Source organism: Ctenocephalides felis, unplaced genomic scaffold (assembly GCF_003426905.1).
Source record: "Ctenocephalides felis isolate EL2017-DRISC unplaced genomic scaffold, ASM342690v1 CF-g0.4_SCAFFOLD_01886, whole genome shotgun sequence".
NCBI lineage: Eukaryota > Metazoa > Arthropoda > Insecta > Siphonaptera > Pulicidae > Ctenocephalides > Ctenocephalides felis.
In genome coordinates this window covers 120,497,353-120,569,441 of record NW_020538040.1, presented here as the reverse complement: position 1 = coordinate 120,569,441, position 72,089 = coordinate 120,497,353, and the positions used below count along the sequence as shown (strand labels likewise).

The window sequence follows — 72,089 nt, the reverse complement described above, 5'->3', positions numbered from 1 at the left end:
TTTGGTCAGTACATTTCCTGCATGCGAAGTCACACTGATCGTTCTGTGGTCCCTGCATTTGTCCGCTTTGGGCTTTTTCTGAAGAGCTATCATCGTGACATCCAGGAAGTCCTTTAGCCACTGCTACTCCACCCTGGATTTGTCTCCTCTGGAATAGTTCGTTGTAAAACCGTCCGATTCGGTTACACCCTGCCCCTGCCATTTTACTTCGCTCAGTCCCACGACGTCCACTCTGCACTTGTCCATTTCTCTCTTGAGGTTCTCCAGTTTTCCTGCCTTCATCATTATCCTCACGTTCTACGGCATATCGACCGCAGTTTTGTTGCTACTTTCGATGGCTTTCGCCGCCATAGCCTCCACCCGGAAATCCAAACGGGAGGTCATTACTCCGGAATATTTTACAGAATAGAAAGCCATCATTTGAACCATTTTCTTGTAAAATACTCTTACACCTACTCCGTGAAGAATGTAATGTTGTAGTATTTTTCTTTTCCTTTACACATCGCAGCACCCGGAGCAGCTGCAACCGTCATTTGGGTCGCTCGGGACTTTTTGATCTGGAGACATCTCGAGCACCATTTGCTCTGTGCCTCCAGCCAATACTGGTGTCGCTGCTGCCCGACACTAGCCAACTCGATTAGACAATTTTGCTGTTTCCAGCTATTCGCCGAATCAGTTCGGGGAGTATATATATATATTTATATATATATATATATATATATATATATATATATTTATATTTATATATATATATATATATATATATTTATATATATATATATATATATATATATATATATATATATATATATATAATATATGGGTTCGTCGTGGCGAAGGTCGTTAACGCGTTGACTTTGTATGGACAGGGCGCGCGCGTTTGTTTCCCCGCTCTGGCAATCTGACATCGGGCAGTGCGATGTCCATTTTCAATTGAAAATATAGATCAAAATATGTTTCCAATTGAAAATTAGCCCATCTCGGGCACTGCGGTGTGAAATGGCAATGGGAAATCTCTCACACTAATCTTCCCTGTATCGAGTTGGAGTTTTAACTCAGCTCACAGACCTGCCCTAGGTCAGAAAATTTTGAAATTACTTGAATCTCTTTTCGCGGTGAGGTAATTAACGATGCTTTCCCACAAACTTCGATAAGTTTTATTCAAAAATAATAAAATATTTGATTTTAAATTTCATCAACATTTTTTGAGCGTTCGTTGAGCTTAATTTTTAGTTTATAAGGTTTTTGCATTTGTTTCAGCTAGTAAACTTATTAAATCGATTTGTAGTTATCTTGCCAAAATATACACACCGAACTCATATAGTTAAAAATCACGTAATATTTCGAATCGTTCAAAAATCGACTCATCAAAAAATATAATTACTTATATGTAATTGGTTTAAACCTTGGATTTTTCTACCCAAAATAATTGCTTCAATAATGTTGCCTATAATATTTATAATTTCGTACCATATTTTAACCGGCTTTTAGTAATTTACGATCTAAATTACATTTTTCTCACTAATAATTCAATATACATTATTATTTATGTTCATATTTGAAGTGAATTAATTTGTCAAATCCTGTTCACGTGTGCTCTATTCAACCTACGATCAACAAAATTATTGCAGTAAATTGAGAGGAAAAAAGCGTGTATCGGAAATAGGCTAATTTTTATCTTAAGTTCAGAAGTGAAAACAATTTGCACTCCGTCACCACCCACCACATTAATTGGATTAAAGCTCTTTTAATTCTGATTTTATCAAAACTTGTAATACACTATTTTAAAAGTAATTAAATGAGCTACAACTTTCTCTATCATAAATTTTACCGTAACTTTTCTTATTTTGAAATGGCAAAGGATTGAAAGACTCGAAAGACACTCTGGTTGGACACTCTGTTAATATTTGTGTAACAGAAAAAAAATAACAAGCAATATTTAGTCAGAAAAAAACCTTTTTATTTTCATTTATATACCTTTATACGTATCTTTTATTTTTTTAAATAGATTTTTTTTATGAAATCATGAGCTTTTTGGAAATCGTTTGCACTAAAGTTGTGGTATTTTCTAGAATCTGTCAAGATCTCTTAAACCAAATTAATTCTAGAGGAAATACGATTATTTTTAATTTTTGTGGAATTGGCACTCAAAAACTATTTGCTTTAAATGAAAAAATATTATATGCGTCTTTTATCTGCATGATAGCTCACTCATTTTACACGCAGAAGTACTCATTTTAAAGCTTATTTTGAGTACTATCAAACCCCATTTTCATATCGTTTTAGAACAATTTATAGAATAGCGATTTATTAGGATTTTATTTGATATAATTTTATTCATTACATAATTTTTGTTGAAATGTATATTTTTGAAATATTTGCGAAAAACGACGAAAAACGCAAAAAAAACAAATTTTCAGTAGCCAGTAACTTAAAAAGTAATTTCTTTTTTGAAAAACATTATTAAACATTTTTCTCTTCTAATTAGTTCTTTTATCGATATCCGACGTTATTTTGTAAAAGATACAATTGCACTATTGAAAAGAGATGTCATCCACCCGGGCAGTGGCAAAGGAGTCTGAATTATTTTCACTTTTAAACTTGAAAGTAAGATGAATCTAATTCCAAAATTTCATACAAATTGGAGCACATTAAAAATCTTCAGACCCGAAATGCTTCATTGTCTTGAGTAAATATTTCGTATCCAATGCCAAACATATGAATTTTTGACACAATGAAACTTCTAAATAATTGTTTGAATAAGTAAATTATTTTTGTATCGTGATTTGGTAAAGTAAGGCAAAAGACGACTGCATTTAAAAGTTAAAAAATAATTATCTGCCAAAGTGAATTATAGGCTAAGTTTGATGTGCGATCACTTACAAACGCATGCGCAGACTGCATCACCTGTCAGATGTTGATTGTAAATCTTATATTATTTTAACTTTTGGTACATCTCAGCTGCTTTTCAGCAATAATAATGTAGTCATTACATTTTGCTTATTCATAATCATAAATATATTATAAATAATAAATAAAAATATAAATATATATTATATTTTAATATTGTCTTAGCCTATAAGTGAATGGAAATGTTTGGCAAATGACAGTCTTCACTTGTTTTTAATGTCAAACTATGCCTTAAATATTTTCAAGATCAAACAATGATAAGCGGTTTTTTGTAATTTTTTCCATTTATTTCTACAATCTAACTATATTTCTATGAATCAAAAAATTCTAGAAAACTTCCCAAACAAACATTAGGAAGACTCATGAAAATCCGAATTATAGTTTAGGAGGATTAATCATTGATTAATCCTCCTAAATTCATACATTGTTACAGAAGAATTTTATATATAATATATATATATATGTAGCGGGTTGCCAACACGCATAGCGGCTTGTCAACACGCATCACATGTCTCTGGACAGATTGGCCCATATAGTGACAGCACTGAGAAAAACAAAAGGAAATTGAAGTGTCAGATCAGATCTCGTTTTTGTTTGCTCCATGTTCGAAATGCCAAAATTATAATTCTTAACTTTTTTACCTTTTTTTATATAAATACTCAAATAATATCTACGTTGTGTAAATGATAAATATAATCACACATAGTGTTGTTACTATTGTCATAATAAACAATATACGTAGTATAAAGAACACGAGTTTCTTTAGTGGTGACCGCGAACGTGAATTAATAGCACGCATATAGAAGGAAAGAAGGTAAGAAGATCAAGACATATTTTGAAGTAGCACAAAAAAAATAAATTGAAGTCTCAAGAATTACTAAGAAAAGAATTTTTAAAAATATAAATAATTATTATAAATGGCTCACAACCGCCATAACTAGAAGAACATTCTAATCCTACAACTGAGACTCCGACCACGCACTTCAAGATCAACAATAACACGTGCTCAATAAATCACTTACTATCATGGTAAATAAGTCGATAATAAGCACCATGGCAACAGACAGGGAGCAAACAATTTGGCAACCGCCACATACACTCAACCGCTAACTCACCAGCGAAGGGCCACATACACTCAACCGCTAACTCACCAGCGAAGGGCCACATACAATCAACCGCTAACTCACCAGCGAAGGGCCACATACAATCAACCGCTAACTCACCAGCGAAGGGCTACATACAATCAACCGCTAACTCACTAGCGAAGGGCCACATACAATCAACCGCTAACTCACCAACGAAGGGCCACATACACTCAACCGCTAACTCACCAGCGAAGGGCCACATACACTCAACCGCTAACTCACCAGCGAAGTGTCAAATATACTCAGCCGCTAACTCACCAGCGAAGGGCCACATCTACTCAACCGCTAACTCACCAGCGAAGGGCCACGTAAGCAATCAACAAACTCAACAAGCCAACACGGCAATTTATCACACAATCTCAACCAAAAGAAATTTACAAGGAAGTTCAAGAATGGCAGTCAGAGATGCGAAACAATCTTTTTCATTAGGGCGGAGTGATGTAGCGGGTTGCCAACACGCATAGCGGCTTGTCAACACGCATCACATGTCTCTGGACAGATTGGCCCATATAGTGACAGCACTGAGAAAAACAAAAGGAAATTGAAGTGTCAGATCAGATCTCGTTTTTGTTTGCTCCATGTTCGAAATGCCAAAATTATAATTCTTAACTTTTTTACCTTTTTTTATATAAATACTCAAATAATATCTACGTTGTGTAAATGATAAATATAATCACACATAGTGTTGTTACTATTGTCATAATAAACAATATACGTAGTATAAAGAACACGAGTTTCTTTAGTGGTGACCGCGAACGTGAATTAATAGCACGCATATAGAAGGAAAGAAGGTAAGAAGATCAAGACATATTTTGAAGTAGCACAAAAAAAATAAATTGAAGTCTCAAGAATTACTAAGAAAAGAATTTTTAAAAATATAAATAATTATTATAAATGGCTCACAACCGCCATAACTAGAAGAACATTCTAATCCTACAACTGAGACTCCGACCACGCACTTCAAGATCAACAATAACACGTGCTCAATAAATCACTTACTATCATGGTAAATAAGTCGATAATAAGCACCATGGCAACAGACAGGGAGCAAACAATTTGGCAACCGCCACATACACTCAACCGCTAACTCACCAGCGAAGGGCCACATACACTCAACCGCTAACTCACCAGCGAAGGGCCACATACAATCAACCGCTAACTCACCAGCGAAGGGCCACATACAATCAACCGCTAACTCACCAGCGAAGGGCTACATACAATCAACCGCTAACTCACTAGCGAAGGGCCACATACAATCAACCGCTAACTCACCAACGAAGGGCCACATACACTCAACCGCTAACTCACCAGCGAAGGGCCACATACACTCAACCGCTAACTCACCAGCGAAGTGTCAAATATACTCAGCCGCTAACTCACCAGCGAAGGGCCACATCTACTCAACCGCTAACTCACCAGCGAAGGGCCACGTAAGCAATCAACAAACTCAACAAGCCAACACGGCAATTTATCACACAATCTCAACCAAAAGAAATTTACAAGGAAGTTCAAGAATGGCAGTCAGAGATGCGAAACAATCTTTTTCATTAGGGCGGAGTGATGTAGCGGGTTGCCAACACGCATAGCGGCTTGTCAACACGCATCACATGTCTCTGGACAGATTGGCCCATATAGTGACAGCACTGAGAAAAACAAAAGGAAATTGAAGTGTCAGATCAGATCTCGTTTTTGTTTGCTCCATGTTCGAAATGCCAAAATTATAATTCTTAACTTTTTTACCTTTTTTTATATAAATACTCAAATAATATCTACGTTGTGTAAATGATAAATATAATCACACATAGTGTTGTTACTATTGTCATAATAAACAATATACGTAGTATAAAGAACACGAGTTTCTTTATATATATATATATATATATATATATATATATATATATATATATATTCGGGGAGTATATATTAATATACATACATACATATATATATATATATATATACATATAAATTCATCATAAATATATATATATATATATATATATATATGTATATATATATATAAATATATACATATAAATTCATCATAAATTTTTTATTTAGGTAAACTACAGATAATAATTAAATCATTTCTAAATTAAATCAACTAACTTAAACCTATTATGCTGTGGCTCAGGTATCACATGAAAGTATTTTTTATAAATTGTTGTTCCTCTTCGTTCAGCATAGATTCTTTGAACCCAAGTGTGTTCCCAATTCGGATCAAATTTTTCACATGTTACAAGAACTTTGCCATGTTCCATTGCAAATAATGTTCCATTTTTACTCAGTCCAACATTTAAGCCAGGATGAAATCTCAATGTTAGTTGTGTAGCTAATAAAGTTCCTGCTGTGACTGTATGCCCATCTTGAACCTTCCATCCACGAGGTTTTGGCCTTGCGTGACCCTTTTGATTTCTTGTACTACCTCCAGTTTTCTTACTAGCTTCTCTTATGTAAACTGCATTAATTGCAGCAGCATGTGGAGAAACTAATTTAGATGTTTGATTTAAACTTTTGATTAATATTGACATATTTAACGATGGAGATAAATAAAGAGCAAGAAATATATATAATATATATATATATATATATATATATAAATATATATATATATATTTATTTATTTATTTATTTATATTACGCCAATAAATACAGTTAATTATATAGTAATGTAACATAATAATGTTAAACTATGCTATTTTTACAAACACATACAAACACACATACGGGCACCTATGCATACACTCGTACATACATACGTCCGCACATGCACTTATATGTAGACTCAAACGCACTAAACTATATTTGTAAGAGTAATGCTAACAAATTCTAATAAGTATTATTTCTTTTGATAATGTTGATAAATGTATTATGTGATGAATTAAAAAAGTTTAGTTTTGAGCACTGTTCATTGACCACCATTGCTACTCTGTTCATTGGACCGTTCAATATATAGTTTTTCGTCGTTTTTGAAGTCTGCACAATACGGTTTGTTCTTAATCCTTGTCTCAGGCATATCAAATTAATTTTTTCTAGAATCTCAGGAGAATCAATCGAGCCATTTACTGTCTTATGAAAAAAAAAAGATTAGTAATTTGCTGTCGTTTGCTTAGGTTATTGTCCTCGCATTTCAGTAAAACTTTTTCGCTTTCATGTGCACTTATTCTTTTCGATTGCGCAAAGTGCTTAAGGTATTTTTCAAATTTACTTTGCACTCTATTATATGTATATATATATATATATATATATATATATATGTATATATATATATAATAATAATGGATGTACTGCCCTAGGGCAGGTCTGTGAGCTGAGTTAAAACTCCAACTCGATACAGGGAAGATTAGTGTGAGAGATTTCCCATTGCCATTTCACACCGCAGTGCCCGAGATGGGCTAATTTTCAATTGGAAACATATTTTGATCTATATTTTCAATTGAAAATGGACATCGCACTGCCCGATGTCAGATTGCCAGAGCGGGGAAACAAACGCGCGCGCCCTGTCCATACAAAGTCAACGCGTTAACGACCTTCGCCACGACGAACCCATATATATATATATATATATATATATATATATGGGTTCGTCGTGGCGAAGGTCGTTAACGCGTTGACTTTGTATGGACAGGGCGCGCGCGTTTGTTTCCCCGCTCTGGCAATCTGACATCGGGCAGTGCGATGTCCATTTTCAATTGAAAATATAGATCAAAATATGTTTCCAATTGAAAATTAGCCCATCTCGGGCACTGCGGTGTGAAATGGCAATGGGAAATCTCTCACACTAATCTTCCCTGTATCGAGTTGGAGTTTTAACTCAGCTCACAGACCTGCCCTAGGGCAGTACATCCATTATTATTATATATATATACATATATATATATATACATATAATAGAGTGCAAAGTAAATTTGAAAAATACCTTAAGCACTTTGCGCAATCGAAAAGAATAAGTGCACATGAAAGCGAAAAAGTTTTACTGAAATGCGAGGACAATAACCTAAGCAAACGACAGCAAATTACTAATCTTTTTTTTTTTTTCATAAGACAGTAAATGGCTCGATTGATTCTCCTGAGATTCTAGAAAAAATTAATTTGATATGCCTGAGACAAGGATTAAGAACAAACCGTATTGTGCAGACTTCAAAAACGACGAAAAACTATATATTGAACGGTCCAATGAACAGAGTAGCAATGGTGGTCAATGAACAGTGCTCAAAACTAAACTTTTTTAATTCATCACATAATACATTTATCAACATTATCAAAAGAAATAATACTTATTAGAATTTGTTAGCATTACTCTTACAAATATAGTTTAGTGCGTTTGAGTCTACATATAAGTGCATGTGCGGACGTATGTATGTACGAGTGTATGCATAGGTGCCCGTATGTGTGTTTGTATGTGTTTGTAAAAATAGCATAGTTTAACATTATTATGTTACATTACTATATAATTAACTGTATTTATTGGCGTAATATAAATAAATAAATAAATATATATATATATTTATATATATATATATATATATTATATATATATTTCTTGCTCTTTATTTATCTCCATCGTTAAATATGTCAATATTAATCAAAAGTTTAAATCAAACATCTAAATTAGTTTCTCCACATGCTGCTGCAATTAATGCAGTTTACATAAGAGAAGCTAGTAAGAAAACTGGAGGTAGTACAAGAAATCAAAAGGGTCACGCAAGGCCAAAACCTCGTGGATGGAAGGTTCAAGATGGGCATACAGTCACAGCAGGAACTTTATTAGCTACACAACTAACATTGAGATTTCATCCTGGCTTAAATGTTGGACTGAGTAAAAATGGAACATTATTTGCAATGGAACATGGCAAAGTTCTTGTAACATGTGAAAAATTTGATCCGAATTGGGAACACACTTGGGTTCAAAGAATCTATGCTGAACGAAGAGGAACAACAATTTATAAAAAATACTTTCATGTGATACCTGAGCCACAGCATAATAGGTTTAAGTTAGTTGATTTAATTTAGAAATGATTTAATTATTATCTGTAGTTTACCTAAATAAAAAATTTATGATGAATTTATATGTATATACTAGCTGACCCGGCAAACGTTGTTTTGCTAAGTAAGTTATTTTATAAACAATTTCTAGAGTATCTAAAAAATTAATACTTTTTGTGTAAGGATGTGTTGTTTGTATTGCTATATACAATGAGGTATTATAGAAACAATAAACCCCATTAGTTTGTATATATTTTATTAATACAACCAAACTGAAAGTTTTATACACTTTCTATAGAAAACATGGCATAATTCAATCCAAGTCTTTGTTGGTCTTTCGACTTATATAGTCATTACAAATTCCATTTAATCGATTAATGAATGCGTTTCAAATTTTTTGAAATTTTTTTTGGATTCTGGATTTTGTGTATAATTGTAAATAATACTATTGAGCTTATACAAATTTCTCAAATTTCTGCGAGGAGAGATACAAAATGATTTAGGTATCTCTTTTTTGACCTGCTTTTTGAAAAGTTTCTAGTAATATTCGATGAATAAAAGTAAATTTAATAAAAAGTATATATGTAGAACAGGGCAAGGCACAAAGGTCCAATTTGACTTTAAGCAAATATAAATTTCATTATGAAAATCAAACCAATTACATCACAACAAATGACACATTTCAAATGAACAATTATCTGACTACGTTCAGTAAAACTACCAGCTACTTCATCATTGTAAAAACGTGCTTTTTTGCTGTCTTTAAAAAAAAAATTATCTAGACCTTTTTACCCTATAACGGGGTAACTTGGAACGGCCAGATGGCAAGCAGGTCTAATGTCATATTTTAATTTCAAAGGTATTTTACAAAATAATTACATTTTCAACTAATTGCTAGAAAACTACCAATGGAAGAAAATACTTTTACTATGGATTTTCAAAGATTACCATTTATCTCCCAATACCAAAGTCATAAGAATCAAGGTTATAGCTGATTATACATATTTTTCCCTTTACATTCAAATACTGCTGTTAAACAATGCTTAGCTTTACTGGTTTTTGACACTTCGGTCGTGGATCTTCATATATTACTATCCATTCTTGAATAAATTCAGAAAATTATAACTGGAAATAAGCTATTCGACAAAATGTTCCTTTGATCGATTCCAAATTTAGGTTCTAAATCTAAATAATCTAGAAAAGGTTTTATAAATACCAATGAGTACATAATTATACAAATAAGTTCTTTCAGAGCATTGTGTTTGAGAAAAATATGATTTGTCAACCATACTGAGTTATACATAGTTCGCTTCACTGTTTATACGAATGGGCAATGGCACTATCATTATATTATAATTGTTAATTATTTATTTCAAATAAATAATTTTATTATTAATTCCTTACAAATATTGAATTGTCATCCATGCGTGATTACATAGCTGTCATTTGCTTATTGTTATTCCAAGTCGAACAGGATAAAAGGTATCCTATGTCCTTCTCCTGGCTCTGAACCAACTTTTACCAACTTTACCAAAGCCAATTTTCAGTTAAATCGGTTCAGCCTTCTTGAGTTATAAGTTCTGACGATATATCTCCAGAATGCACAAACCGAATTCGACAATTTTGCATTTGCTGAAAAGGTCTGGGGCTCCGTGAGGTTTATAGCTGGGTTATAATATATGAGAACCAAAAACTAATATTCTATCACGATAGTTAACATAAGGTAGTCGATTACTTCAATTAGACCTTTTTATTGTCCAATCAAAGCACCAACTTTTACCAACTTTACCAAAGCCAATTTTCAGTTAAATCGGTTCAGCCTTCTTGAGTTATAAGTTCTGACAATATAACTCCAGAATGCACAAACCGAATTCGACAATTTTGCATTCGCTGGAAAGGTCTGGGGCTCCGTGAGGTTTATAGCTGGGTTATAATATATGAGAACCAAAAACTAATATTCTATCACTATAGTTAACTTAAGGTAGTCGATTACTTCAATTAGACCTTTTTATTGTCGAATCAAAGCACATTTGCTGATAATATATATATGCCAATTAGTTGTAAACACCTGAAACATTTTATAAGATATGTATAAAGAAATTACAAATTAACAACAATTAATGTATAACTATTTACATTTTTATTACAAATTTTGAGGTTATGTCAAGAAACTATATTTCAGAATATTTTTTGTTATTAATTTGTTGATGATTATACTTATTGCTGATATATAATATAAACACCTCAAATACTCTATTTAAATACGTATAAACAAATATACATAAATACCTAATTATATAAATAATTACATTTCCATTTTCAAGAAATAAATTTCCCCATCGTCCATCTAGCATCGCTTGGTATTATTAAGAATTAATTTATTTGCCACTTTGTATTAATTTTCCGTGGCGATTAAAATATTTATATTATTCACGTAATAATTTTCAAATAATGGTCATTAGGAAATGCATATTAATATATTTGTATCAAAACAGAAACACCGAATGACAGTTGACAATCGAATGTAAATGTCATGGATGAAATCATTAATAGTATCATAGATTGAATAAACTACATGGATAGTTTATAAATAATTAATTTTGAATTAGAATGAAATAAAGGGATAAAAAGTATCCTATGTCCTTCTCCTGGCTCTAAACTACCTCCCTGCCAATTTTCATCTAAATCGGTTCAGCCGTTCGTGAGTTATAAGTGGTAGCACATAAGGCGATCCTCTTTTATATATATAGATTTATATATATATATATATACATATATATATATATATATATATTTATGATGAATTTATATGTATATATATATATATATATATATATATATATGTATGTATGTATATTAATATATACTCCCCGAATATATATATATATATATATATATATATATATATATATATATATAAAATTCTTCTGTAACAATGTATGAATTTAGGAGGATTAATCAATGATTAATCCTCCTAAACTATAATTCGGATTTTCATGAGTCTTCCTAATGTTTGTTTGGGAAGTTTTCTAGAATTTTTTGATTCATAGAAATATAGTTAGATTGTAGAAATAAATGGAAAAAATTACAAAAAACCGCTTATCATTGTTTGATCTTGAAAATATTTAAGGCATAGTTTGACATTAAAAACAAGTGAAGACTGTCATTTGCCAAACATTTCCATTCACTTATAGGCTAAGACAATATTAAAATATAATATATATTTATATTTTTATTTATTATTTATAATATATTTATGATTATGAATAAGCAAAATGTAATGACTACATTATTATTGCTGAAAAGCAGCTGAGATGTACCAAAAGTTAAAATAATATAAGATTTACAGTCAACATCTGACAGGTGATGCAGTCTGCGCATGCGTTTGTAAGTGATCGCACATCAAACTTAGCCTATAATTCACTTTGGCAGATAATTATTTTTTAACTTTTAAATGCAGTCGTCTTTTGCCTTACTTTACCAAATCACGATACAAAAATAATTTACTTATTCAAACAATTATTTAGAAGTTTCATTGTGTCAAAAATTCATATGTTTGGCATTGGATACGAAATATTTACTCAAGACAATGAAGCATTTCGGGTCTGAAGATTTTTAATGTGCTCCAATTTGTATGAAATTTTGGAATTAGATTCATCTTACTTTCAAGTTTAAAAGTGAAAATAATTCAGACTCCTTTGCCACTGCCCGGGTGGATGACATCTCTTTTCAATAGTGCAATTGTATCTTTTACAAAATAACGTCGGATATCGATAAAAGAACTAATTAGAAGAAAAAAATGTTTAATAATGTTTTTCAAAAAAGAAATTACTTTTTAAGTTACTGGCTACTGAAAATTTGTTTTTTTGCGTTTTTCGTCGTTTTTCGCAAATATTTCAAAAATATACATTTCAACAAAAATTATGTAATGAATAAAATTATATCAAATAAAATCCTAATAAATCGCTATTCTATAAATTGTTCTAAAACGATATGAAAATGGGGTTTGATAGTACTCAAAATAAGCTTTAAAATGAGTACTTCTGCGTGTAAAATGAGTGAGCTATCATGCAGATAAAAGACGCATATAATATTTTTTCATTTAAAGCAAATAGTTTTTGAGTGCCATTTCCACAAAAATTAAAAATAATCGTATTTCCTCTAGAATTAATTTGGTTTAAGAGATCTTGACAGATTTTAGAAAATACCACAACTTTAGTGCAAACGATTTCCAAAAAGCTCATGATTTCATAAAAAAAATCTATTTAAAAAAATAAAAGATACGTATAAAGGTATATAAATGAAAATAAAAAGGTTTTTTTCTGACTAAATATTGCTTGTTATTTTTTTTCTGTTACACAAATATTAACAGAGTGTCCAACCAGAGTGTCTTTCGAGTCTTTCAATCCTTTGCCATTTCAAAATAAGAAAAGTTACGGTAAAATTTATGATAGAGAAAGTTGTAGCTCATTTAATTACTTTTAAAATAGTGTATTACAAGTTTTGATAAAATCAGAATTAAAAGAGCTTTAATCCAATTAATGTGGTGGGTGGTGACGGAGTGCAAATTGTTTTCACTTCTGAACTTAAGATAAAAATTAGCCAATTTCCGATACACGCTTTTTTCCTCTCAATTTACTGCAATAATTTTGTTGATCGTAGGTTGAATAGAGCACACGTGAACAGGATTTGACAAATTAATTCACTTCAAATATGAACATAAATAATAATGTATGTTGAATTATTAGTGAGAAAAATGTAATTTAGATCGTAAATTACTAAAAGCCGGTTAAAATATGGTACGAAATTATAAATATTATTGACAACATTATTGAAGCAATTATTTTGGGTAGAAAAATCCAAGGTTTAAACCAATTACATATAAGTAATTATATTTTTTGATGAGTCGATTTTTGAACGATTCGAAATATTACGTGATTTTTAACTATATGAGTTCGGTGTGTATATTTTGGCAAGATAACTACAAATCGATTTAATAAGTTTACTAGCTGAAACAAATGCAAAAACCTTATAAACTCAAAAATTAAGCTCAACGAACGCTCAAAAAATGTTGATGAAATTTAAAATCAAATATTTTATTATTTTTGAATAAAACTTATCGAAGTTTGTGGGAAAGCATCGTTAATTACCTCACCGCGAAAAGAGATTCAAGTAATTTCAAAATTTTCTAAAATTATTTTTTACGGCTAATCAACGTTAAATTTATATAATAATAGTTTATTCAAATTTTGAAAAAAATAGGTTTTCCATGGTGGAATAAAAAAGATGAAAATTCAACGAAAAGTTTTCATTGATGAACATCAAGCTGTAACTAGAGTGAAGTAAGTTATATGAAAATTATGTTTTTGATAACTACAATTTATAAAAAACTTAAAAAACAACATACAATTATTTATTATCATTAGTGTAACATGTCCTTATTTTATAATCAAATTAAATTTATTGCATCCACACATATCGGTATGTTATAATAAAAAAAAAACAGTAGCCAAAAATCAGGATCAGGAGAAAGTATTACTTAAATTTTACGCACTAGGGAAAAAATATTGGATATTCCCATCAAGAGAGGAATTTTGCCTGGAACCAGAATAACATTTGAAAAAGAAGGTGACCAGGGACCCACAAATGAAGCAGGTACTAAAACTTTTTTAACAATAATTGTTAATTTATTGTTTCAACAATACCTATATAGTCAATATAACAATCATCAGTCTTCATTCTGAAGTCATACCGAAGTCATAGTGAAGTCATAACGATTCATGAACATCATACAAAAACTATTTAAAAATCTTTAAAGGTCATATTGAATTAATATTTATATTTGCGTTGAAAATCAATCTGTATTTTTTTGCCTGTATGGAAGAGCCTGTTCAATATGAATATACGATCCTTTGGAGGGACCATCAACTACTTCAGTGCCTATAGTGGATGTCAATAAAATTTTACAAAACAAAACGTTTAACTAGTGGGGCGCATGGCATCGTGCCTTAAGGCAAATTGCTGGAATTTCCCGTACCAAAGATTATTATTTTTTTTAAAAACGATTAACATTTTTGAAAAAAATTTACTTCGAAAAAATTAGATTTTTGAGAAACTGTAAATTCGACAAAAAATTACCTTTTTTGAAAAACAAATTGTTTGAAAAAAAAAAAAAATTCTTTATTTTGGCATAGTTTGGAAATTCTGAACTTTTTTTCAAAGCAATCGTACTGCTTTAACTGCATAGAGACTAAATGTCAAAGCGGGTAAGCGCCGTGTCGCCGTCTAACGGATAAATGGTACGGAACCCATAGGAATGTAAAAAAAATTTATACTTATTGTTAAAATATCTGATAATTTGATGTGCATATGTCTAATGATCATTTTTGACCGCTAAATGGCTTTTTTTACTTTTTTCATTAGATCTCCGAAACCGCTAGACCTGCCTTCATGAAAATTTGATCAATTCTTCATCTTGTCAATACAAGTAAAATGTTTTTTGAAGTTTTAAAATGGGACGCTCCGTTCTCTTAAAAACCGTGTTACCGTTTTTGGCATTTTTTGCCCCGTATTTTCGGAACGGCTAGACCTGCCTCCACCAAAAACTAACCAGCACGTCTCCTTATCAATACGAATCGAATGTTTTTTAAATTATTTAAATCGGGCGATCGGTGTCCTTGAAATCGTCGACGAAAATTTGTATCCGCACACACACACGCACACACATACACACACACATACATCAATTTTTTCTAAGGTATGCCAAAATATTCAGAAACCTTTGAAACGCCGAGAAATGCAAAAATTTTCATTTTCGATTTTTTGCGATTACTATAACTTACCCTACGGGAAGTTAATAATACGGAATTAATGTAATAAAATTCAACAAATAAAAGAAATATTATCTCGAACAAAGTTCTAAAAGTAACGGTAATGCTATTGAAAATATATCTAAAATGGACGCAAATGATATCAATTTACAAGATATGAGCCCGTCATGGCGTATACGGTTGAGAACTCCTAGCACATACTAGTCTTGAGTTTGATCCCAACGTCGGTCAAGCTCGATACCTGAAGCATGATATCAAATTCCTTTCTGTAGGCATTTGTTTCGAGAAAATCGCTTTTCGTGGGCAAAGCTGCAATATCCTTTTTTTTTTTAATTCTCCACTGCTGCAGTGATTGCAGCGTTTCCCGTTGATAAAACCCAAACAAATTCTCGTTAAACTAAAATATATTGACAATACCTGACCCTCGGGCGAACAAAAAAATCAAAAACTAGTGGGCGCATGGCATCGTGCCTTAAGGCAAATTGCCGGAACTTCCCGTACCAAAAAAGATTAACATTTTTGAAAAAAAATTACTCTGAAAAAATTAGATTTTTGAGAAACTATACATTTTTGACAAAAATTTACTTTTTGAAGAAAAATTTATTTTGAAATATTTTGGAAATTCTGAACTTTTTTTCGAAGCAATCGTACTGCTTTAATTGCATTGAGACGAAATATCGAAGCGCGTAAGCGCCGCGTCGCCGTCTAACGGATAAACATTGGTACGGAACCCAAACAAAATTTATACTTATTGTTAAAATCTCTATAAAATATCTAATAATTTGATGTGCATATGTCTAATGATCATTTTTGACCGCCAAATGGCTTTTTTTTTTACTTTTTTTACTAGATCTCCGAAACCGCTAGACCTGCCTTCATGAAAATTTGATCAGTTCTTCATCTTGTTAATACAAGTAAGAAATTTTTAAAATCGGACGCTCCGTTCTCTTAAAAACCGTGTTGCCGTTTTTGGCACTTTTTGCCTCGTATCTTCGAAACGGCTAGACCTGCGCTCGCCAAAAACTAATCAGCACGTTTCCTTATCAGTACGAATCGAATTTTTGAATTATTCAAATCGGTTGATCGGTGTTCCCGAAATCGTCGACAAGAATTTGTATCCGCACACACACACGCACACGCACATACACACACACATACATCCATTTTTTCTAAGACATGCCAAAATATTCAGAAACCTTTGAAACGTAAAGATATATGAAAATTTTCATTTTCGATTTTTTTGCGATTACTATAACTTGCCCTACGGGAAGTTAATTAACAAAATGGCGGCATGTTGAAAAAATAGTTAAATTTTTCCTAAAATTTTGGTCGTTTTTGGCCTGCCAAAAATTGATTTTTATTTAGATCAAAAAACTGGAGAGTCGTCGTATGAAGAACTATATAGAAGAGATGCAAAAAAATTGATAGCGATCGAATCATGTGTCTCCAAGTAATCACTCCAGCAAATTCGAAAGATAAAATGAGCGTTTAAAGATAAAATGAGCGTTTTCACTATACTTAATAAATGGATTAAAATCATACTTACAGTTGATCTGCTATTCCAGGCCCATATAATTTACCTTCCTCTTTCTCAAAAAGTGTTTGTTGAGATTGTTCACTCTTTTTAGAATAAATAAAACGCGCTAGCTTACGAAGTTAAGAATAAAACTAAATGCGAAAAATGCGTGACGAGGTAGTAAACAAAAAATAATCCAAATGAATTATACTTATATATTTCTGTATATCTGGAGGCTCAGAATAGAAACCGGAATCGTATTACAAGGATTGAAAGAAACGGCAGACTCCGAAGAATAGCTCAGGTATATCCTGTAGCCAATGCAAATATCTAGCCCTTCCACTAGGTAACCAGGCAACCGAGTAATTTATGAAATTTTTTTTCTTATAAATTACAATCTGTCATTCAATCTGTCTGTCAAGACATTGAGTAATTAGTTTGACATATAACATAGAATTTTAAAAGGAAAACCCAGTGGTTCACCTTTTATTAATGTACCAAATTATATCTTAATAAAATTTTGGTATAATAAAGAAAAAAAAAACTCAAATATATACATACAATTATAAAGAAAGTACATTACACAGACTTCATATACACATACATACACACACCTAGCATAGTTAATATGGTAGAACAACTTATTATTGATTAAAATGTTAGATCTATTAAATGCTTTCTTTTTAGTCTTATATGTGGTGTTGCAAAGACTTGCTACCAGTTCATTTAAATGATGGTAAATTTTGCTCTTGAAGTTAAGGGCACTCTATTTCATTTCTTCACTGATTGTGAGTGTATCGGTGTCTTGATGAATTTACCATGTCGGTACATACCTTGGCGCGGATATTGCTTGTCTGAGTATTTTATTTTGGAATCGTTGCATTATTTGTATGTTACTGACTTTAACAGCACTCCATAGATGAATGGATGGATGGATGTCATACATCCAAACTGGTTTGAGGATAACTTTCTATAATAAAATTTTATTGTAGATCGACAGTTTTGATCTACTGAGGAGTTTTTGACTACTGAGGAGCCAATTCATTGACCTTCGAAGGTGTTCTAGATGTTCACGCTTTTTTTGAATATGGATTTTTCAGTTTAATTTCTTGTCCAGATACCCAAATGCCTTACATGATTTCGGCTTGGAATTTGTTTATTATAAATTGCGACAGGTGGGCATGTACCTTTACTAAAAGTTAACGTAATGTGAACATATTTTGAATTATTAATTGTGAATTTCCATAAAGTAAAACATTTTTCAATTATATCAAGGTGTGACTGCAGCTGCGTTGAAACCGTAAGAGAATTTTGATTCCGGGTTATAATACATGTGTCATTCATGAATAAACCCAGATTAGTATTGATGAATTGAGAAAAATCAGCAGTGTAAAGTAAAAATAATATAGGACCTAAGACCTTTTCTTGTGACTCCCGCGTTAACTTCTCTTAATTCCGACTGCGTGCCACATATATCAACATAAAACTTTCGGTCGCAAAGATATAATTGTAGTAGTAGGTAAATTGAATAAGATAGATTTATTTTAACTTTATACAAAAGACCTTTGTGCCAGACTTTGTCAAATGCCTGAGACACGTCAAGAAATACTGCAGAACAGTACTCCTTGCAGTGTAAGACAGCGTTGTTGATGTTAACAACTCGATGAACTTGCTGTAAGGTCGAATGCATTGCCCGAAAACCAAATTGATAATTTGGAATTATATCATTAGACTCAAAAGCAATTTTTTGAAACTTTTTAATACAATCGGCAATAAGGTGATAGATCGATATGATGGTCTTTTTCAGGTTTTAGTATTAGTATGATTTTTGTAATTTTCCATGCTGTAGGAAACTTGCGAATCCTCAGGATTGCATTAAAGACGATAGTAATTAATCTAAATACAATGACGGGCGATTCTATTATCATTTTCATTGATACTTGGTCATGGCCAGGGGATTTACCAATTTTGGCTTTGTTGATTTAACGTTTTACTTCTGATAATGAAATTTTTATAATTGAATTTTTGTCTTGAGGTTCATTCTGTAGATACTGGTGGATAAAATATTCAGCATCATCTGTACAAGTTTGAGGAGCTGTATAAAAAGAATTACATAGAAGATCCGCAAAGATTTTCGATTTATCTATTGGGTTTCGGGCGATCGGATTTTCTTATAGATGGAATTTGTCTTATTGGATTTTTGATTTTTCTAGTCGCCTTCCACAATGAGTAATTGGTATCCTGATTTGAAGTAAGATTGTTTAAGTAATTATCGAATGATTCATTTTGGTGTTGAAAAATTAGTGCCTTTAGGTCTCTGCAAGCTTTATTATACTTTTTTATCTTTCGGAGAGCGGGTTAATTGCTGATTTTGTTTGATATTTATAGGACACAATGATTTTCCATTGCCTGCGAACTTGGGAGTAGAACTTTTAGCCGCATTTTGAAGTATATTTGTTAGTTTGTTTATTGCATTGTTGATATCATATTCATGTTTAAGGGGAATATTACAGTTTACTTTGCTTTCAATTATATTTCTGAAAGCAATCCAGTTTGTCAAATAATTTGTTAGATGGTGATCACTTAAGCCAGACTTTAAAACTGTTGAATAATTCAATATTACTTGGGAGTGATCAGAAGTTAAATCCAGACATGATTCAATCTTCAGTAAATTTTCATTAATATTTTTAACTACAAAAAAGTCTAAAAGATCTGGTAATTTACTCAAATCACTTGGGCAATACGTCGGTTCCCCAGTTGATTTTTTGAAATAATATGCTTCGGAGGACAGTAGAGAGCTGAAACAGTGACCGCGCACAATGTTAAGTCAATGCTAACACATGTTGCTTGCATATAATTTTCACAGATTGGTTCTAGCTCATATTGACAAATATTAGATCTTATTATTATTGCCGATTCACCATGTGCTGTTCCATCTGGATGTTCAGAGCTATAGATAGTAAAATTAAATATTCTTAAATGACATTTTTCTTTTAAATGAGTGTTTGATATTAGTAGCACATCGATTGAATTGTGTGATAGAAAATATTTAAGTTCTTGTATGTGTTGATACAAGCCATTAGCGTTCCATGAGCAAATTTTGAATAATGTAGCCATTACTTATTTTTTGAAAAGATGGTTGTTACTAGATTGAGGATTGTACTTATTTGTTCTGTTAATAACTTGATCATATGTTTTAGTTCTGGAATGTCCTAGACGTTGACAGTTTGAACATTGTAATATTTCTCGGGCTAAGGAAATTAATTTTATAAAAATCTTTATTGTTTGGCTTCTGCTCTAGATCTATTGAAAACATATTAAGCGGATATTTTGTGTACCTACTTTTTATATTTGAGATATTTATAACCACTCGTATGTGCTAGATTCTCAATTTCAGTTTTTAACATTTCCGTATCCGTCCTATGGTGCAAGTTTTTAACAACGAATGCATTTGGGTATTTCTATTTTTTAGTAATTTTAATATCTTGTTATAAGTTTCTGCATTTTCTAAAGTTAATTTCACTTGTGTCGCATTCATTATTTTAATTTTGTGTAGGTTCTTGGCTCCAGTATCAAGCAATTGAGTGAGTGGCTTGATATCACAAACTTCATGGATAAAAATTGGTGGCGGTCTTATTTCATTAGCAGTATTTTGTATGTTCGCAGTTTCTTCACTTCTTAAAACCTCGAAAGGATTTTTAATAAGGGTTGTGTTGAGCCAGTAGACGGAACTTGTGGAATTTCTTGTATCATTTTCATTCATTTTTACAATCCTGGTAGATTTTTTAACTAATTTTGTTACATTGGTATCATTATTATTGTTAAATAGATGTCTTTTTTATGCACAACTGTTGTCCATCCCTGTTCTTGATTGATGGATGATGCGAGTTGTCCATCCCTGACTTGATCGGTACTGGTATCTTGTCAAATGATATCGCTTGTGTCATTTCAGATGTATTTTCAATAACATTACTGCCATTGTTTGTTTTTTTTCAGTTTGTTACAAATATTCATGAAATTCTTTCATTTGTTGAATAACTAATTCGGGATTATTACGGGTATTCTCTTGTAAAATTGTTGACTTTCACTATAGGCAAAGGAGATGTTGATGGACACTCTGAAGTGTCGTTGGTATTCATATTTGATAAAGAACACATAAACTAAAACACTGAATAATATTTCACACAATTTGAATATTATTATCCCGCAAGGGAATAGCGCACTTTTAAAATATCAAAAATTAGTGCAGACATTAAATAGGTCATTACAAATCAAATGCCAAAAGTCCTCATTGATCCGACATCTACGATTTATTTATTCTAGGTCAAAGGTAGAAAATTCTCGTTTTTCTTATTTTCCGCGAAAACTATAAGAACTACCAAAAAATATGTTAGATAGAAGTATTTATCAAAAAAAATTACAAATTTGTATTCATAATTTTTTTATTAGTTTCGTTTGTGAGATATAGCCAATTAAAAAGTTTGAAAATGTATATTCTTTATAATATGCCGCCTTCATACGTCATCGAACGTGTAGAGGAAAGTCACCAAATATGGAATACATACCATTTTGTTTTTCGGAAATAAAAAAACTTCATATTAATTAAATCAATTTAGTGTTTTTATTAATCAGTCATACATTTATATGTAGTAATTAACAGCCTTTAATCAAATATTAGTTATCAGAATGAAATCTAACACAAAAAACAAAATCACAAATGTGTAACCAAATATGTAATAGGTTCCCATATATGGAATATAAGCATAAATCAACCATAACAATAACAAAAATTAACATTAATATCTTCTTCACTATCACCCTTATTTTTTTCTTTTGTTTGTTTCTTTCGCAGTGTTCTTCTTATTCTTTCTTCACATTTTTATTTTCTAAATCATTTTTGTAGAAAGAAAATGTTATAACTGTTGCTACAGCAGCTTTTCTTCTTTTGCTAAATTTTTTTTCGTTTCTCTGGCATATGCATAATATTAGGTTGTCAAATATCTCCCTTCCGCCTTTTTGTATTATAAACCAATAGCAAAAAAGCGGAAAGGAGATATTTGACAACCTATTATATATATATATATATATATATATATATATATTCCATATTTATTAGTATTTCATAATTAGACACCAACGACTGTGTACATTTAGATTTTTACACTAGTTCAAACTCTTCTAAATATTTTTTAAGGTCAAAATATTTTAATGACAAAAGATAAAAAAATGGTAAAATGAACATAATACCGCGATATAGCATAACTCTTATGTATACAAACATAACTGACTCGATGATGTGAGTGCGATAGTTAGTATACTGAACGAAACGATAGATGGTCGAGTATTGCGTTTATTACTTATACTCGTAGAGAAATGAAAATATTTTATTGTTTTTAAACTTCATTACTTCTTATTTTTTACTTTATCTTACATACTACATATATTTTTACTTTTCTTTGCACATTTTTCCTGTTTATTACATTTTTCTTTACAAATATTTCTTCCAACGGCGGGTCCGTGGGTTGAGTTGAAAATGCACTCAACCATGATTGCACGTCATAGTCCTTATATTTTTCTGTTGTATAGAGATACAACTCAGCTTCCTTTGTAATTCAAAGCGATACAATCTTAGTACCTCTTTACTTCCAAGTGGCATGTAGCCGCTAAAATTTGGTATCAAGCTGCTTAGACACCGAACCGACCCAGGTTGGATTCGAACCCGGGACTATGATTTGCTAGCCCACGTTCTTACCACGGGACCACGGCCGTCCTTTAGGATGCTATTCCATACTTGGTGACTTTCCTCTAATAAAAAAAACTAGTTGAAAGTGGCATTTAGCCTTAAGGCAAGTTGCATAAACTTGCGAAATGTGTAAGAATTAACTTAATCAATCGAAATTGAAATTTAGATATTTAGATAAAATTCTCAACTGTTTATTTCAAAAATAAAGTTATCGCTTTCAATTAAATCTAAACATTGCGATATCGAATAGAAATTTTTTCAAACACATTTAAATTAACTGTTATTATATTTCACAGGAACTTGCTTCTATGCCCTAAATTTGTAGCTTATTATTTTAAATTTTAATTAATTAATAATGTTTGACTCATCACATCACAAAAGTAACTTTTGACACAAATTTTGACTATAATATTTTCTCAAACTTTGATGAATTTTGAACATTATACTATTTGTCGTAGGGCCGCAACATTTTAGTGTTTGAGATGTTTTTTAAGATCATGATATCTATTGCCAAATAAAGGTTCATAAAAATAGATAAAAAAAATTTCAACAGTTATTTTCAAAAAAACGGCTCGGTAGATTTTTACCTAAATCATTCCCAACCGATATCTTTCGAAAAGTTTTTAATTTTTTAAAATCGATTCAGAATTGAGATCTAAAACGTGAACGAATTTTTTTTTACTTTTCTCCTCTTTACAAAGGAACGGCTCAGCCGATCATCGCACAAAACTGAGAAAGGATAATCTACATCGGAATACATTGATTGGCTTTAAAAATTTAAAATCGGTTCAGGCGTTTTTAAAAAAACGTCGATGAAAGTTCTAATTATGACAAATGCCAAAAAAACGATACTAATTTTTGCAAACTTAGAATTTTTATAATAAACGACTTCTTGTAGAGCCGTTTTTTATTTTAGTATGATCTATAAGATCTACGGTATCTACCGTCAAAAAAATAATTTTTCAACACTTTATTACATGAAAATGGCCCGGCCGATCTTTACCAAAAACTAATCAGCACGATTCCCAACCAATATCATTCGAACGGTTTTTGAATTTTCAAAATCGATTTAGAATTGCAGGCTAAAACGTGGACGAAAAATTTTTCACTTTTCTGCTATTTGCAAAGAAACGGCTTGGTTGATCGTCGCGCAATACATCGAATGGCTTTTAAATTTTTGAAATCGGTCCAGCCGTTTTTTGAGAAAACTTCGATTTACGGCATAAAAATCTGTTCACATACACACACACACTTTTTCAAAATTTGGTCTTATTTGATTCAGAATGGCTTGAAACGTCGAGAAAACATAAAATTAGCGAATCGGGTTTTTTTATAAGAACATAAACTTCTTCTTCGGAAAGATAATAATCAGGAAGTATCTTAGACCCTAGACAATGAAAAAGGTCAACGAATTGGCTTGATTAAAGTTATCCATATATAAATAAATTTTGTTATACAAAGCCATTCTCAAACCAGTTTGGCATTCTACCGTGGAGCGCTGCTAAAGTCAGCAATTTTAAACCAATAAAGTCAACAATTTTAAAACAAGTAAGTACTTATATAAACATCATTAATAATTTTTTTTTTTTCATTTATCTTATTCTCTTCAATAAATTAACCTGTTTTCACATTTGTTGGTTTTAGTATGCGATCGCGCACTCCATTTGTTTACGTTACAATAATACCCTCTTCATCTCGATACTTAAGATTTGTTTAAAATAGTTCTGAATGTTTTACGCGTTTTAGTACTGTGTCAAGCTTTGCAAGTGATAGTTGGTGATTTTTGTATTTTCAAAAATTAAATGTAATTTAAATAAAATATTAAAGAATGTCTAGTATATAAGTAACTGTTGTGAAATTACACTGAAGATGAGGCATACCATGGTCTCGAAACGTAAAATAAAGTGTGTGTTAAAAATGAGTGTTGTATTGGTCATATTTAACATTTAATATTCGTTCTACTCATATCATAAAATTCTATATATATAAATATATATATATATATATATATATATATATACAGGGTGGCTGATATATATTGCAACCAACTTCAGACTACTATCATTTCTAAACCGCTCATCAGACAGTTGACAGATTTATTTCAGTGATTGTTCATTTAGTTGTTTACAAGCGTACAAAAGTATTTTGATCTATTGCATCCAGAAAAAAAAAATTCTTGATGGAAGTCAAGCGTGATAGTGTGAGTGCTTTATATTTGGCTGGAAAACCACAAGTGGCTATTGTTAGAACCCTCCAGCATTTAAATGCGAACAAATATTTTGTTTCTCGTACCATATTTCGTAACCGTGATACTCTCAGTATTGCACCGCGTCCAAAAAGTGGACAAAAAAACACCAGAAGCACCAGAAATGATCCGAAAAGTGAAGGCAAAAATTGATTGAAATTCGTGTCGCAGTAGTAAAGAAATGGCTCGTGAGCTTAACATATCGCAAAAACGGATGCAACACATATTGAAAAATGAGCTAGGACTGAAGTTTGTTTTCTATGATAAGAAGTCCTTCCAAATTGAGCAGTTTGTGAACAAGTAAAATGATAGGGTTCACTTGCGAAAGAGGTCAGCTTCGATTGGCCACCAGAACGCAAGCGCCGCCGATGGTAATGGTGAGAACCACCGTAGCCTCCAATCCACCGTGGGATCAAAATAATTGCCGAATTCATCGGAAACATGTCTAAAAGACAGTATTGAAGCCATGGGTAGACAAACATTTCGGTCGCAGACCATAAACATTCCAACAGGACTCAGCACCATCAAACTCAGCACGCGTCAACCAAAAATGGCTTAAAAAAGAGGTTTTTTGCTTCATGTCCATCGCACAATAGCCACTTAAATCTCTGGAACTAAATCCGTTGGACTTTTGTGCCTGGGGCTTTTTGAAAAGTAAGGTGTGCACTAAAAAATACCAAATTGTAGATTATCTCAAATAGGCGCCTTGCCGTGAAGTTTGTCCAATATATTGGAAAGCACAGTCGTTACGAAATTGGATGGGGTAAGAGATTTAATGTTCGTACAAAAAATTTTGAAGGAGTGTAAGGAAGAGCTTGATACTAAAATGTTTTCATCTAACAGAATTTTGGCAATTAGATGAAAACATATATCTTATATATAAAATTCTTCTGTAACAATGTAAGTTTCATTTATAGTTTCATTAATCCTCCTAAACTATAATTTGTATTTTCATGAATCTTCCTGAAGTTTGTTCGGGAAATTTTCTAGAATGTTTTGATTCATAGAAATATAGTTAGATTGTAGAAATAAATGGAAAAAATTACAAAAAACCGCTTATCATTGTTTGACCTTTAAAATATTTAAGGCATGGTTTGACATTAAAAACAAATGACAACTGTCATTTGCCAAACATTTCTATTCGCTTATAGGCTAAGGCAATATTAAAATATAATAAATTCATAATTAAAAATAAAGAAAATGTAATGTCTACATTATTATTGTCGAAAAGCAGCTGAGATGTGCCATAATTATAATAATATAAGATGCAAATAATATAACATGCGTCTGACAGTCTGCGCATGCGACTGACGCGCACGGCAAATCGTGTTCTCAACGTACACGTGGTTTGCTTTTGCTTGCAATAATTTTGTTTGCGCACTTTGCGAACAGATTCGCCGTACGAATTCGTGCAAAGGAGACTAGCCATAAGTGATTGCGCTCAAAAATATTCAATTTGCGGTCGTTTTGCCTTACTATACTAAGTCACAATACAAAAAAAATTACTTATTCAAAAAATTATTTAGAAGTTTCATTGTGTCAAAAATTCATATGGTTGGCATTTTGTACGGAATATTTACTCAATGAAGCGCTTTGGGTCTGAACTTTTTTTTACTGTTTTCCAATTCGTTTGGAATTTTGGAATTAGGCTCATCTTACTCTCAAGTTCAAAAGTGAAAACAATTTAGACTCCTTTGCACTACCCGGGGGGATGCCATTACTTTCCAGTGGTGTAATAACGTTGGGTGTGGATAAAAGAACTAATTATAAGAGAAAAATGTTTAATAATGCTTTTCAAAAAAGCAAATGCTTCTCAAGTTAATGGCTACTGAAAATTTATTTCTTTTTTGCGTTTTTCATCGTTTTTTGCTAATATCTTCAAAAATATACATTTTAACAAAAATTATGTAATGAACAAAATTATATCAATTAAAATCCTAATAAATCGCTATTTTACAGTGTTCTAGGAACAATATTAAGTTAATTATGAAAATGGGTTTTTATAGTTCTCCAAATAAGCTTTAGAAGAAGTACTTCTGCGTGTAAAATTAGTGAGCTATCATGCAATTAAAAGACGCATACAATGTTGTTTTTTTTTTTTCATTTAAATCAAATAGTTTATGAGTGCCATTTCCACCAAAATTAAAAATAATCGTTTTCCATCTAGAATTAACTTGGTTTGAGAGATCTTGATGGATTCTAGAAAATACCATAACATTAGTACAAACGATTTTCAAAAAACTCATGATTTCATAAAAAAATCCATTTAAAAAAAAAACAATTTCTCATTATAATATCTCTGAAAGAATACGTATAAAAGTATATATATAAAAATTCAAGGTATTTTTCAGACTAATTATTGCTTTTTATTATTTTTTGTTACACAAATATTGATTGAGTTCTAATTGTTTAAAGAGTGCGCGGCTGTCCAACCGGAGTGTCTTTCGAGCCCTTTAACCCTTTGCCGTTTCAAAATAAGAGAAGTTACGGTAAAATTTATGAGAGATAAAGTTGTAGCTCATTTAATCACCTATAAAATAGTATAATACAAGTTTGATAAAATCAGAATTAAGAGTTATAATCCAATTAATGCGGGTGGTGACGAAATGCAAATTGTTTTCATTTCTCAACTTTAGATTAAGATTAGCTGGGCATACGCTTTTTTCCTCTCCATTTACTGCAATAATTTTGTTGATAGTAGGTTGAATAAAGCACATGTGAACAAAATTTGACAAATTAATTCACTTAACAACTTACGTAATAATGTATACTGAATTATTAGTGTGAAAAATGCAATTTAGATATTAAAATACTAAAAGCCAGTTAAAATATGGTACGAAATTATAAAAATTGTAGGCAACATTATTGAAGCAATTATTTTGGGTAGAAAAATCCTATATATTAATTCTTTCTAAATTTGTTATACTTTTCAAAAGATTTCAATTTTCAACACGTGTATCTATGCTATGACAATAAATACATGGTGATAAATTTGGAAAATCAATGTTTTAGCCGTGAATAAACAAAAAATCATTCATTTAAACATCCACATCTACAGGTATGTCTAAAAATATTGTATATATAATATAATATTATATAAATATAATATTGTATAAAATAAATTGAGCTATTGGAAATAAATTTGTTCTATAAATCGCAGTGTATAATTTTTAATATATAATTTTATTGAACATATTTTAATATTTGTTAAAGAGATAATTAAAGTGTTAACTGTGGAAATTGAGAATAATCATTTTATTTGAAACAGTACTACATTTAACATCACTCATATATTGGTATAAATAGTAACTCGAAAAACAATAATGATTATTTTTAACTGAACGATATAAATATTAGTATAGGATATTAAAAAAACGTAGAGGTGGGTACAGGACAACGTCTGTCGGGTCTTCTAGTATATATATATATATATATATATATAAATTGAGAGGTTTTTTCAGATGGTGAAATATTATAATAAAATTGTTCTTGGGCGTCCATCCATTAATTAAAACTATTTTATTGAAGTAAAATGTTTTATTATCAGAAAGTTTCGGGTCTTGATTTGACCCATCTTTAGTGCATATAAATAATTTGAAGAAAAAAACAAAAAACACGGAAAATATAATGCACCAATTACTATACAATTTTCAAAGCACGAATTTTAAAAAAGTATTAAATTAAAATAAAATAAATGAAAAGGTTTTAAAAAAAGAACTCTTCTCGTCGAGACATGCTATATGTTTGGAAAAAGTTGTACTAGTGACTTTGGTGAAACGCATCATTGCGGAATATTCATTAACTACTTACCATAGATAAATAAGCATCTAATGAAGAAGCTACTGAGATAATAAGATCTAACACTACGGAATATTAAGTAACTTTACGCGGTATAAAATATTTGTTAAACAATAAATTATTGTTAATTTAATTAATTGTAATCATTGTTAATTTATTTAAAGTAATTGTTAATTACTTAGCAGTTGAATATTTCATTTTTTTTCCTCATCGAATTGTTATTTACTGCATATTATCATTTGTCAACATATGCGGGCGGCCGGGCGGTAAAAATATCTGATGCGGGCCGCGAGTTTGACACCAATGTATTACATGATTTTTATTTAATTTTTTTACACTTTTTGACAAACAATTAATATCGGCTTCCATTTAAGATCAGTAATTTAAGTATTCACATCCAAACATATAAAAACACACACACGCATCCTTACAGTTCTCAAGTGGTCACACGTGTGCGTGTGACTCAGAATCAGTTTATTACAAACAGCCGATCTCATTACATCGAGAGAATAATATTGTTTGGTCTTCAAATAATAATTTTTGAAAAAGATAGAACTTATAGTAATTTTGATTTACAAAATTTACCAATGCGGCTGAAAAATAACTCATAAATTCAATTTTTGATAAAATCTTTTTTAGCCAACGTATATTCAAACATACAGGTAATTAATTCAATTTTGTCATTAACCTTTTCTTAAAATTTTCCATAACTTTCAAAAAATATTTATCATTTTTAATATCTTATTATATAATCCACTCATTTATCTTTATCATTTTCATTTTGATCATATTATCATATTTCTGTACATTATTATTTTTTCAACTAATTTATTAATTAAAAAATCCATTTTCTTTTTTTAAACATATTGTTTGCTTAAACCTCATCAAGATCATGTTTCTTGACAGATGTCCTGAAGATGGAACGTACCTAGTTCCGAAACGTCGACAGTAAATAAATAAATAAATAAACAGTTGTTTATTAAAAAACTTTTAAAAACTTTTTTTGTTTTTTATTACTTTTTGGATTCTTGTTCAAAACTCTACAAATTATTCACAAATCCAAGACTTTACCATTTAATATATATATATATGTGGGGTGGTCCCACATATAAAAATCAAGACACTATAAATGAAAAATAAAGTTTATTACAAAATTATAATAATTACAAAATCTTCTTGGTTGAATTCTGGTATTCTTGGTATTCCTCGCTTGGACTCCGTAGTTTTTCTAGGTATTGCCTGCTCGACCAGTAGAAGAGAAAAGAGAGCGAGGATGGTAACTGCTTTGGTTATATACCTGGTAGCCTGACCCCCTCCACACATTAGGGTCCCTAATAGTGTGGAGGCTAGTGTAGCTCTTTACTACTATTTTTCAATAGTAGGAGAGCTAGTGTCGCTGCAATACCCCCCTGGCGAGTCAATAAAATTGTATTAATTTTATTGGATGCGAGGACGAACTACCCGTCCAAACCGTGTTTTATATTGATTGGAGGTATGTTCTGTAGCGCTGGATGGAGTCGAACTCGTACTTTGGTCGTCTTCTGTGGTGAAAGCGGGCTTGACACGATCGATGGATACTCTTACATTGCCTTCTCCAATTTTAATTTTCAATGTTTTGGAGTTTCGATCTATGACTTCATACGGACCTCTGTATGGACAAGAAAGCGCTGGTCGCAGAGCGCCTTCCCCAAGGAATACAAATTTTGCATTACTTAGTTCTTTATGTACAAAGGTCTTTTTCGATCCATGTGCAGATGTAGGAGTTGGATGTATTGTTTCGAAATGTCGATGTAGATTTCTCAAGAAGTCGCTTGTTGGTATCTCCTTGCGCGTGCTGATTAAAAATTCGCCAGGTAGACGAAGCGGTTCTCCGTATACTAATTCGGCGCTGCTGCTTTTAATGTCTTCTTTAACAGAAGCTCGAATTCCTAATAAAATAATTGGTAGAGAATCCATCCATGACGGGTCTGCATGGCACATGAGGGCTGTTTTCAGTGGCCTGTGAGCATTTTCAATCAATCCATTCGATTGCGGGTGATATGCTGTAGTAGGAATGTGGGAAATTCCTAGTAGTTTGGTTACTCCTTGAAAAACAGCTGAACAGAATTGCCGTCCTTGGTCGCTTGTTACTTGAGATGGAACACCAAAGCGTGAAATCCAAGAATACAGGAAAGCCCAGGTTACACTTTCTGCGGTAATATCTGATAGAGGAAAAACTTCAAGCCAGCGTGTGTAACGGTCTATAGCGGTGAATAGGTATTTGAAGCCTTTTGATTGTGGAAGTGGTCCGACAATGTCAATGTGAACATGCAGAAATCTGGCGGGTGGCACTTTAAACTCTCCAAGTGATGTGACTATATGCCGACCAATTTTGGAGCGTTGACATGAGATGCAGCTTCGAGCCCAGGTTCTACAATCCTTGCGAATGCCAGGCCAAACAAATCTATCCGTGATGAGTTTAGTTGTGGTTTTTATACCTGGATGAGATAGATTGTGCAGAGTATTAAAAATGTGTCGTCTATGTTCAGCAGGAACATAAGGACGTAATCTATTTTGAGATATGTCGCAATATAATTGTTTTTTGGTTCCTGGAATAGCGATGCGTTTCAGGTTGAGAGCAGTATCTGATTTTAAGAGCGTTACCAGTTCTTCATCTTCGTCTTGAGATTTAGCAATAACGGAGTGATCCAAAGGCGATGTTATGGCTTCTGTTCTTGAGAAAGCGTCGGCTACAATGTTTTGTTGTCCACTAACATAGCGAACATCTGTTGTAAACTGCGACAAGAAACTTAATTGATTTAACTGTATTGGCGGCAGCTTGTCCTTTCGCTGGGAAAAGGCGTGAATTAAAGGTTTGTGGTCAGTAAACCAAATGAAATGTCTCCCTTCCAGTAAGCTTCGAAAATGTTGCACTGCTTCGTATCCAGCCAAAAGTTCTCGATAATATGCTGGCCATAGTTGTTGTTTCTCAGATAGTTTTTTTGAAAAGAAGCCCAAAGGTTGCCAAGTGCCATTGATGTACTGCTGTAATACTGCACCGATAGAATGGTTAGATACATCGCTAAATAATGCTGTTTGAGCATTTGGAACTGGGTGTGCTAGTAATGTTGCTTTAGCCAATTCTTTCTTGCAAGTCTCAAAGTTATCTTGAAGCTGTGGGGTCCAAGAAATTGGTTGTGATCCAGATTTGGTAGATCCTGAGAGCAGCTTGTGTAGCGGAGCAAGAAATTCAGCTATGTGAGGAATAAACCTTCGATAGTAATTAATCATTCCTATGAAGCGTCGCAGCTTTGAGTAGGTTGCCGGTAGCGGATATTCTTGGAGATCGTTGATACGGTCTTGTGGTGGCAAAGTTCCATCTTTAGAAATTTCATAACCAAGAAATGTAACTTTGGGTGCACCTAATACGCATTTCGCTGGATTAATGACAACGCCGTGGTCTTTCAGGCGTTGAAATAATTGGCGGAGATGATCTTGGTGTTCTTCTAGCGATGTAGATGATATAAGAATATCATCTAGGTATGCATAACAAAAATCCAGACCTTGTGTAACCTCATCTATAAATCGCTGAAATGTTTGTGCTGCGTTCCTTAGTCCAAAAGTCATATACGGGAACTCAAACAGCCCAAATGGTGTTATTATTGCTGTTTTTGCAATATCATCAGGATGAACTGGAATCTGCTGAAAGGCTTTCACTAAGTCGATCACTGAAAATATAGTACATCCTGCTAAATTATGGGCGAAGTCCGCAATATGACGAACGGGATATTTGTCTGGAATTGTGCGTGAGTTGAGTAGCCGATAATCTCCGCATGGACGCCACGTCGAATCCTTTTTCTGTGTCAGATGTAGAGGTGAAGACCAAAAACTATCGGAGGGTCTTGCAATGCCTAATTCTACCATATTCTTAAATTCGTCTTTGGCTACGCGAAGTAATTCTGGCTTGAGGCGCCGTGGTCTAGAAGAAACTGGAGGTCCTGGAGTGGTTCTAATATAATGAAATGTTTTGTGTTTGCTTTCTTGACACAAGCCTGATGGTCTGGTGATGGATGGAAAATCAGCTAATAATTTATTGTAAGCACTATCTCCAAATATAGACTTGACACTTTGTATCCGAGAGAATGTGACACATCCTGGAGATGACAGTGATGTCAGGTTGTCATGTAGACGAGAATTCTTTATATCGATAATGATATTGTAGTACGCCAAAAAGTCTGCTCCAAGTATAGGCATTGTTACGTCTGCTACGATGAATCTCCAAGTAAAATTTCTTCTTAGTCCAAAATCTAATTGCAAAATAATATCCCCGTACGTGCGTATGTTGGTTCCATTGGCTGCAGACAAAGTATAGTTTAGTTGAGGATTAGGTTTAGCAGTTAAGCGCCTTGGATACACGCAAACGTCTGAACCTGTGTCGACCAAAAACTGTACCTTAGTTCTGCGATCACTTATGAAGAGGCGACGGCTTGATGAAGAGCAAGGATAGGTCGCCATCACTCCTTGCCGTTGGAGTTTTCCTCTCTGAACGAACAATGACTCTCGCATTTTCTTGCCTTCTTTCCGAATTTGGCGTGGTACCAACAGAATGTATTACGGTTGCGCGATCTAGAAGTACTTCTCGGCCTGAAGAAGTGGTTAGACCTGTCTTGTCGAAATGGGTTACGGTTTCTATTTGCTGATAGGTTGAGTCTGCTACGATAGGTTAACTTGGCTAATTGCTCTGTAAGATCTTCCACACGCTGTGTTAGTTGATCATTTTTATCAATTAGTTTTTGTATGATGTCTTGCTGTTGGTTGTTACTAGTTGCTGCGACTACTGGTGGTTGTGCAATCTCACATATTTTGTCAGCGAGCGATGCAAGTTCTTCTAGGTCTCCATTGATCTGGGTTTGCAATATTTGTTGAGTCTGGACCGGTAGTCGTTGAATCCAGATTTCTCGTAGGAGTGAATTGTCGACTGTAGTTGTTCCGACCAATGAACGAAGGTGACGTAGGAACTGAGAAGGACTTCGATCACCAAGTTCTTCTTGCAAAAATAATTGCCTTATCCTTTGCCGTTCGGAAATTGATAGCCTTTTGATTAATTCCTCCTTTAGTTTTATGTATTTATTTTCTGCAGGCGGAGAATTTATAACGTCCTCTATTTGGAGTAAATATTTGCAATCCAGGTGAGCTATTACAAATTCATATTTAGCCAGCTCATTGATGATGCGGCATCGAGAAAATATTGCTTCGGCTATCGTGAACCACAATGTCGGTTTCTCACTCAAAAATGGCGGTAGATGCGGAGTGCGTGAGATTGCGTCCAGTTCCCCTTTAGTGTCCTGCATGTCTTGATTCATTGTTTGTTTTTTATTGTCTTCTATGCGAATAATCGACTATTGTATTTTAGCTCACACGCTATGTGGTCCAATTCAGCGTCGGGGTCACCAATTATGTGGGGTGGTCCCACATATAAAAATCAAGACGCTATAAATGAAAAATAAAGTTTATTACAAAATTATAATAATTACAAAATCTTCTTGGTTGAATTCTGGTATTCTTGGTATTCCTCGCTTGGACTCCGTAGTTTTTCTAGGTATTGCCTGCTCGACCAGTAGAAGAGAAAAGAGAGCGAGGATGGTAACTGCTTTGGTTATATACCTGGTAGCCTGACCCCCTCCACACATTAGGGTCCCTAATAGTGTGGAAGCTAGTGTAGCTCTTTACTACTATTTTTCAATAGTAGGAGAGCTAGTGTCGCTGCATATATATATATATATATATATATATATATATATATATGATGATAGTTTTGTCGACGTTGATACATATTTGTAAATTTTTGCAGCCCAACCGTCGAATTAAAAAAAGATTAAATAACAAAATTATTTATTCCATTAAACGTTTCGACACTTGATGTGTGTCATCATTCAGTAATCTAAAAAACATATAACATAAATAGACAGTTGATGATAAATATAAATATATAAAAGGAGGAAATTATACATACCAAACCAGGAAAAACAGGAAACATTAATTATGATGTAAAATTGATTGAACACTAAATTTGTGTAAAATAATAAAATACTATTATATTAACAAACGAGAAATAGGAGGAGCACATATTGCCTCCTATATTTAATGTTAACGGTAGCATTGCATTGTGGGCACTGTTCAAGGTTAAAAGTACAGCGTTGTGTAGACACGCGCGTGTAATGCGGAGTGGGAGAGAGTTGCGCGAAACGAAAGGGGAAAGAAAAACAGAGAAGAAATATAACGAACGAAAGATTCTAAAACTGTATTGAATTACTTTTCATAAAATTAATGATTACTTTGTAACTATCATGTAAGAGATGAGAGGAATTACGTTTGTTTACACAAGACGTATTAAGGGATATAAGTAAGGACTCAACTATCTTTCTAAGGTCACAGTTTTTTTTCAATGTAAAGGATTGAGGGATTTGACATGTTAAAAGTGTGGTTCAGGTTTATCATATGTTCAGAAAGCATCGTTTTGAATTGATTTGGGTTTCTGGAATTATATGTATGTTGATTAACCCTCTTGTATATAAATTGGGAAGTTTCACCAATGTAACAACTATTGCAATCATTGCAGTCCAACTATATATATATATATATATATATATATATATATATATATATATATATATGTTAAAGTAGTTAATTTTGATGTTGAGAAATATGAGTAAGTTCTTCAAGGGCATACATCAAATAAAAGGCAAAGATTTAGAAGTTAATCTTTAATTTTTCCAAACGTTTCGACATAGTATTTTATGTAGTCTACAGCCTCGGGCTCTGTCACATAAACTACGTTCTCTGTGCAAAATATATTATATATTTCACAAATATTTTGCTATACTCTGTTCAACAAATTAATATTAAAAAAAACAAGTTAATGTATATATGATAGTGCAAAATTGTGTTCCTTGCGCTAGCTACTGATGTAAGACCATATTTATATCCACTGATGATGACATAAAATACTATGTCGAAACGTTTGGAAAAATTAAAGATTAACTTCTAAATCTTTGCCTTTTATTTGATGTATGCCCTTGAAGAACTTACTCATATATATATATATATATATATATATATATTATATATATATATATATATATATATATATATATTAGTGATGTGCCAAATCGAATCAAGTGATTCGAATCATTCGAATCAAGCCTTTAACGACTTGATTCGAATCAGATTTTACTTGATTCGAATCAACTCGTATCAAACCGCGAAATATTTACTGTGATAAAACATGTGTAAACACAAATTTTCATAAATATAAAAAAATGTTTTAATTTAATTCAATATTATAATAATAACAATAATAATAATAATAAATATAAAAAAATGATATTAATAAATATAAAAAATAAATCTTGAATTAAATCATGCGAGTCACCCGGCTTTAATACGCTTAAATGTATCACCCGACTCCAATTTATAAGACTTTAACCGCATTCATTATCTAACAATACCATCCGAGTTCCTATGACTCAAACCGACTCATCCCGACTTCAAGTCGATACAAGTCGATATGAATTCATCCGAGTTCCTATGACTCAAACCGACTCATCCCGACTTCAAGTCGATATGAATTTATCCGAGTTCATATGACTCAAACTGAATCATTCCGACTTGAGTTCGAAACATGTGTCCGTGTTTTAGCGTATCGACTTATCGAGATGCAGTGCGTATGGGTCTTGGGTGTTTGTTTATTTTTGACTAAGCGCTGAGAGCAAATTTGTTCATGAAATATCAAAAACTCATTTAGATAATAAATACGCGATTTAGATTTTAATTATTATCAAAATAAACTACACAACGAGTTTTATACACATACAAAATTAGCATATTTTAATTATGCAAGTAATGGCAAATTCACACAAATGAAATAATATCATTCTTTACAGTAGTGGATTGAATTTTAAGTCATTCGTAAGACGTTAGATTCAGCCCCCTGTATAGTTTAGATCTAAACAATATACAATCAATAATATACACATGCATTCGTTCAACGTAAGATTAAGAATATTGTTTTATATGTTTTAGTGATAGAGAAGTGCAATATACTCATGTGTTAATTGTAATAGGAAAAATTATATGATACTTTCGTAGTTTTTTTGCCAAGAAATAAAGTCATGTTTTACTTTTATTAAAATTATATTTTTGCAACAGCTGACATAATATTTGTAATAACGGATCGACCTCACGAAGGGTTTTCGCGAATCGGCGCGCATTTGGTTATGGATGTTAAAGTTGGTCTTAAAGATGCTTTATGCGGTACCAGCGTTGCAGTACACACCTTAGACAGAAGAATCATTCGAGTTCCTATAACTACCGTCATAAAGTAATAATTATGTATATAATAAAAACAAGTTATTTATTATTGACTATTTGAACTTAGTTTCTAAATAATATCAACATTTAAACACATGCTAATGAAATTTTCCGTTATAAATTTATTTATAGTCCCACATATGAGAAGTCGGAGAAGAAATGCCTCGAATAGAAGATCCTAAACTAAAAGGAGATTTAATTATTAAATTTAGTGGTTCGTATAAATTATTATTGGCTTTGTATTAAACAGTTTGCCTATATATAATAAGGAAACTTTGTTCTTTCAAATCTTTTACAGATAACATACAAGTCATGATATATTTAGCACATTTATTTTTTATAATGTTTATTAGAAAAAAATAATTTAATATTTTATGTATTGCAGTAACATTCCCTACATATCTACCGAAAGCAAGTAAACAACTAATTACTAAAGCTTTCCACGCTGCTGAACAAGATGGAGGAAAATTGACTTCAGAAAAAATAAACAGATTAATATTAACAGATAAAATGAATCGCATTGCTCTTAAAGATAGATTACCTAAATTTTAAGTTAAGCGAATTAAATCTTATATACCTTTTATGATATAAATAATATTATCATATAGGAAAAAATATTTATTTTAATAAATACTAGTAAATATAATATATATTTATTAAATACTAGATATAATATATATTATAATAAAGCTTATAATGTTTATAATACGTTTTAATAAATAAAACTTATTTAAATTTATTATTATTAACTTCTCAAAACAGAAAATTGTATGTTTTCGCCAGGAAACTTTACATGCTAATTTTGTTTTTTCGACGTGAAAACTTACTCTGAATCGCTTGAAAGTAAAATTGTAAAAAATATGCATTTATGAGTGTATGTGCGCGTATATGTGAGTTAAAAAAATTTTGACCTTTCGTCGACGTTTTTCAAAAACCAACCGATTTCAATAATTTAAGAGCTATTGCTTTTTTAGAAATAACAGAAGACTACGAGGTTTTTTGTCAAAGTTTTCGCAAAAATTCCTGTACCGGTTTTGGAATCTTGAAAACTGTTTCAAAGATATTAATTGGAAATCGTACTGATGATTAGTCTCGGCAAATGTCAGTTGAGCAGTTTATTCGTAATTAAATGCTAAAAAATAATTTTACGTTTTCAATGAAATTTAATATGGTGAAAATGTTCATGGTCCAAAGTTTGGACTCCAAACCAACATCCAAAACATTACAGTCCTAAAAAACGTATTTGAAGTATAAAAATTCATTAAAGTTTATAATAATGCGCTTTTATGGCATATAAGCGCATTTGCTGAAACTTAATAATAATCGAAAAATCGCATTGATTAGTTAGTAGTAAACATTATTTTCAAAAGTTATTGATTCAGTTGTTTATTTATACATATCAGAGTTTCAAGCAAATTGCCCGTAAATGCTACTTACACTTCGCTTAATGCTGTTTTGAAAAAAATCTTACACGGTTTTTGAAAAAAAAACTTTTACGAAATTTATTAATTTTGCATTTACACGAAATTATAAAAACTAAACAATAATTTATTTGTATCTACAATAACATTTTCATTGTTTTACTTTTACTACCAAAATATAACACTACAAAATATATTTTGTAGTATATTTTGTTGGGAGTCAAACACCGCTGTCACCAATTAATATGTTGGACACCGCGTTGATGAACAGAAAAGGGGTGTTGGCGCCGCTATATGCAAATCGGTGTTGTTGCTCTGGACCTTCCGACTTTCCTGAAAACTCACTTGCTGAAAATACTTGAAATTGATAAATGAAAAGACTATTTCAAAAACTTCACTTTATTTCACTTTAAGTACAAGGAACTCGGAGGTATTGGAAGAGAAGTGTTTGCCCGGCGACCGACAGATTAAGACTGCTTTATTTCATAATTAATAAAACTAAAATCCTTTGAAACGTAGTGGGGATTTGTCTCGAATGTTCTATACAACGAAAAGGACAAAGTAATGAATTTAGCTGATTAAACAAAATGTTATTCATGCGAACTTGGTGAGAATTGTTAACTAGGCGGAATGTCGATAATAGGATCTTGCTGAGAATTGTCGATGTAGATTTATGATTTCGCGAGAGAATGTGTAATGTCAGCTACTACGCAGTAGTCTGAGAAAAGTTAATATGAACCGTTAATATCAGCTAAAGCTCAGGGGTTCTAAGATTTCAGTCTGGACTTGTTAGGAATCTAATATTATGACAGTGGTTAGCAACTTATAATATCAGGGGTGTACAACAATTTATATGAATTCTAAGTAATCTATGTCTATGATGGAAATATATAGATAAAACAAAAACTCTCCGTTTCATGATCAAAACTAAATTTTATGTGTGTATAAGCTATATTGTTTAAAATATCAAAATAAAGAGCATCACTGTTTTTAAACTTTGTTCCTAATTAATGTTTATATATATATATATATATATAATTGATAGCAAAAGTTTATTCAAAGTGAGCAAAAAACAAACATTTTTTACAAAATCTATAATTTATAATAAAAAATTATAGTCTGACAATGGCAAAAAATGAAAATAAAAAACTAGAGAGTAAAAGAAAGGTTACAACTTTACAAACCAATTTTACTTTTTATCTACAAAGAAAATGCTATATTAAAAATAGTTTTATTTATAGAAATAAATTAAAATTCTAATATTTTATTAAATGTATGATTTATTTTTCATTCAATGTATTTGTTATTGATCATATTAAAAACTGACAAAACAAGCTTTTTATAGTGATTTTCGTTTAGCACGGTTTTTCGATACAAAAGTAAGTTTTTGAGTTACACGTTTTTTTTTGGAACGTATCTTCTATGCAAAACGAGAGATAGGTGTATGTACATGAAATCATTATCAATTAATTCAGATTAAGATAGGACAAAGGAATCATAATTGTGTAAATGCCCCATCAAACTTCTTTAATATTTCATAAAAATAATGTACTCATTCCAGTACGTTATAAGGCAGGTACAAAACCTTATATTTAAATATACATTACACAACAACTATCAAATGTTAAAGAAATATAAATTCTATCCACCAATTCTCATTGGCGGTGATACTAATATTACACCATCTCCACGCACAAATAACATTGGAATACTTCTTTTAGTGGTACGATAGACTTCTTCATAAGTTTCTTCATCAATTTCAACAGATGTAACAGTTTCTTCTGCCTCTCCCAGTACCATATTGAGATGTTGATCAAAGGCCTAATTATTAATGAAAATTAAATTTGAGAATAATTGAATTTCATATTGAAAATAATTTTATGAAACCTTATATCTACACAAATATTGACTTCACTTTTTTAAATCATTTAAATATATAAGTAAAACCAACAATTATAAACCAATTGTCAAAGCTGAAACATTTTGGAATTGAATTGCATAATATATGAAACAAAATTAATTAAAAGCAGCAAAATATGAAATGTATTTCAACAAAATAAAAAGAAAAACCAATTATATTTTAATTTTCATAAAAGATATATGAAATAAATAATATAATTTATTGAATAAAAAAAAATTCAGATGATGTTGGAACTTTATACAAAACTGCATAAATAATCGAGACATTGAAATTTTTGTGTTTTTTGTTATTTCACATGTCAAATAGCATTTGCATAATGCATCCCTTGCGACAACTATCCAATTGGCAAAATATTTGAAATTCAAAGATAAACTAATTATGAGGCTTATAAGCACCGGGAGCCTTTTTAAGATCAAATCATGACGCAACATACTAAACTATTGGTTGTGTATCTGTCAGATTGGCTACGCATGACAAAGAGTTAATTCAATGGATATTAAAGAACAAAACTGTCTTTTAGAATAATAAATGAGAAAGTAAATCGTCATTATTTCTGAGATTGTGCCAATAATAATATTTTATTGTGCATAAAAAAGTTTAATATTTTATGTAAACTTAATTTAATTTATTGATAAAAATTAAAAAAAAATCATTTAAACTATTTACATGAAGTCTTCCACGTAATTCTCTCTCATTCCGCATTTTAACGTAAATTCTTTCGTCTAAACTTAGTCTGATCAAATCCAGAGGTTCTTTTACAGTCATCGCCATAACCTATGAAAATAATAAATACATTACTCAAAATTTATTTCGTAATAGTAATCTACAATTACTAACCGCATCGCCTTCTTCTGCCATGTTTATATATTTTATTATACTATTTTAGACACATTAATAACGAAACAATTTTTTTTTTTAACAGATAAAATAAGCATCAACTGTCAAAATGTATGTAATTTAAGCGACATATGCAAGAGTCACCATCTGACGACAAGATGTAAATCAGATTATGAATTACTTAAATTTATCGATATTAACTTTAGTCGATTTAGATCATAATATTGATATATTAACTTATTTAACATCATTAGATAATAATGAAATATGAATAATAATGATGACCTCTGTTTAACACAAAAAATAATTAAGTCTGTTTAGGAATATATATTGTTTTGTCACAAATTAGTTTACAAGATATATTTCGATGATACACAAAAAATAACAACTAATGAATAACGTTCAGTAAGACATGAATTTTCTAATTTAAGGTAAAATAAATTAGTTATAGCATTCACTCAAATGAAATAAACGTAATTAAAAATTCTTGCACAGCACACTTCTGAAAGTGATATGTTTGAAATTGGCGTTCAGTGCCTTCCATGTGCCTTCAGAACATTCGGCCAATGGGAATGATGATTGCCCGACTGTGTTGAAATTGGCGGTTTATACTTATCTAAATTCAGTGAATTGTCAGCCATAGAAACAGATGCAAGTTCTTATTATATAATAGTCGTTTAGTAATTTTACATTAGAAAAACTCGAAATGGTGGACAAGGATGCTCTAAACTTTCCAAAGCCAATGAAATATTCAAAATCAAAGGTTTTCAATAACGACTTTGTGCAACCAAAAACATCTTTATCTAAAACGTCAACGGTAAAGGATGAACCAACTTCTGATGGTGACATCTCAGTTGGATTAGCCGATACTGAAGTAAATCACAGTGTAGCCGAGGTTAATGAAAATACTGTATTTGCTGATATATTAGGTGGCGTGGGATTGCAAATTGATAATATTTTAGAAGATAAAAAAAAAATCGTTGAAAGTTACACAGCCGCCATTACTGAAACCCTAAACGATATCACCGAAAACGTTAAAAAATCCCGGTAACTCATGTTTGTTATATATATATATATATATATATATATATATATATATATATATATATCTATATAGAATTTTGTGATATGAGTGGATATGAGTGGAAATGTTATATATATATATTTATATTTATATTATTTTAAATATAAAAATTTAAACGTATTATTTTAAGTCAAAATGTTTAATTTTTAGACAAATTACAAGACTAAAATTTCTTAGTCAGGTGAATAGAAAAATTTGTCAAGTGAAACCTCAACTAGCGTTAGCAATAAGAAACGAAAAAGCGATTATGAAGCAGTTGAACGTCTGTGGAGGAGTTCTAAAGGTACAAATTATTATATATATTTAATAATATATAATAAAGGACCAGATTAAATTAAAAAAAAACAGCAAATAACACATTTCTACAATGATGAATTGGCTGGGAGTTTTACTGAACATAGTCAGATAGTTGTTTGTTTTATACGTTTATTTGTTGTGATAAAATTGGTTTTGTTTTCACAATATAATTGCTCAAAGTCAAAATCAAATGTTGTATTTCTTCATACAAGAGCATAAAATAGTATATGAAAATTACATATTATTCTATTTAGATATCAAGTAAAACAAGGTAGGTGTTTTACTTTAAGGCAAGTTGCAAAAACTTTACAATGGATTTAATTATTAAGAATAAGTTACATTTTAGCAACTTTTCTAATTGTAACGATAGCATTTTGAAATATTGACTTTGAAACATTGATGAATTTTTATTATTAAACTACAGTTCGTAGGTATAATATTTTAGTATTTGCGTTAAGACTATGAAATCTGTTATTATAAAACTTTATCAAAATTGTCAAAAAAATTATCAATTATTATAATACTTATTACAAAGAAACGGCCCGATTGATCTTTACCAAAACCTAATCGAAATTATCCTCACGAAGATTCGAATCTTTATCGAAATTATTTCCAAAGTCGTGGACGAAAAATTTTGCACTTTTTTGTTTATTCTAAAAAATAGCTTATCAACATCTTATCGTACCATCAAATTACTTCTAAATTTTTGAAATCGATGCAGCCGTATTTAGGAAACGCTGACAATTTTTTTTTTTGGCCTCGTACTCTCATAAACACGATCGATTTTAATGTCAAGCAATTCAGAATGATTTGAAATTTATATTTTTGTTTTCCTACAGTATTAGCATGTGATTTTTGTGTTGAAAAATGTGATAGCAAAGTGTGGTTTTTCCTGATCGGGTGTGTATAATTCGGTTTTTCAATTAATTTTTCTAATGTATAAATTTATTTTTTAAAATTTTTTCTTTATAACGTAAATTTCTTTTAGCTGAATGATGAGACACATCTACTCTCGAAACGTATAAAAAATTAAAGTAAACTTTCTACATCTACGTCGAACAAAAAATCCTCAAGATATATATATATATATATATATATATATATATCTAATATAGCAAATTTTTTTTTATCGCGAAAATGAACATCACCGGGAAGTTAATAAAAATGTTAAAATTCAAACAATATTTCAATATTTTTATTTTTTTATAGGTCAGAAGAAGTATGCTACATGAAAATTATCCGCCACTTAGAGCAGGCATTAAGAAGTATGTACAGTCTGTCGAAGGATCACAGAGAAATTATCAAAATCTTATGGAAAAGAAGCAAGCATTAGCTAAAGCAAATATGGAGAAAATAGTAAAAGAATTTTCTGAAGCTTTTACAGTTGACTACAAGGATTCTCTGAAAAAGCGATGTTAAATCGAATTCTTATGAGTTCCTTCCTTGTGAGAAGAATTGATAACTTTTATTTTAAAATGTTTATTAACATATTTTATTTTGTCATATTATATATATATATATATATATATATATATATATATATATTCATTGAACTTGATCATCTATAATTGCATTCTTCTTATGTACTATAAATTATAATTAATGCTAATAATATTATATGAATAAACGTCACATATATATTTCGAATAAATTATTGTTTTAACAAGAATAAACAACGACAAACCGAAAATAATATTTCAACCTCCATAATGTTTTAAATATAGTTTTGTCATATTCATAGCTATACTTGTTATATGTTAATTCAAAATTTTCTTAAAGCTATTAAATTTAGCAAGTGTAGTGATTGATTTTATGACTAATTTGAAATTTGTGCCACAAATGAACACCACCTAAAGTCTACCTCAAAACCTCATCAGGTCATACTACATTTTAGTTCTTTTTGACAGTTTGACGCAGTCGTTGTTCCCGCTGTCTTAAATCGTTGCGTTCGTTAGATTTATCGCTGTCAACAATTTTATTCTTTTATCATTTATAGTTGAATAATAATGGATGATCATGTATGCGGTGAAGATTTTTTATGTGATCGCGACAAACTAATTACTGTGTTGAAAAACTTGCAAGCAAAATGTGAAAAGTATGAGCAGGAAAATTATTCTTTGAGAAAAAGTGAAATTGCCTTAAAAGCAGTTCAGGATGATCTTTACAGCGAAGTGGATTTGATAACGAATTCGTACGAGAACAAAATTCAAGCCTTAACTCTTAAATATGACACTCTTATACAGCAACAAAATGAAAAATTGTCTGGCGTTGTGAATGATTATGAATCCCACAATAATTCTGTTTGCGAAGAGAATAAGGAGCTGCGTGATAAACTAGCTGAAACTTTCAATAAATTAGAATCTATAAAATCTATGACCCGAAATACCGTAAGTGAATTGGAGTTAAAACATCAAACACAATTGGAGGAAATTAAAGTTTTAAATGAGCAGAAATTGCTACAACTGACAGAAGTACTTGATAATACTATGTTAGAAAATAGGCAGCTGAAGGTAAATATTTATACAAGTACAAGTATAACACGGTAGTTACGTTAAAAAAAACTACCACTTATGTGAATCTGTGTTATATGGGACAAAGTGCTAGCACAAGTTTGGGCGCTACGTTCAAAGAATTAAATTTTCTTTAAAAGTAACACACATTAAATCATTTATGTATTTTTTTTTATTATGACTAACTAATAAGTGCTATTCAATGCCATTGTTTAAGCATTTTTTTGTACTACCGTAATTTTCATGTATCTATTTTTTTGCAATGAAATTTATATTTGCGATCGCTCGCAATATATTTTTTTATTGATACAGATCACATGGAAAACTACCTTCATGAAATTTTGTCACTCTTCCTTTTGTTGATACTGTAATTTTTAGTTAATTATCTGTCTCTTTTGCCTTGCAGAAAAAATATACAAGTGTGTTTAACATATATCTTGTTTTATTTGTGTACACCATTAAATTTAGATTCATGTTCAGATCATATAATTCTTACAGCATTTAATTTTTAAAATGCTGTATTTGAATTATATATTTTTATTTTTATTTACATAATATTTATATTATTCTTATAATGGTTTACTATGCTATAGAATGAGTTATTTTGAACTTATTTTAGGAAAGGTGCGATATTCTTAATGAAGAATCTTCTTGTGCCAAAGAAAACTTGAATTATAAAAAGCACGAGATTGATCAATTAAAAGAACATATTCTTGAACTGCAAGAACAGTTATCTATAGTACAAGTGAATCAAAATAGCAAACCAATTGAAAAGCATGGTAGGCTGAATTAATCACATTCATTTATAAAATGTATTGGAAACAATTTCTGAATAACATTTATTTTAGAGGAAAGAGGTAATTCACTATTTGCTGAAGTAAATGACAGACGATTGAAACTCGAACATATTGTTCGTCAACAAAAAGCTTCATGCATAGAGGTATAAAATGCTTAATTTTTTACAAAAGAAAACATTATTATTTGTTGCTGGAAATATTTATACATGATATAATTATGAATGGGAATTAAATGACACAATTTCTATAATTTTTATTTGGCTAAAAAACTATGTGTATGATATTTAATTAAATATTCGGTTTAATTTTTAGTGCACTTGCTCATAGCAATGCCATACCTATACATATTGTTAATTATAGATGAGACGGCAGTTTTCAAAAGCTATCAGAGAAAATATTTCAGTAAGAACTGAGGTCATAAGTTTTAACACAAAGTTAAATGATCTGTTAATGACTATTGGCCTGGAGGATGATCGATTTCACAGTATGTAGTAGTTAACAAATATTTTCTTAGTATGTAACACATGGCACTGTTAAATTGCATTTATGGAAAACTTATTTTAATTGTATTAGGTTATGCGAAAAATTGAATTTTTCATGGAAAATGAACAAAATATGATATAGTAATATTGAGTTTATCGGTAATATTCAGATTAAATTTAATTTAATTCTTTGTTTGTTATGGTTTTCTGAACATACTTGCATATGTTATGGCTATTTTTTTTTATTTACCTATAGGGGCTTATGAAGATTTTTGTTTTACTACCAAGATTCGAATTCAAGAATTGCAAGATAAAGTAGCTTGTTTACAGAAAGAAAATGTGCAGAATTCTAATGTGAATGTTTTATATGATGTGTTAGATAAAACCAGGTAGATATTTGATGCATATTATATATATATATATATATATATATATATATATATATATATACTAGATGACCTGACAGACGTTGCCCTGTACCCACCTCTATGTTTTTTTAATATCCTATACTAATATTTATACCGTTCAGTTAAAAATAATCATTATTGTTTTTCGAGTTACTATTTACACGCCAATATATGGGTGATGTTAAATGTAGTACTGTTTCAAATAAAATGATTATTTTTAATTCCCACAGTTAACACTTTAATTATCCCTTTGATAAATATTAAAATATGTTCAATAAAATTATATATTAAAAATTATACACTGCAATTTATAGAACAAATTTGTTTCCATTAGCTCAATTTATTTTATTGAATTTAAGGGTTATACAATATTTCCTGTAGATGTGGATGTTAAAATGAATGATTTTTTGTTTATTCACAGCTAAAACATTGCATTTATTGTCATAGCATAGATACACGTGTTGAAAATTGAAATCTTTTAAAAAAGTATAACAAATTCAGAAAGAATTAATATATACATAGCATGCGCGGTCAAGGTACAATATCATCTTGGATTTTTCTACCCAAAATAATTGCTTCAATAATGTTGCCTACAATTTTTATAATTTCGTACCATATTTTAACTGGCTTTTAGTATTTTAATATCTAAATTGCATTTTTCACACTAATAATTCAATATACATTATTACTTAAGTTCATATTTGAAGTGAATTATTTTGTCAAATTTTGTTCACATGTGCTTTATTCAACCTACTATCAACAAAATTATTGCAGTAAATAGATAGGAAAAAAGCGTATGCCCAGCTAATCTTAATCTAAAGTTCAGAAGTGAAAACAATTTGCATTTCGTCACCACCCCCCGCATTAATTGGATTATAACTGTTATAAATTATAATTCTGATTTTATCCTAACTTGTAATATACTATTTTAAAGGTGATTAAATGAGTTACAACTTTCTCTATCATAAATTTTACCGTAACTTCTCTTATTTTGAAACGGCGAAGGGTTAAAGGGCTCGAAAGAACTCCGGTTGAACAGCCGCGCACTCTTTAAACAATTAGAACTCTATCAATATTTGTGTAACAAAAAAATAATAAAAAGCAATAATTAGTCAGAAAAATACCTTGAATTTTCATATACATACTTTTACACGTATTCTTTCAGAGATATTATAATGAGAAATTGGTTGTTTTTTTAAATAGATTTTTTTATGAAATCATGAGTTTTTTGAAAATTGTTTGTACTAATGTTATGGTATTTTCTAGAATCCATCAAGATCTCTCAAACCAAGTTAATTCTAGATGGAAAACGATTATTTTTAATGTTGGTGGAAATGGCACTCATAAACTATTTGATGTAAATGAAAAAAAAAAACATTGTATGCGTCTTTTAATTGCATGATAGCTCACTCATTTTACACGCAGAAGTACTTCTTTTAAAGCTTATTTTGAGAACTATAAAAACCCATTTCCATAATTAACTTAATATTGTTCCTAGAACACTGTAAAATAGCAATTTATTAGGATTTTAATTGATATAATTTTGTTCATTACATGATTATCGTTAAAATGTATATTTTTGAAGATATTAGCAAAAAACGATGAAAAATGCAAAAAAGAAACAAATTTTCAGTAGCCAGTAACTTGAAAAGTATTTGCTTTTTTTGAAAAACATTATTGAACATTTTTCTCTTATAATTAGTTCTTTTATCCACACCCAACGTTATTACACCACTGAAAAGAAATGGCATCCCCCCGGGTAGTGCAAAGGAGTCTAAATTGTTTTCACTTTTGAACTTGAGAGTAAGATGAGCCTAATTCCAAAATTCCAAACGAATTGGAAAGCAGTAAAAAAAAGATCAGACCCAAAGCGCTCCATTGAGTAAATATTCCATACAAAATGCCAACCATATGAATTTTTGACACAATGAAACTTCTAAATAATTTTTTTTGTATTGTGACTTAGTATAGTAAGGCAAAGCGACTTTTCGACAATAGTAATGTAGACATTACATTTTCTTTATTTATAATCATGAATTTATTATATTTTAATATTGCCTTAGCATATAAGTGAATAGAAATGTTTGGCAAATGACAGTTGTCATTTGTTTTAAAAGTCAAACCATGCCTTATATATTTTAAAGGTCAAACAATGATAAGCGGTTTTTTGTAATTTTTTCCATTTATTTCTACAATCTAACTATATTTCTATGAATCATTCTAGAAAATTTTCCAAACAAACTTCTATACTATATATATATATATATATATATATATATATATATATATATATTTTTGAATAGTCTTGAATTTGATGTTGATATATATGTTTAATTTGAGTTTAATAATCAGGCGTAACATCAATAAAAATAGTATGAGTTTTTTTTAAAAATTTATTTATTTAAAATCCATACGTTTCGGCTAGCATCTTAGCCATCATTCAGTGGTAATCAAGTTAACTATAAAAATTGAAACTAAATAAATTATATGAAAGGAAATTTTGTGGAAAAACAATAATAATAATAATGGTAATAAAACACTTACAATTTTGTATCCTAATATAGCATATGAAACCATTATTAATCCATGGTATGAGTATGTGCACATTGATAAGATATATATTTTTTAACACAAACATCACAAATGGTAAAACACACTAATAATCATGATAACTTAACAAGTTGTCGAAACTATGTATTTACTCTTTGGAGTTTAGGATAGAAATGCCACATTTTTCTCAAAGCAGTTTTTAGCATGTGTTGATATTTTTTGGAAAATTTAAAAGGCGATGGGATTTTGTTATTTTTTAAGGAATTTTGACACGCTATTAAGAAACCACGTGTTCGTTTCGATAAGGGCCGTATTGTCATTGCGTTTATTTATGACTCTGTCGTTATGTAATTGTAAAAACAACCCCTCAGCGAATCTTCTTTTAATTGTATTCTCTTCAAAATGTAAAATTTTAGGGTTAAAAAAATCGATATTATGATTTAAATTTTTAATATGCTCAGTTAACATTGTTTTAAATTGCTTAGGATTTTTTGAATTATTTTTGTGTTGATTAAGGCGTTTACTCAGGTTTTGGCTAGTTTCTCCAATATAAAAGAGTTCGCAATTAGAGCAATTAATTTGATATACTAAATTCCTGAGGCGGTCAAAATTGAACTTAGATTTCATTTGTGTAAAAATTGAACTAAGGGTTGCATCACAATTACATACCAACAGAATGCCACATTGTTGAAATAGTTTTTTCCACGAGAAATATAAATCTTTTACGTACGGTAGGCAAATGACACCAGTATATGATTCTAAGTCTAAGCGGTTTTTATGATCTGTGAGGTCTTTTTGTTTGTTAAAAATGTAACTGCGTCTGTTATTTATGACCGAGTTGATTATGTTCGTAGGATATGAGTTGTTTTTCAGTGTGTTTATAACCAGGTCAATGTTCGTGTCCCAGAAGTTTTTGTCAGATAGTAATATGGCGTGGTCTGTTAAATTTATTATTGTCGCAATTTTCATTTTAAGAGGGTGGTATGAGTGGTAATTTATGTATCGTCCGGAGCTAGTTGGTTTCTGGTACCAGTTAGTAATTAGTCGGTGGTCATTTGTACGTATGAGTCTGATGTCTAGAAAGCTAATCGAATTCATTGTCTCTAATTCTACGGTAAACTGTAGTTTTTTATTAAAATTGTTAAAATTATCAGTAAATATGTTAATGTCTTCTTCCGGAATACAAGTAATGTAGACGATATCATTACTTGTATTCCGGAAGAAGACATTAACATATTTACTGATAATTTTAACAATTTTAATAAAAAACTACAGTTTACCGTAGAATTAGAGACAATGAATTCGATTAGCTTTCTAGACATCAGACTCATACGTACAAATGACCACCGACTAATTACTAACTGGTACCAGAAACCAACTAGCTCCGGACGATACATAAATTACCACTCATACCACCCTCTTAAAATGAAAATTGCGACAATAATAAATTTAACAGACCACGCCATATTACTATCTGACAAAAACTTCTGGGACACGAACATTGACCTGGTTATAAACACACTGAAAAACAACTCATATCCTACGAACATAATCAACTCGGTCATAAATAACAGACGCAGTTACATTTTTAACAAACAAAAAGACCTCACAGATCATAAAAACCGCTTAGACTTAGAATCATATACTGGTGTCATTTGCCTACCGTACGTAAAAGATTTATATTTCTCGTGGAAAAAACTATTTCAACAATGTGGCATTCTGTTGGTATGTAATTGTGATGCAACCCTTAGTTCAATTTTTACACAAATGAAATCTAAGTTCAATTTTGACCGCCTCAGGAATTTAGTATATCAAATTAATTGCTCTAATTGCGAACTCTTTTATATTGGAGAAACTAGCCAAAACCTGAGTAAACGCCTTAATCAACACAAAAATAATTCAAAAAATCCTAAGCAATTTAAAACAATGTTAACTGAGCATATTAAAAATTTAAATCATAATATCGATTTTTTTAACCCTAAAATTTTACATTTTGAAGAGAATACAATTAAAAGAAGATTCGCTGAGGGGTTGTTTTTACAATTACATAACGACAGAGTCATAAATAAACGCAATGACAATACGGCCCTTATCGAAACGAACACGTGGTTTCTTAATAGCGTGTCAAAATTCCTTAAAAAATAACAAAATCCCATCGCCTTTTAAATTTTCCAAAAAATATCAACACATGCTAAAAACTGCTTTGAGAAAAATGTGGCATTTCTATCCTAAACTCCAAAGAGTAAATACATAGTTTCGACAACTTGTTAAGTTATCATGATTATTAGTGTGTTTTACCATTTGTGATGTTTGTGTTAAAAAATATATATCTTATCAATGTGCACATACTCATACCATGGATTAATAATGGTTTCATATGCTATATTAGGATACAAAATTGTAAGTGTTTTATTACCATTATTATTATTATTGTTTTTCCACAAAATTTCCTTTCATATAATTTATTTAGTTTCAATTTTTATAGTTAACTTGATTACCACTGAATGATGGCTAAGATGCTAGCCGAAACGTATGGATTTTAAATAAATAAATTTTTAAAAAAAACTCATACTATTTTTATTGATGTTACGCCCGATTATTAAACTCAAATTAAACATATATATATATATATATATATATATATATATATATATATATTAGGGTGGTCCTTAAAATAGTCATTTTCGAATTTCCTTGCTCCCAGGGGCTCAAATGGTTCCAAATTGATAAAAAACAATTCTCTGAAAGTTTTAGCTCTTAATATTAACGTTTAGATAGAGCGCAATTCAATCAAAGTTTGTATGGAAAGTGCATGGAAAATTTTTTGAAAATTAAAAAAAAAATGTTTTAAGTATAACTTAGCGACAAATGAATGAGTTTTATTCATTCATTTGTTCGCTAAATTACATTTAAAAAACATTTTTAAAATTTTTGAAAATTTTTTCATGCTATTTCCATACAAAACTTTGATTGAATTGCGCTCTATCTAAACGTTAATATTAAGAGCTAAAATTTTCAGAGAATTGTTTTTTATCTATTTGGAACCATTTGAGCCCCTGGGAGCAAGGAAATTCGAAAATGACTATTTTAAGGACCAGCCTAATATATATATATATATATATATATATATATATATATATATATATATGTTTAATTTGAGTTTAATATTCGAGAGAACTTTGAGAAAGTTGTGACATTTCTATCCTAAACTCCGAAGAGTAAATACATAGTTTCGACAACTTGTCAAGTTATCATGATTATTAGTGTGTTTTACCATTTGTGATGTTTGTGTTAAAAAATACATATCTTATCAATGTGCACATACTCATACCATGGATTAATAATGGTTTCATATGCTATATTAGGATACAAAATTGTAAGTGTTTTATTACTATTATTATTATTATTGTTTTTCCATGAAATTTCCTTTCATATAATTTATTTAGTTTCAATTTTTATAGTTAACTTGATTACCACTGAATGATGGCTAAGATGCTAGCCGAAACGTATGGATTTTAAATAAATAAATTTTTTAAAAAAACTCATACTATTTTTATTGATGTTACGCCCGAATATTAAACTCAAATTAAACATATATATCAACATCAAATTCAAGACTATTCAAAAAAAATATATATATATATATATATATATATATATATATATATATATATATATATATATATGGTGTCTAAGTATTCAATGTCAAGTCAAAACAGGGTGATTGTATTGATCATAACTATCATGAACAAAATTAGAAATAAAAACATCACACATATTTTGAAAATTATGAGCTGTTATGTGCAACTTACACCTTTGATTAAAATGTTACCATTTTTTGGTTATTGTCGTTAATCTTCAATAATTTTCCTCATTTCAACTTTAGATCTGTAATCATAAAACATTTCTAGGACCACAATCAAAAATAATGACACAATTGCCCCAAGTTTTCAAGAACTAGGACCTATTGCTTAAAAATTTTAAATTTTCAAAAATGGTAGGTTTGAGAGGCTTCCTTTAAAAAAAATGCACTAAATTGTATCGGAAAGTTTCATCAAAAGTTGGCACATTTTAAATTAATAATAATGAAAATTGTGAAATTGTAAAATTCTTGATAGTTTCATAAAAAAAGAGTAAAAAAATAAGACCCAAAAAGTTTTTGTCGGTTGTTTCTTAATTATACTGTAAAATGATGAGAGATGAATATTGGACATGTTTCCTGATTAAGTGAAGCTGATACTGATACCACTTTTACCAAAATAAGTAAAATTAGTGAAATAAAGAATAATTTTGATCTTGTTTAGCTCAGGTTTATTGGAATGAAAGACATGTAGAAAAATGCCATCTCTTATTATAATAAATGTACAATTTCCTTTCTCTATCAATAAATGCTTCCTAATAAGAATCTGTCAATAAATATCTTCCTAATAAGAATCTGTTTATCCTCAAGGGCTTATCCTCTAGAGTTGATAAAGTAAGATATTAGGAAGTAACATTGGACATTTGGTCACTATCTTGTGGCCAGTTCGTTTGCCAGATTTAAATTCATAGTTCAACAAAAAGTCATATTTTACAATAACTTAAGGCAATTATGGGGTTATTATTCTTGATTGTGGTTTTAAAAATGTTATTCTTGGTTATGGTTAAATGAAGAAAAGTAATAAAAGTTGATCATAATATCCGAAAAATTTTGTTCCCCAGCAAGTCCATCCCTAGAAGAAATATCTTTACAACTTCTTGAAAATACAGTTTTTTTAAATTACAATAAACATATTTTTTACTATCGTTATGTAGATGACATTATCACTTCAATTCTTACTGATGATGTTACTATGATAATTGAACAATTTGGAAGACTGAAATTGGAGACAATGAACTAGATAAGTTTGTTAGACATAAAACTTATATGTGTTACAGATAATAAACTCATAACAAATTAGTACCAAAAACCTATCTTTTAATTGATATATTATTTTATAAATTTTCACAATTTTTTAATTGATATATTGCCCTGAAGATTGAAACTCATATATATATATATATATATATATATATATATATATATATATATATATTGTTAGCGAAATATATTGTGTGAATGTTTGAATGCATGTTTGAATATGGCGCGGATCATGACAGTCCCGTGCAGTTGGTAAGACTTGAGAGTAGGTGTGCAGTTGGCAATATTGACAGTACGAACAAAGTGAATGCATGCGAGTCGGAAACAGAGTAATATAGAGTGAAACGCGTAGAGACGGACTGGTGAGATATTATAATAAAAGTTAAAGAATACTGCACCGTGTTGTTTTAATTTAGAGTCCTGACAATAATTAATTATAATTAATAAGAATATAGACAATAATATATATATATATATATATATATATATATATATGTATGATTGATTTCTTGGAGGGCGTAACATCAAGTAAAAAATAAGTAAAGTAAAGATTTTTTTAAAACATCTTTATTTTTCCATACGTTTCGACGTAAAATTCTACGTTATCATCTATATGTGACATTTAATAATGTTGATGAGCGGAAGAGAAGATTTTTTACGCTAAATTCATAAAGATTAAAGTATACAAACGATAACAACAATTATTGTAATCTTTATTCAATTTTTTTAATTTATTTTAGTCTAATTTCAAAATGTTGTATAAAAATAAAGTTATACAATATTATATATATATATACATTTATATATATTGAATGGTAGAGTCTTGGATATATATTAGGGTGGTCCTTAAAATGGTCATTTTTGAATTTCCTTGCTCCCAGGGGCTCAAATGGCTCCAAATTGATAAAAAACAATTTTTTGAAAGTTTTAGCTCTTAATATTAACGTTTAGATAGAGCGCAATTTAATCAAAGTTTGTATGGAAAGAGCATGGAAAAAGTTTTAAAAATTAAAAAAAAATGTTTTAGGTATAACTTAGCGACAAATGAATGAGTTTTATTCATTCTTTAGTTCGCTAAATTACATCTAAAAAACATTTTTAAAGTTTTTGAAAATTTTTCCATGCTATTTTCATACAAAACTTTGATGGAATTGCGCTCTATATAAACGTTAATATCAAGAGCTGAAACTTTCAGAGAATTGTTTTTTATCTATTTGGAACCATTTTAGCCCCTGGGAGCAAGGAAATTCGAAAATGACCATTTTAAGGACCACCCTAATATATATATATATATATATATATATATATATATTTATTTGTCATAATCTCGGAGCCATATCTCTCTTTTCATGATTCCTCATCATCCGCTGAATCAGATTCTATAAAATAATAAGTCAATTGTAAAATAAAAATTATTTGAAAATCAAACTGAAGATGTTTGATAAAGACGAGATTTTCCGACCATACTTTAATGCGCCCTACAATGTTGGTTGCTTGTTATAGACATTATTCAATATAGCTATAGTGGCTCTTAAAAATTGTTGATAAAGTACGGGATTGAACTTGCACCAAAATTTAGAATTTTTCTGCTGAATTGTTCATTGACGTTGTAAGCTTTATAGTTATTAATGAATAGTTTGTACCTTCCAACAACCACGTTATTAGGTCTTTTTGCATTATATATTTGGCAAATATCTTAGGTGGTTTTCTGTTAAATTTTCTGTAAACCGAGTGTAGCAAACCCTTGTTGAAGATCGATATTTTTTATTTAAATTTTGTTAATTTATTTGAATTTTTGAGACTGTCAATTGTACAAGGTTGATAATCAAAAATGTGCAATCGCGTGTTTTGAAGATTTTTGTTGTACTTCACATGAAGAACCTGACACAAACGCGCGTAACATATCGTTTGAATATTGCTATTAGAGCCTTCCATACAGCAAAATATCAGTATAATATTGGTAATATGACATAACTAAAAAATATAGTCATTCAAATATTTGGATGCTAAATGGGGTTGAAAATAACCAGAGATATATTAACATTACGAAGTGAACTGGTTAGTTGTTTGCCAGAAGTTCAATTTCTTGTTAAGCTTTTACTGGTTGTGATTTCAATCCAGCCTTCTTCCAGCCTTCTTTCCAGAAAAAAAAGACCTTACAATTCTCTGAAAAAAAAAACGATTTTACAATTGACTTATTATTTTATAGAATCTGATTCAGCGGATGATGAGAAATCATCAAAAGAGATATATGACTCCGAGATGATGACAAAGAATATATATATATATATATATATATATGTGTGTATGTGTGTGTTTATATATATATACAGTGGTGTTGTCGGGCCGCAACGCGCCGGAACGTCGTTCCGGCAAATCATTTTTGGCCCGAACGCGTTCCGGCAAAAAAAATTAAAAAAAAAAATCGCTACATACAAAAAGTGATTTAATAAGTGAATTTTATAAATTATAATTTAACTAATAGTTATTAAACGTTCCTATTGTAATGAACAAACATATATATGCACAAAATGGGTTTTGTAATGATTTTTGTTTCTTACATTTTCGAACGGAACCGGAATGAACATGAGAACCGGTTCCGGCAAAAAAATATTAGCACAACACTACTGTATATATATATATATATATATATATATATATATATATAATAATATTGTATAACCCTATTTTTATACAACATTTTTAAATTAGATTAAAATAAATTGAAAACATTGAATGAAGATTACAATAATTGTTGTTATCGTTTGTATACTTTAATCTTTATGAATTTAGCGTAAAAAATCTTTTCTTCCGCTCATCAACATTATTAAATGTCACATATAGACTAAAATATTAATTTCTATTGTCATTATGAAAAAATTGCTTATATCCGTATAAAACATGGAGATTTATGCATACTATCAGGCCAGATGGTAGCTGAGTTTTTTAACTCTGCTGATGTTGGTACGCCAGGTACATGTCTGCCGTGATAAATATAAGGTTTTGATACTATAAGGAATAAAATATGTAAATGGCAGACATCATAAAATACATTCCAAAAAATTTTTTTCCCGCATTTTCAAAATCGTCTGTCACCATGTTAACCGCGCGATAATCGTCTGCCATTGGTATTTTACGATAGTAATAATATTATATTTTCAAATTTTCGAAACGGCAACCGTCGTAAAATGGTTCGGATATGGGCGAAAAAAAGGTACCTTTACCAGCTGCGCAGTAGCTGTGCCCGCCAGTTTCGGCTTCCCCATCAGTCAGTCCCCATCTCATGTAGGATAGGTATAGAGGAATCGATGCACAAAATCTCAGGTGTCGTAAAACACATACTGTCATCCGCCCACGGCCTCTTGGACTATAAATCATAAAACATTCAGAAAAAAATTGCACCATTTAATTTTTCAGATATATTACCGGTATATTTGTAATGAAATGCAATTACAATTGGTACATCACTGCTGACGGAAAGGTTTTGCTGATTTATTTATTAAAATAATGGACGTTATCAATATTAATTTTTTACTCTTTCAAAAAAAGGTTATAACATCAAAGTTTGAAATTATAAAACTATATTCAAAATAAAGATACAATCATTATAATTTTAATTTGAGGGATGAATCTGGTGTGCTGTTACCAATTTAGCAATTTTCGGTTCTATCTTCGTCAGAAGTAATCTTAAATCACCACGATCGACTATTTGTAATCGGTTTCTTTTATTTGTTAATAAATTAGTTGCAGCGCCGAATCCACGTTCCACTAAGTATGATGATGGAAATGCAATCAGAAATTTTTCAATGACAGACCAAAGTGGGTAAGCGTATTGGCCGGTATTAAGTTCTTCACCAATAGTATGAAGTTTTCCCGACTTGGCAATCATTTATGAAATATTATACGAAGCAAGCAAGCCATCGCCGTCTTGAGAGATTGTGGTTGAAAAGAGTTTTGCCACTGTCGGTTGTTGTCTAAATTTTTCTTTTAGAGTATGAAAATAACTTAAATTTTTATCTATTTTATCACCATGAATTTTAGTCAAATGTTCTTGTAGTCTAGAAGGTTTCATAGCTTTATTTGAAAAAGTTTTCTGACAAATCAGACACATTGGCAATGTAATATTTACAGGCGACTCAATAAAGCCATACGAGGGTCATGTAAAAAATAAGGTTCCCAACGCTGTACACTCGCCGCGCGAGATACTAGGGGAAATCCGGCAACACCATTTTCATTGTTAATCCTTGCCACTCCATTACAACTACCTGGAAGATCACTGCAAAGCTTAGTGCCAGTGTAACAGCCATCCGCGATGGAGCGCGTAATCGCCGTCACCGCCAGGTGTGAAATCCGTTCAGTCATTCGATTTTTGAACGCGAAGAAGCTTACACCTCCATAGACAGTTGGAAGAAGTTTATGGCAAAACTTGCATCAGCGTCCAGCACGTCCTCAAACGGTGCAGGGAGTTCTCCGAAGGACCCACAGACATTCACGACGAACAAAGGAGCGGGAGGCCATCGAGTTTTGGGACCGAAAATGTGTCTTGCTTACCGAGTTAATGCTTAAAGGGTCCACTATAAATTCGGACAGGTACTGCAAGACACTAACAAAACTCAAAAGAGCCATCCAAAATCGCCGAAGAAGAAGACCGAGCAAGGGCGTGATGGCGGAGTTCTTCGAAGCGGGTTTTCAGAAGTGGAAAACTCCTCAGAAAAATAGTTTGAAATAGTATACCTTATTTTTTACATGCCCCTCGTATTTCAAATATTCGATATTATATTGTCTACATTTTTTTGATTCAGCCATTATTATATGTAGAATGAAATGAATGAAATATAATATACATGATATCATTAATTGTCAAGCATATGTAATTACAACAGCAATAATACTTAACAATTATCGTGACACTATTTATTACTGAACAAAAAACTGCTTTTGGTATAAAATTATATTATCCAATAACAATACACAACGCCGGCTTAATCTGCAAATATCACAGTTGACTGGTCATTTGTTTTCACTATACTACTTAGTCAAGATTTGACCAGAGATTCAATCCGAGACTCTTTGGGGTGTGTAGGGGGTATAAAAGTACGAATATAAATACCTGTAGCTTATAATAACTGAGAGACTAACAAAAGTAACGTGAGAAAATCCTTCTTTCCGCGACCCAATAATGTTAACAATGCAATGCTTTATGCAAAATTAATCCATATATAGTAATTTGTTCCAATTTCTTTCTATAACATTATCCGATGGGGAATTTTTTGTTAGCGGATATTTTATTATTCATTATTAGATATAGACGTGGGATATGTTCTCAGAAACTTCTTAGTTTGCTCCATAAAGATAAGCAAATAAATACTACTCCTACTACTATATATAATATTAATATTCTAATATTTTTTACATTTGTGCTTTAAACGCCCCCCACAACTGAGCATCGCTCCTTAAATGGACCAAAGCCTTTCACCGCCCCCCTGTATTGCCGCAGCGCCCCCAAGGGGCAGCCCTGTTGTCAGGCAGCAGTGACAGCAATTTTCGCTTGGAAATATAGATAGCAATATGTTTCCAAGTGAAAATAGCAAAATAAAAAAAAATTTAAAAAAAAAAACTAAATTACAATTTTTTTTTGTCCAGTATCTTTGAAACGGCTAGACCTGCCTTTTCCAAAATCTAATTAGCACGTTTTATCAGTACGAATCGAATGTTTTGTTTTATTATTCAAATCGGTTGACGCGTGTTCCTAAAATCGTCGACGAAAGTTTGTATCTGAACACACACACACACATCCATTTTATCTAAGGCATGCCAAAATGTTGAGAAACCTTTGAAACGTAAAAATATATAAACATTTTCACTTTCGATGTTTTTGCGATTATTACAATTTACCCTACTGAAAGTTAATAAATTATTAAGTTATTCAATCAACATTAATTAATACACAGAGTGAATTTTTTAAACATGTTTGTATGCACTCGTTAACATATTTATATAATGCACTAAGGCTTTGCAGACCTGGCAAACCGCCTTTCGCCGGCCTTGGTTTTCAAAAGAAAAATTGCAATTTTTCATCATGATGATATAAAAAAATATTGATATATCACTTCAAAGTAATCATAAAAACTTTTCAAAAGAAATAACATTTATAAGCTGATATCAAAAAAAAAATTAGTTAAAAAAAATCGCTGAACAAAATCCTTTTACGAATTCAACGAATTTTAACGAATACAATAAAATAAAATTATTATCTTGTTCTTACATTAGAGTTCAAAATTTACACTGAAATACATTTATATACATCGTGGAATAATATTCGTGGTCATATAGTTAATCATAATTTATATAAATCAAATATTGACAATAATAATAATCATAACTAGTGGTGTATGGCATCGTGCCTTAAGGCAAATTGCTGGAACTTTCCGTAACGTAATGAAATATTCGAGAAATATTAAATGTTTTCAAATAGATTATTATAAATACTGTAACTTATATATATTTACAGAGAAGTAAACCAGTTGGTATTGGTATTTTGCCTTGAGGCAAGTTACATGAACTCCCCGATATGTGTAAATAATCGACTTAATCAATAAAAAAAAAAATTAATTTATGAGTGATTGAAAGTATTCCGAGAGGATTTATTACACATAATTGAAAACGAACGAACACGTTAACTCGGAGTATTTTCTAAAAGCAAATTCTCACAAATCAATAATTTTTTATAATTAAACCAGTTTCCGTAGGACTTTAATGGTTCAGTATGTTCATTAAGACTACGTACTCTATCGTTATACCAAGTAAATCGTCTAATTTTAATTTAAACAAACGTCAAAAAACTACTCATTTTCTTAAACTTTGATGAATTTTTAAAATTAAACTACTTATTGTAAGGCCGTAATATTTCAGTAAGTTCTATAAGACCATGATATATATCTTATATATAAAATTCTTCTGTAACAATGTAAGTTTCATTAATCCTCCTAAACTATAATTCGGATTTTCATGAATCTTCCTGAAGTTTGTTCGGAAAATTTTCTAGAATGTTTTGATCATAGAAATATAGTTAGATTGTAGAAATAAATGGAAAAAAATACAAAAAACCGCTTATCATTGTTTCACCTTTAAAATATTTAAGGCATGGTTTGACATTAAAAACAAATGACAACTGTCATTTGCCAAGCATTTCTATTCACTTATAGGCTAAGGCAATATTAAAATATAATAAATTCATGATTAAAAATAAAGAAAATGTAATGTCTACATTATTATTGTCGAAAAGCAGCTGAGATGTGCCATAATTAAAATAATATAAGATGCAAATAATATAACATGCGTCTGACAGTCTGCGCATGCGTATGACGCGCACGGCGAATCGTGTTCTCAACTGCGCGTGGTTTGCTTTTGCTTGCAATAATTTTGTTTGCGCACTTTGCGAACAGATTCGCCGTACGAATTCGTGCAAAGGAGACGAGCCATAAGTGACTGCGCTCAACAAATATTCAATTTGCAGTCGTTTTGACTTACTATACTAAGTCACAATACAAAAAAATTACTTATTCAAAAAATTATTTAGAAGTTTCATTGTGTCAAAAATTCATATGGTTGGCATTTTGTACGGAATATTTACTCAATGGAGCGCTTTGGGTCTGAACTTTTTTTTACTGTTTTCCAATTCGTTTGGAATTTTGGAATTAGGCTCATCTTACTCTCAAGTTCAAAAGTGAAAACAATTTAGACTCCTTTGCTCTACCCGGGGGGATGCCATTTCTTTTCAGTGGTGTAATAACGTTGGGTGTGGATAAAATAACTAATTATAAGAGAAAAATGTTTAATAATGTTTTTCAAAAAAGCACATACTTTTCAAGTTACTGGCTACTGAAAATTTGTTTCTTTTTTGCGTTTTTTATCAATAAAAATAAAATTATATCAATAAAAATCTTAATAAATTGCTATTTTACAGTGTTCTAGGAACAATATTAAGTTAATTAAAATGGGTTTTTATAGTTCTCCAAATAAGCTTTAAAAGAAAGTACTTCTTTGCGTGTAAAATGAGTGAGCTATCATGCAATTAAAAGACGCATACAATGTTTTTTTTTTCATTTAAATCAAATAGTTTATGAGTGCCATTTCCACCAAAATTAAAAATAATCGTTTTCCATATAGAATTAACTTGGTTTGAGAGATCTTGATGGATTCTAGAAAATACCATAACATTAGTACAAACGATTTTCAAAAAACTCATGATTTCATAAAAAAACCATTTAAAAAAATACAATTTCTCATTATAATATCTCTGAAAGAATACGTATAAAAGTATATATATGAAAATTCAAGGTATTTTTCAGACTAATTATTGCTTTTTATTATTTTTTGTTACACAAATATTGATAGAGTTCTAATTGTTTAAAGAGTGCGCGGCTGTCCAACCGGAGTGTTTTTCGAGCCCTTTAACCCTTCGCCGTTTCAAAATGAGAGAAGTTACGGTAAAATTTATGATAAAGAAAGTTGTAGCTCATTTAATCACCTTTAAAATAGTATATTGCAAGTTATGATAAAATCAGAATTAAAAGAGTTATAATCCAATTAATGCGGGGGGTGGTGACGAAATGCAAATTGTTTTCACTTCTGAACTTTAGATTAAGATTAGCTGGGCATACGCTTTTTTCCTCTCCATTGATTGCAATAAATTTGTTGATAGTAGGTTGAATAGAGCACATGTGAACAAAATTTGACAAATTAATTCACTTCAAATATGAACTTAAGTAATAATGTATATTGAATTATTAGTGTGAAAAATGCAATTTAGATAATAAAATACTAAAAGCCAGTTAAAATATGGTACGAAATTATAAAAATTGTAGGCAACATTATTGAAGCAATTATTTTGGGTAGAAAAATCTAAGGTGATATTGTACCTTGACCGCATGCTATATATTAATTCTTTCTGAATTTGTTATACTTTTTGAAAGATTTCAATTTTCAACACGTGTATCTATGCTATGACAATAAATACATGGTGATAAATTTGGAAAAACAATGTTTTAGCCGTGAATAAACAAAAAATCATTCATTTAAACATCCACATCTACAGGTATGTCTAACAATATTATATAACCCTTAAATTCAATAAAATAAATTGAGCTATTGGAAATAAATTTGTTCTATAAATCGCAGTGTATAACTTTTAATATATAATTTTATGGAACATATTTTAATATTTGTTAAAGGGATAATTAAAGTGTTATTTGTGGGAATTGAGAATAATCATTTTATTTGAAACAGTACTACATTTAACATCACTCATATATTGGTGTAAATAGTAACTCGAAAAACAATAATGATTATTTTTAACTAAACGGTATAAGTATTAGTATAGGATATTAAAAAAACGTAGAGGTGGGTACAGAACAACGTCTGTCGGGTCATCTATAAAATATATATATATATATATATATATATATATATATATTAATTTCAATAATTATTACAACTGCTAAATTATTAACATCAAGTAATATTGATAAATAATAACATAAATTTAAATAAATAAAAGTGCAAAGGATAAAATTTACATGAAAATAATATCCGTAATATGATTTGATATAAAATATAAGCAAATAATAATAAAAATAAAATTAATAAATAATATAAATAAAATTTCTGAATAATAAAATAATACTAGAAAAATAATAAAATATAACAAAATAACAATAATGGAAATAGTAAGATAATAATAATAATAATAATAATATCTATCGAATAGTTTTTGATATTTTAAAATCGATTCGGTAGTATGAGCTTAAATGTGGTAAAAAAAAATCATAAAAATCGTCGATTTTTTTTAACACCTCAATACAAGAAAACAGCCGGGCCGATCTTTACCAACAACTAATCAGGTTGATTCCCAACCAATATCTTTAGATTTGAATTTTCAAAATTGATTCAAAATTTCGGACTAAAACGTGGACGAAATTTTTTTCACTTTTCTGCGATTTACAAAAAAACAGCTTAGATGATCGTCGCGCAAAATTCATAAACGCTAGTCCTCATCGAGATGCATCGAATGGCTTTAAAATTTTTGAAATCGGTTCAGCCGTTTTTGAGAAAAAAAATCTGTTCACACACACACATACTTTTTCCAAATTTGGTCTCATTTGATTCAGAATGGCTTGAAACGCCGAGAAAACATAAAATTAGCGAATCGGATTTTTTTATGAAAACATAAACTTCTTCCGAAAGTTAATAATCATTTATATTTCAAGAACGAAAATAAATATGAAATAAATAAGTTGCTTTTTACAACTATAAGTAAATTAAAAAATGCCGCCCTAAAGTAAGTGCCGCCCGGGGCGGACCGACCCTACCGCCCCCCCTAGGTACGCCACTGCCTCCCTTTAGAGGTCCCTCATACAAAAGTTGCTTCATTTTGGATACTTCAACATGACCAAAAATTTTATTCTTATTATAAAATTTATTTAATCATAAGATATGTAAATAAAACTATGTAAAACTCATAAACTATTGTTTAAAGTTTTTTTTAGTTTCAAGTCTGGAAAATTTTGCACGGCTCTCTAATATCGTCGCCGTAACAGCCTCTAGCTAGCATAGAAGCGCAGAGACAAAATGCATTGGAAAAATTGAAACAAAGAAGAATTTTAATAATTTTTCTTGTAAAAAATTTTTTTTGTGTGTATGAATTATTTGAAAAAAAAAATTAAGAAACACATTTTTTGCTGAGTAAAATACCAAAAACGACGATTTTTTGCAATATTTGTATTGGAGACTTCTAAGGGAAGGTTCCAGGGGGTGAACCATAAGCTTGGGTGGATCGGTCTTACAAAGTTAGTTGGGGTTTGTTATACATTCGGACGCGATTGGAGCAAAATGGATTAAAACGGAATTTTTCAAAATTCAACCCAATCTGTGGGTCAATGCACGGGACATCAGAATTCATATAATATATATATATATATATATATATATATATATATATATATATATATATATATAGAGAGACTAGATGACCCGACAGACGTTGTCCTGTATCCACATCTACGTTTTTTTTAATATCCTATACTAATATTTATACCGTTCAGTTAAAAATAATCATTATTGGTTTTCGAATTACTATTTACCCAATATATGAGTGATGTTAAATGTAGAACTGCTTCAAATCAATTGATTATTCTCAATTCCCACAGTTAACACGTTCATTATCCATTTAACAAATATTAATAAATGTTCATTAAAATTGTATATTAAAAATTATACACTGCGATTTATAGAACAATTTTATTTCCAATAGCTCAATTTATTTTAATGCATTTAAGTGTTATCCAATGTTTTTAGTCATACCTGTAAATGTGGATGCATAATTGAATGATATTTGTACACGTGTTATAGATACACGTGTTGAGAAGTTAAATCTCATAAAAAGTATAACAAATTCAGAAAAAATTAATATATAGCATGCGCGGTAAAGGTACAATATCACCTTGGATTTTTCTACCCAAAATATTTGCTTCAATAATGTTGCCTATAATTTTTATAATTTTGTACCATATTTTAACTGGCTTTTAGTATTTTAATATCTAAATTACATTTTTCTCACTAATAATTCAATATACATTGTTGTATTGTGATTCAACCTACGATCAACAAAATTATTGCAGTAAATGGAGAGGAAAAAAGCGTATGCGCTGTGAATTTATTTACTGTGCTCCAATTTGCTTGATATTTTGGGAATATGCTAATCTTAATCTTAAGTTCAGAAGTGAAAACAATTTGCACTCCGTCAGCACCCTCCCCCCCGCATTAATTGGATTATAACTCTTTTAATTCTGATTTTATCAGAACTTGTAATATACTATTTTCAAGGTGATTAAATGAGCTACAACTTTCTCTATCATAAATTTCCCCGTAACTTCTCTTATTGTGAAGCGGCGAAGGGTTAAAGGGCTCTAAAGACCTCTGGTTGGACAGCCACGCACTCCTTAAACAATCATACCTCTGGCAATATTTGTGTAACAAAAAAATATTAAAAAGCAATAATTACTCAGAAAAATACCTTGAATTTTCATATTTATACTTTTATACATATTCTTTCAGAGATATAATAATGAGAAATTGGTTCTTTTCTTAAATGCATTTTTTTTATGAAATCATGAGTTTTTTTAAAATCGTTTGTAATAAAGTTGTGGTATTTTCTAGAATCCATCAAGATCTCTTAAACCAAGTAAATTCTAGATGTAAAACGATTATTTTTAATTTTGGTGAAAATTGCACTCACAAAACTATTTGATTTAAATGAAAAAAAAAAACATTGTATGCGTCTTTTATTTGCATGATAGATCACTCATTTTACACGCAGAAGTACTCATTTTAAAGCTTATTTTGAGCACTATAAAAATCTATATTCATATCTAGCTTAATATTGTTGTTAGAAAACTATAAAATAGCGATTTATTAAGATTTTAATTGATATAATTTTTTTCGTTAAAATGTATATATTTGAAGATTAGCAAAAAACGTTGAAAAACGCAAAAAAGAAACAAATTTTTAGTAGCCAGTAACTAGATAAGTAATTGCTTTTTTTGAAAAACATTATTAAACATTTTTCTCTTCTAAATAGTTCTTCTATCAATATCCGACGTTATTTTGAAAGAGATACAATTGCACCACTGAAAAGGGTCATTCCCCCGGAAAGTGGCAAAGGAGTCTAAATTAATTTCACTTCTAAACTTGATAGTAAGATGAACCTAATTCCAAAATTTCATGCAAATTGGAGCACATTAAAAATATTCCGACCCAAAACGCTCCATTGACTTGAGTAAATATTCCGTATCCAATGAGAAATATTTGAATTTTTGACACAATGAAACTTCTTAATAATTTTTTGAATAAGTAAATTATTTTTGTATTGTGATTTAGTAAAGTAAGGCAAAGCACGACTGCATTTAAAAGTTAAAAAATAATAATCTGTCAAATTGAATTGTAGCTAAGTTTGATGTGCGATCACTGACAGACGCATGCGCAGACTGCATCACCTGTTAGACGCATATTGACTGTAAATCTTATATTGTTCTAATTTTTGGCACATCTCATATGCTTTTCGGCAATCTGCAATGCAACATTTTCCTTATTTATAATCATGAATTTATTATATTTTAATATTGCCTTAGCCTATAAGTGAATAGAAATGTTTGGTAAATGACAGTCTTCATTTGTTTTTAATTTAATGTTTAATGTCAAACCATGCCTTAAATATTTTCAAGGTCAAACAATCATAAGCGGTTTTTGTAATTTTTTCCATTTATTTCTACAATCTAACTATATTTCTATGAATCTAAAAAGTCTAGAAAATTTCCCGAACAAACTTCAGGAAGATTCATGAAAATCCGAATTATAGTTTAGAAGGATTAATCATTCATACATAGTTACAGAATTATATATATATATATATAATAATATATATATATATATATAATATATATATATATATAAAAATATATATATATATATTAGGGTGGTCCTTAAATTGGTCATTTTCGAATTTCCTTGCTCCCAGGGGCTCAAATGGTTCCAAATAGATTAAAAACAATTCTCTGAAAGTTTTAGCTCTTAATATTAACGTTTAGATAGAGCGCAATTCGATCAAAGTTTGTATGGGAAGAGCATGGAAAAATTTTTGAAAATTTAAAAAAAATGTTTTGGGTATAACTTAGCGACAAATGAATGAGTTTTATTCATTCATTTGTTCGCTAAATAACATCTAAAAAACATTTTTTAAATTTTTGAAAAATTTTCCATGCTATTTCCATACAAAACTTTGATTGAATTGCGCTCTATCTAAACGATAATATTAAGAGCTAAAACTTTCAGAGAATTGTTTTTTATCTATTTGGAACCATTTGAGCCCCTGGGAGCAAGGAAATTCGAAAATGACCATTTTAAGGACCACCCTAATATATATACATATATATACAGTAAACCCTCGCTTTACGCGGCAAGTGCGTACCGTGCTGTATGGGAACCGTGCTATAAGAAACTCGTATTTAACATACAATTCAGGCTAATTCGTAGTGCGTTCTATGGAACCTTACATAGTGCAGTATGGGATCCGTGCTATGAGAGACTCAGAGTTGGTACAAATCGCACCATTTTTATCGCGCTGTATGGAGACCAAGAAATACCACTTGAAGTAGAACGAAATGACATGTAGGGCATTGACACGATTGACACCTTATTCAAAAATTGGCGCGACGCAGTAGTCAGCTCAAACGTGTTCTTAGGCGGCTATTATATAAACAGGCATGTCTAAAAGATAAAAGTCAATAACAAAATTTACATCAATACCCTTTTGCACAACGAACTTATGGGCTGTTGACCAAATACCGTGTAATAAGAAGTCCGTGTAGTCGGAGGGATGTCGGATTTTTAGCTCCGTGTAGTATGGGAACCGTGTATCCAGAGTGCCGTGTAAAGCGAGGGCCTACTGTATGTATATATATATATATATATATATATATATATATTAACAAAGTCTAATAATCGGGCATAACATCAATAAAAAACATGAATTTCTTTCAAAAATTTATTTTAAATCCATACGTTTCGGCTATAATCCTAGCCTTCATTCAGTGGAAAAATTAGTAGATCTTAGTGTTAAATTGGAAAATTTTAATAATCCATTGTATTAGGATATGGTAATGCACTACACTATGTATTATAAACATTAACTTGAAATTACACAATATTTTCACAAAATACTGATTTGAAAAAATCACAAATGGATAGTGTGTTATTCGTAGACTGGTTGAAGATGTTACATCTATATATATATATATATATATATATATATATATATATATATATATATATATATATATATATATATATATAGAGCGGGTCGATACTTTGCTGAAGAAACTGTACCTCTAAAACGAATTCTGATGTGCTGTACAATGACCCAAAAATAGGGGTTATATATATGTAATAATGTGTAAAAGTCTGAGTTTTGTGTTGTGCCTATTTAACATTTAAATATATATATATATATATATATATATAATGTAAGCCTTTTGCACAGGAATGAATTAGCCAGAGCGGAATCAAGAATAGATAAATTATGTTTTGAGAAACTTCGTCTTGAAGAGAAAATTTATAAGATGTCCAAAGATATTCATAGGTTAGCTTTTTTATTTTTACTACTGAGATATTTAATGCTATAATTCATATAAACAATTTTAACAATTTTAATATGAATATATTTTTGTACATGTAGATGGAAATTAGAATCTATGAAATATGCTGCTGAAATATCCAAATTAAAATTGCATATATCTGACTTAAAACTTGATCCGTCAGTATTATCTAAGCTTGAAGATAACATTTTTAATAACATGGAACTGAATAAAGATATGGTAGAAGATAACCAAAATTCACATTCAAAATCTAAGTGCAATGATGCTGAGGAAAATAAAAATGTTTTTGAATCAAACAAGTATGCTACTGACTTATCAAGTTTACTGGATGATTCAGAAAAGGGTAAGAAGGCCGACTCATTCGCAGAACATTTAAAAGATTTCTATTGTGACAAAAATTCATTTTCCAATGAAACAGAAAGTGCTTTGAACTTAGATATAGAAAAATGTGCAATAACTGAAAATAAGGTATGTTCTGCTGATACATCATTATCAGATGGTGTAAATGCTTCCAGTTCACAAGCTCCAAGTACATCAAGTAACCATTTTGAGATTTATGAAGATACAATAAGTTTAGGTGTTGAAAGTAAACATAGTCGATTTCCTAATCTTTCTGAAGGTCATAATAATCTAGATTCTAAAACTTGTTTATCAGATACTATTTCAAAAAAAAACATTTTGAAACCTGATGACACTGTTGCAATATATCAAGGAGCAAAATGTTATTTTGAAGAAGGTATTGCCAGTTCTAGCAATTTTAACATGTATGAAAATTCAGTTTTTGAAGAACCTAAAAATACTTTGATCTCATCTACGAGCATTAATTCTTCGAATGTCAATGGAGCAAACCCTTCAAATGCTTTTGAGATTTATGAAGATACTATATGTATAAGCACAGATGATAAAGCAAGTAAACCAATTAACGACAATAAAGCAATTATGACTATTAAGCCTTCATTAAGTTTTGAAATACATGAGGACACTATTTGCTTACAATCTAATAGCATCTTAACTTCTACTATCGTTAATCCTAAGAAATGTGTTTCTGATAAGACTGATGCTGTTATACTACCAAATATGGAATTTTCTAGTACTAGATATAATACATCCAAAACACCAGAAACATCAGTACATGAAAGAAGGAACAAGGAAAATATTATTCTAGATACTATAGATGACAACAGTGAAACAGAAATTATAACTAAACAAAGACCATCAATATTAAAAAAAATTGGAGGTTTACTACCTTTGGAAAATTTGGAAGATAATTTTATTAAAAAGGAAGTAAAATTTTGTAACAGTGTGAAGTCTCCTGTAAAATCAGATAATTTTAAGAAATCAAACATCATTAGGACTGAAGAAGTTAATAACAAGGTTAGATTTATTAAAGGCGATCCTAGTAAAGCATTAGTTGTAAAGAAATGGAAGCCTAAATGACAAGTATTTTTATAAATTTATATTTTATTTATAATATTTAAATATTTTAGTTTCTGTAAATCTTTCAAAGGATGTACTGGTACAATATATCTAAATATATTTATATTTTTATAAGTGAAGTACTTTTATAGCATTATTTGTTAAATAAACCTAAACTATAATGTGCATTACTAAATACTATGCTTATAAAATTCTTGTGTCATGATGTTTGTTGCAATACTTTTACGAAATGGTTTGACCAATTTTTATGAAATATTATAATCAAGTTCATGACTGAGAATCGGCCAACATCTGCCACAAATAGAATTTTATTTTTTATTTTTGATCAATTTCTTCTATTATATTTTGTTATAGTTTGTAATTAAATTCTAATGGTCATTTTAGTAATTAAATTCTTGCCAATAATAATCAAATCACTTTTTACTCTGCTTTCAGTCAGTCAAAAACAATGACTTAACATCAATTCAGATTTTTTGAGTTTATGGAAAAGCTTCAATTTTACTTCAAAGAATAATTTTTTTTTTCAAGAGTTGTCTAATTCTTACTCCTTTTAAATTTTGGGATCAATTTTGCTTATTTTAATTGTTTGTAATCAATTTTTATTTGTTTATATTTTCCAAAATTCCTACAAGCAATTAAATTCCATATACACACTTATTGAATCATTTATAGTTGATCGGTCCGGTCCTTTCTTTTCTCATCAAAGTTTTAACTT

The 72,089-nt window shown here is 30.3% G+C and overlaps 4 protein-coding genes and 2 pseudogenes across 5 annotated transcripts; 3 read left to right on the top strand and 3 right to left on the bottom strand.

Annotated features, from left to right (window-relative positions):
- Positions 1-6,145: 6,145 nt before the first annotated feature.
- On the bottom strand, positions 6,146-6,614 carry LOC113377742 (annotated as a pseudogene).
- Positions 6,615-8,599: 1,985 nt separating this feature from the next.
- On the top strand, positions 8,600-9,068 carry LOC113377743 (annotated as a pseudogene).
- Positions 9,069-33,666: 24,598 nt separating this feature from the next.
- Positions 33,667-34,515, bottom strand: LOC113375822. Its single transcript, XM_026615770.1, has one exon. The coding sequence runs from the start codon at positions 34,513-34,515 to the stop codon at positions 33,667-33,669; it is 849 nt and encodes a 282-aa protein (XP_026471555.1).
- A 5,797-nt stretch (positions 34,516-40,312) lies between these two features.
- On the bottom strand, positions 40,313-41,841 carry LOC113377987 (U6 snRNA-associated Sm-like protein LSm3). Of its 2 annotated transcripts, none has more exons than XM_026618472.1 (3): positions 41,683-41,722; positions 41,531-41,625; positions 40,313-40,764 (listed from the first exon to the last, which is right to left on the bottom strand). In XM_026618472.1, exons 1-3 carry the CDS (start codon positions 41,720-41,722, stop codon positions 40,585-40,587), a joined length of 315 nt encoding a protein of 104 aa, XP_026474257.1. In that variant the 3' UTR covers positions 40,313-40,584. The 2 variants fall into 2 exon arrangements, with proteins under 2 accessions (XP_026474257.1, XP_026474256.1); XM_026618471.1 differs by having other exon boundaries at positions 40,353-40,764; positions 41,531-41,638; positions 41,702-41,841.
- Positions 41,842-42,266: 425 nt separating this feature from the next.
- On the top strand, positions 42,267-44,501 carry LOC113375821. Its single transcript, XM_026615769.1, has 3 exons — positions 42,267-42,748; positions 42,936-43,068; positions 44,292-44,501. Exons 1-3 carry the CDS (start codon positions 42,408-42,410, stop codon positions 44,499-44,501), a joined length of 684 nt encoding a protein of 227 aa, XP_026471554.1. The 5' UTR covers positions 42,267-42,407.
- Positions 44,502-45,014: 513 nt separating this feature from the next.
- On the top strand, positions 45,015-71,374 carry LOC113375820 (putative leucine-rich repeat-containing protein DDB_G0290503). The gene is made up of 7 exons (XM_026615768.1): positions 45,015-45,592; positions 46,212-46,371; positions 46,441-46,532; positions 46,750-46,873; positions 47,128-47,260; positions 69,823-69,921; positions 70,018-71,374. The coding sequence occupies exons 1-7, from the start codon at positions 45,089-45,091 to the stop codon at positions 71,372-71,374; spliced, it is 2,469 nt and encodes an 822-aa protein (XP_026471553.1). The 5' UTR covers positions 45,015-45,088.
- The last annotated feature ends 715 nt before the right edge of the window (positions 71,375-72,089 follow it).

What these genes read in the sequence shown, in the direction of transcription:
- LOC113375821 (XM_026615769.1), top strand. Translation starts at nt 42,408, where the DNA reads ATGGTGGACAAGGATGCTCTAAACTTTCCAAAGCCAATGAAATATTCA. An exon ending in GAAAACGTTAAAAAATCCCG is followed by an intron (nt 42,749 to 42,935) that starts GTAACTCATGTT and finishes TTTAATTTTTAG; the next exon opens with ACAAATTACAAGACTAAAAT. An exon ending in TCTGTGGAGGAGTTCTAAAG is followed by an intron (nt 43,069 to 44,291) that starts GTACAAATTATT and finishes ATTTTTTTATAG; the next exon opens with GTCAGAAGAAGTATGCTACA.
- LOC113375822 (XM_026615770.1), bottom strand. Translation starts at nt 34,515, where the DNA reads ATGAATCAAGACATGCAGGACACTAAAGGGGAACTGGACGCAATCTCA.
- LOC113377987 (XM_026618472.1), bottom strand. Translation starts at nt 41,722, where the DNA reads ATGGCAGAAGAAGGCGATGCGGTTAGTAATTGTAGATTAC. An exon ending in GGTTAGTAATTGTAGATTAC is followed by an intron (nt 41,626 to 41,682) that starts TATTACGAAATA and finishes TTATGGCGATGA; the next exon opens with CTGTAAAAGAACCTCTGGAT. An exon ending in AATTACGTGGAAGACTTCAT is followed by an intron (nt 40,765 to 41,530) that starts GTAAATAGTTTA and finishes ATTAATAATTAG; the next exon opens with GCCTTTGATCAACATCTCAA.
- LOC113375820 (XM_026615768.1), top strand. Translation starts at nt 45,089, where the DNA reads ATGGATGATCATGTATGCGGTGAAGATTTTTTATGTGATCGCGACAAA. An exon ending in TAGAAAATAGGCAGCTGAAG is followed by an intron (nt 45,593 to 46,211) that starts GTAAATATTTAT and finishes AACTTATTTTAG; the next exon opens with GAAAGGTGCGATATTCTTAA. An exon ending in ATGTCCAAAGATATTCATAG is followed by an intron (nt 69,922 to 70,017) that starts GTTAGCTTTTTT and finishes TTGTACATGTAG; the next exon opens with ATGGAAATTAGAATCTATGA.